Source organism: Hydra vulgaris, chromosome 01, assembly GCF_038396675.1.
Source record: "Hydra vulgaris chromosome 01, alternate assembly HydraT2T_AEP".
Classification (NCBI taxonomy): Eukaryota; Metazoa; Cnidaria; class Hydrozoa; order Anthoathecata; family Hydridae; genus Hydra; species Hydra vulgaris.
The window spans coordinates 39021198-39093286 of record NC_088920.1 but is presented as its reverse complement, the minus strand read 5'-3'; the positions used below and the strand labels follow the sequence as shown (position 1 = coordinate 39093286).

Sequence of the window (72089 nt, the reverse complement as noted above, 5' to 3'; positions counted from 1 at the left end):
CCAATTTGTGGACAAATTTTGCAAAAAAACTATTCTTATGGATAGTAATTAGTAGTCGCAAAAAGAAGAGCTTTTGCAGTGTCATTAACTTCGACTAGTTTCATGTTTTAAGCTAGTTGAATCAAAGCTTCAAAAATGCGGTGTAGTGATTGCCTCAAAAGGCGAGTTCCAAAAATGCAAACTAAATGTTGTAATATTTGGTCTTGCTAATATTAATTATTATATTTATAAACCTTTCTTTTTCACAAGTATAAACTTTAAATGAAAATATATTACTGTTGTATCAAATCAAAATGTAATTATTAAAAATATATTAATATATAATATGTCAAATATAAACTTCACACTGCACTAGAATGCCACTAATAAACCTAATTATCATAAAAATACATAAATAGCCTATAGTTATTATTTATATTTATTTATAGTTATTATTTTTTTAAGAAAAACTTTAGTAAAAACACTATTGATGCTAAAGTGCAAATACACGTAGTATTGGAAAAAAAAAACCATTTATTTAATAAATTTTATTAAAATATACTTTACACTGCTGCATATTTAGAAGCATGAATGTATTTATAAAATATTTTTAATATTAAATAAAATTTCTTTAAACAAAAATTTTAATATAGATTTTGAAATTTTTTTATAATTAATAATTAATGGGTAGCCAACCATTAATTATTAATTATAGTAACCAAAAGAAATCAATTTTTCTTTCAAGAAAAAATTTATTTATTATTTATTTTCAATTCCACAACTAATTCCCAACCATATATGCACCATAAATGACTTCCTTCCAATGCTTTAGCAAAGAACGAATGTCATTTGCATTAAACTATTTAGGCTTTGAATCAAAAACATGCCTACTTGTTGCTTAACCTTTCATTGCGTAAACTGTTTCTTAGCTTAGAAAAAATAATAATCTGTTTGCACTAAGACAAGTATAGCAAATAAGCCATTTGTTGAATAGTTCAACTGAAACTCAAAATACAGGCAGTGTCATGCAAGATCTTTAACATCATTTATTTTTCATGGTATAGAGAAGCTGCAATGCTTCTCTTTACCATGAGAAATAAGAAAAAATCTCTTTTTACAAATTAGTTAATTAACTAATTTGTAAAAAGGATAATAAAAGCAACATATTAGAATTTTTTTTTCATGTTTGATTTTATGTTTTACTTTTATATGCTTGATTAAAATCTTTATATGTTTGATTAAAAAACATTTCAAAATATTATACTAATTGCAGTAATTTACAAAAACGTAAAAAACCAAAATAAGATTTTATTTATATAGTAACCTCAAACAAACAATAATTCAAATTACCTAAAATTAACAAAAAACTATCAAACTTTTAATAAAAAATCCACGTCAAAATATACTGAGACTGAAAATTTGTAAGCAAAATATTCTGGGATAATGCACGTGTTTAAATAATAAAGGGGGGGGGGAATACATGTATGTCTAAATTTACTAAGAAAAGACTTGGTATACTGAAAAAATACATAGTATATTAGTACGTATAAATATACTAGCAGACCTAGAATAGTTTTTTAAAAACTACTAAAACTTTTTTTAGCTCTTTACTATTGTCTTTTTTACTGTTTTTTAAGATGTTTTTTAATGTAATTCTTACATTTGAACTTATCAAGTTTATTTAAAAATAATTATGTCAAAACATTTTTAAAAAATCTTTTTTTAATGACCAACTTTTTTACCCTTAAGTCACTCACAAAACCGTTATAATGAATAAACATTTTTTTGCTTTTTTTTATTATTTCCTAATTATGTTTTACTTATAGTTATACATAATTAGGCAATTATAAAAAAAAGCAAAAAAATGTTTATTCATTATAACTTGTAAAAAAATGTTTATTCTTTAAGTGATATTCTATTTCAGATGTGCGAGATGTTTTTTTAGTATTTTTGCTTATGTAAGTAAAATGCGACTCAACCTAAAAAACATTAAAGTTGTATATTTGCACGAGCTATATTTTGCCAGAGTAAACTGACTTGCGCAGGTGTGGAGGTGGGGACAGACCTTGCTTGGGGATTTCCTGTTATTCCTGCTGAGGCATGTACTGAGTATACAAGTGTGTTTAAATAAACTTAGGGAAAAAACTTAGGAAAACTTAGGGAAACTTAGGGAAAAAACTTAGGGAAATAACTTGAATAAACTTAGGGAAAAAACTTAAAAAAACTTAGGTAAAAAATATCTTTTTTTTTAAGAAAAAAAAAAAAAATTAAAATATTCTTTTAAAAACAAACCTTTCTCTTAATTTTTCAACACATTCTTGAAAAATCTTTCGACATTCATAAATACTCCATATTCTTTTATCCAACAACACATTATATGATTGAGTTTTTTCTTCTTCCATCTCAATACTACTCCATGATAAAGGTGTGGGAGGTTGTCTTTTTTGCCACAGTTTTTCCATAGAAAGTAAATATTTGATATCATTGAAGAAAAATTTTGTAAATAATTTTTCAGGATTAAAATCAATTCCTTTTGCCCACTCACGTGTTGAAACTCGTGCTGCAGTCACGTCATCACAAACCAGCGCTTGTTCCCCTGCTTCACCAGAAAGCTCTGGATCAGCAGTATCCGGTGAAACTTCAGCTTCTTCATCATATTCTCCAAAAAGCTGGTTAAATAAATGTTTTGCCCAAACTATACAATGAACAGGTTCAGATGGAGTATTCCTTATAGTGCATCCAGGGTAAGTTTTGTTTGATGGTTTAGGTTGGCATTCATAACACTCAGTAAAACCTTTCTTGATCAAAGTTACTTGCCCTAAATACCCTGCTGACCCACTTTCAATCAAAGGAACGTCAGCAGCAAGACACATTCTGTTTACATGGTTCCTAGCAATTTTATTATCTAGAGCATTTAAAACAAAATCAAACTTTTGAAAAAAGTCAACATTGTATTCAGAACTTATTATGGTGTCATGTAATGCTGTTATGTTTAAATTTGGTTTTAACGACAAGACACTTTCTTTAGCTATACAAGCTTTTGATTTGCCCACATGCTTACGCTGAAATAGAAACTGCCTATTTAAGTTACTGACATCTATTGTATCCAAATCTATAATATGAATATTTGTGAAACCACTTAGCACCAAATTTTTCAATAGTTCACAACCTATAAAATAAATTTTATGTTTTAGAACTATGAGTTTTAAAATAATTATACAAGTTCAATAATATCTGATATTCAATAAACTATATTTATTATTCAATAAGCAATCTAAAAAATCAATTAACAATATCTGGCAATTATAAACTGTATCTAATATTCAACAAAATATATCTGACATTCAATAAACAAAATAAAATAAAAAATAATATTCAATGAACTGTTTATGATATTTAATCAAATATATCTGATATTCAATAAAATTTCACCCCTAGTTTACCTTATTTTCATCCTTGGTTGTGTGTGTGCATATTATTTTTAGCTTAGTGAAACAAAATATATCAACCCACATTATGACTAAAACAAATTTTTAAGTGCATTATATTACTATATTTTTTATGTTGGATCTATCATGTTTGAACATTTTCAGAACAACCTATGAAACTTTCATAAAAAGTGGGTTGGATTAGAAATCTAACAGTTTATAAATAGGTAAAAACTTCTCAGAACATAAGTTATAATATATCTAACACTATATCTATAAGATCTCACTTTGCTTACATGAAGTACAAGAAATAGTTTCATATAAAACTGAAAAAAAAAACTAAATAAAAATAGAACTAATATCAAAATGTTGATAACCTCAAATTTTTTTATTGACAAAAATAGCAACTTTCCCAAACAATATTCATTTATGAGTTTTATGTCCACCATAGTAAACAACTGGGGTTGAAATTTGACAGGGGTCAGGTTTGATAAAAAAAACAGCCAAGACTGAGTTTGTGCCTGGGACTGCATAAATATTGATACATCCTAATTTTTTTTTTAATTTTGACATCAATCAACAGGTAACTTGTTTTTACCTGTCACCTGCTGATTATTATTTAAATTATTTTAACAGATGTTGTAGTCAGATGTTAAATGAATATCATTACAAACACTATTTTTATCCACATAATAGAAAGTATAAACAACAACACAATAAGGAGGGAATTTAAACTAATTTCTAGTTTTTTTGTTGCTGAAAAACTTTAGTCAAAAGAAAAGTAAAACCATATCATACCACTTTACATGTGTTAATGATATTGTTTATTAATACTAAGCATTTAAAAAATTTTTGTATCACTTTTTTTAAAAGTATATTTCAGTTTTGGGGTAACATTGGCAAGAATGCATTAGTCACCCAATGGGCCAAGAATCAAGCCAAAGTTGGTGGAATGTCTTACATCTGATAAATCTTTCACAATTACATGATATAGAATCAAACAAAGCAAACACGAAATTAAAAGAGTAATACTAAAAAAAAAAAATGTACCAATACATCAAATGTTAACAGATCCAAAAAAACCGACACTTGCAAAAAATTAAATCCACACCTAAGAATTTTGTATAATATTGGTAAAAACAAAACATCAAAACCTGAAGATGTTTTGTTTTTAAACTCTTTATCGGTTTATGGCAGCAAATGCAATATATATGGTAAACATATATATTGCATTCCAAATTTAGTTTGTCACTGCTAAAAAAATTATTTTCTAAAGATGTATCAATGTTACTTTATATATAAATACCATTATGATCAACATGACCATCATCATCATCATCATCATCATCATCATCATCATCATCATCATCATCATCATCATCATCATCATCATCATCATCATCATCATCATCATCATCATCATCATCATCATCATCATCATCATCATCATCATCATCATCATCATCATCATCATCATCATCATCATCATCATCATCATCATCATCATCATCATCATCATCATCATCATCATCATCATCATCATCATCATCATCATCATCATCATCATCATCATCATCATCATCATCATCATCATCATCATCATCATCATCATCATCATCATCATCATCATCATCATCATCATCATCATCATCATCATCATCATCATCATCATCATCATCATCATCATCATCATCTTTAACCTTCCCTTTTAACATTGATTCTCTAATATAAACAAATCTTGAGCATCTTCTTTCCTTAACTAAAGCTTATTCATACCATATGTAATGCATTCTTTGTAAGTTCTCTTACTTTTCCCTCTACTAAGCTCGAACGAATTTTGAATTCAATTCAAAAAATTCGACTAAATTTGGAATTTGGGGTCAAAGTTTAATTCAAATTTTTTCAAATTTGAGATCTGAATTTGAAATCGATTTTTAATTTTAAACTCTGATTAATTGAATAAAAATTTGAAAACATTTGAAATTCAAATTTGAGTTTCGAATTTGATCAAATTTGGAATTGAATTTATAATTAAGTCAAAAGACACAGTTTTTTAAGCAGTTATAAAATAGTTCCAAGCACTGCAACAAAATTAAGCTTTATAATAAAATTCTAAAACATTACGATTCTATTTTTGCGCGCTAAACTATGCTTTTATTTGTTGGTACTATTTTCAAACAAAACAAACAACAGAATGTAGCAATTAAAAACTCCAAATTTAATGAAAAAATTGCATGAATTCAAAGCACATTCAAAACAATTTCCTTTGCGCGTCAATAATGTCCAAGGGAATTGTAATGTTGCAACCATTATTACATCTCCAAAGAGCAAACCGTATATAAATGTCCATAGGGAATTGAATATATATCATTCATTACAATATAATTAAAAATACTTATAATTTTACTACTTCTTGAAAAAACTAGTTCATTTTTTAACAAAAATTAAGTTAAAATCAAGTCAACATTTTTAAAAACACTTACCAATTATGGTCTTATTTTGAAAAAATCCAACCTCTTAACGAAAAGGACAAAAGTAATCCCAAGCTAACTTCTCAGATTAAAGTACCTGCAGGAACAGGACCAATTTGTGGAAGGTTCTGTCTACACCTAACTCAAATACTAGCTCCCTGAGAACTCATATTGGATCCTTACATCCGGAACAGGCCAGAGCAGTTATTACATTGGAGGTAGCATGGAATCAAACTGGATGATACTAAGAAGCTTGATAAGTTATACAACCAAGTTGAGAAAAAAACTTCTAACAAGACAGACCGATCTGGCCTTTCAGATTCAACTCTCTCTGATTCCGCAACTGATGTTAATGCTTCACAAAGTAAGACAAAATTTTATTTCGACTAAATTCGATTTTAAAATAAAATACCAATTTTTACCAAATTTTATAATTTAAAATGAAATGATTTTGATTTTTCATTGTTAATATAAATCGTAATCAAATTTAATTATTTAATATACTCATTTTGATCATTAAATCATTTAATTTAGGTCTCGTTCACCACAACAATAAGCAAACTAAAAAGAAACTTTTTTTGAAATCTCCATTTCGTGGTAGGGCATCATTTGTCACAACCACACCACGATACTTTCAGAGGGTTGTCAAACACAATGTGAGGTCAACTGTTCAGTTGAAATTTGATTTGGCTGTGATGAAGTATTTAACAGGCAGCAATCTTGCCTTCAACCATGTCAATGAGGCAGCATTTCAAAACTTTGTCAAATACTTGGATCCAAAGTTCCATGTGAAGTCCGCCAGAACTATGGTTATACCAAAACTTCCTCTTCTTTGTCACTGCCTCCTTGACCGATTGGTCAAGGAGGCAGTGACAAACAAGATAGTAACAAATCAAAAAGACAATGCCCTTGGAGTGGCTTTCACAACTGATTTGTAGTCATCAAAGTAAGTTGATTGAAAAAATTAATCCATTAAAAACAGGATTTTGTTAATTTTTTTACCGGGGAGGGGATAACATCGGATGGCCAGAGTTGAATTTACACTAAGACGCCCTAGGTTAAATCAATTTTTGGCGCCCTAAAAAAGATTTTGCAAAATGTTTTCGTCAAAATCAAAAAGAAAATTAAATTTTTAACTTTCAGGAATTTTTTGGGCTCCATAGAATCTAAATTTTTGCAATATTCTTCTTCATTCATGAATTTTAACATTTTTTTAACTTAATTATTTACTATTTAATTTATTTAGAAATGTTTCTAATTTACTAAATATATAATAGCAATGAAAATGATTTTAAATAAATATATAATAGCAATGATTTTGTATATAAAACAAGAAATGACAACTTTTTGAATGTTGAAGAGCCCTAGGCTGCGGCCTAGTCATACTATAGGTAAATACCGGCCCACAGTGGGACAAAATCAAGTTTTTTGTGCCAAAATTATTTTTGTAGTTCTTTTTAATTAGAATAGCTATATTTATATATAAAATGCATAAATAAAGTAATAAACATGTAACTATACAATATTAAAAAAATATTAAAAAAATTAATTATTTTGGTGAAAAATACGAAATATTTTTAATGGACAAGACAACTTTTATCAGTGTAAACATTAAAAATATTACTTTTCGATGTATGTATTTGTCATAAAATAATTTTTTAAGATTTATATTTACAAAACTTATATATTATAAAGTAATGAAAGATTTTGTAGGTATTCTTTGTGTACAAAACATCTTTTTTACATGTTCAGTATTTCTCATCAACTGACCATTAACCGAAGACCAATCTTTTGTTATAACTTTTTTTATTGCAAAAAGTTGCAAAATATTTATGATGCACGGCTATTTACATACATTTAGCATGAGATTTACGTAGTCAAATGTTTGAAGGATATTGGAGGAGAGTTTATCTGATACCTAATAGTAAAGGTTAGTAGCAAAAAAATTATCAAAAACTGTCTGTTTTTGATGCATAAAAACTAATGATTACATTTACATTAAATTATTTTTAAAAGCCTGAGCGAAAAAAACATTCTTAATTAAAATAATATAGTTTAAAATGAAAGTCAATAAAGTTAATTTAAAACAATAGTAGCGTAAGAAAGTTGATAAATAAAAAATGCAAAATAGCGAAATTACGCTTAAATTAATATTAAATTTTTTTTTTACTAGATATTTCTTCTAATGAACATGTCTTCACCATTATGACAAATTTTCACCGTGCAATGCTGATATTGATTTTTTGGTATTTTGGCACACTCTGTCCCACTGTGTGGCCTTTTGATTAACATAGAAGGACCTGTTAATAATAAAATTTGATATAAAAGAAAATTTATTTTCTTGTTTAGAAACTTTGATCTATTCCATTGTTTAGAAACTTTGATCCATTGATTGATGCTTCACTATATCTCAAAGAACTGGACCCTAGAGAAGCTTCTGGTGTATTGTGGAAGTGCAGAGGGTAGACATACATCTCAAAACATTGCTGAACTTCTTGACAAGACAAGTAGTGAGATTGTAGGCCTTCCATCAAATGCCCACAAGACCTGCACAAGTGATAATGCAGCTAATATGCTAGCAGCCATCCTAAAACTAACAAAGGAAATTCAGGAAGGCCTTGGGTATGTTGACCATATACTTAAGCTTGTGGTGACTGAGTGTCTCAGCATCCCCAAAGTGAAAAATGCTGTTAATGCATTCAGGAAATTGTCATCTAGAACTCACAAAAGCAGCATTGATCAACAGAGGATCAAGAAAGAGTGTGTCAGGATAAACAATCAATGTAAGGATGATTCAAACATTGAAACTGGTAATCAATTTCTTTAAATTTTTCAATTTTAAGTTTGGATTTTACATTCATTATATGTATATATTTTATATTATCTATATATTATATGTTTATGTTTATATTTAGTTATTATATACAAATTTGATTATTACATGCCAAAATAAGACTTTTGTTGTTGGCCTGGAGCTATTTTTAAAAAAGTTTATAAAAAAAAACCCCGCTAAAAAGGTTTTAGTCCATAAATGTGCGGGGCTCTGAGCTTTATACCCTAGCCTACCCTTAATCTATCGCTGATATTATTGTATATTGTATAGTATATAACAATTAATTTCACGGTTTGAATGAAGTTCCGTTTGGTATAACCTACTTTGACTAGTTTTAAACCAAATTTTTAACAATATTTCTTTTAGTTAAATTTGTCAAGATTATTGCACCTGTTGAAACTTGCTGGAATTCCAGCTTGATGGTAAGGCTATCCATCCATTCTAAATATATCCATTCTAAAGTCAAGGCCAGCTTTTGAAAAGATCAGAGAGGATTTTAGCAAAACAACTGATCCCAAGTTGAGAGAAAAAATCCCTACGTCAGAGGAATTTAAACAGGTGAATGAGATTTTTTTCAGAATTATTAAAATTTGTTATTCCCGATAATTCCGAATATTTCTTAAATTAATTTGCTTTCTTCAGTTTTTTTAATTATTAAGCTATTGAATATCAGGTCCTATTTTACGGGGTACGGAAGACTTTCTGGCCCAGGTCTGCATTAAAAGGGGACAAAATTTTTCTCCTTTTTTAATTCAGTCCCAAAATTTAGAACCCACTTGTCACCAAGGGCCCCCAAATTTCAAAATTGCCTAAGCCATTTTTAAAAAGAGTAGAGGCCTGGTTCATATAAATTAGTTTAATAATAATTAGCAATAATTGTAATAATTTTTTGATCAGATTGTTGCCATCATTGGTCCACTCACCAAGATTGAAGAGATGTCTTTATTATTTTCTTCTGACAAAAAAACCAACCATCTGCTATGTGGTATCAAAACTTTTTAATATCGATGGTTATCTAAATTCTCAACTCAATAAACCAACAATCAACTAGGAGACCAAAGTATTCTGCAAAACCTTACAGTCAAAGTTGGAAAAGAGATTTGTAGTTTGTGGGACCAAAAAAAAGCTCTATGATAATGGAGCAATTCTCCACCCATTTTACAAAGGACTAACACTTGCCGAAAATGTAAGTCCAAATTACAGGGAAATGATTGAGCTGATAATAAAGGAGAATGAAGTTGAGCTTGTACATGACTTGAATCACAGATTTTTTGAGGAAGTTGATGAAGAAGACTACAGCATTGAAACTAAGAATAGGTATAATTCTAATTTTAAATTCGAATATTTTTAGGTTTAAAAAAAAAAATTATATATATTTTTTTTACTATAGTTATTATTGTTATTAGGGCTAAAATGAGATCTTCTCAGTCTAGCCAGCCCACTTGGTCACTTTTTGAGGCAGCCATTAGCCCCATGCAGTTGGAAATGAACAGGCACCTCAACTTAACAGATCCTCCTCCAGCCAATGTCAATGTACTACAATGGTGGAGAAGGTACCATTCTAAGTATCCTCTTAATGCCAAGTGTGCCAGAAAATACCTTTGTATTCATGTAAAAAAAACTATTTTGAAGATATTTTTTTTATAAATAAAACTTTGTTCCGAAATTGCTTTTTAGAAGGAGTATTCAGTGTAGTTAAGGCAATTTTAAAATATTATAGAGTCTGTATGATATTTTGTTGACTACGACATATTTCTGTTAAATCATCAGGTCTGTGAATTATGAAAAGACGGAAAAAATTAAAATAATAAATTTTGCGGTATCATAAAATAAAAATATTTATAGCGAAAAAACCAAGACTGAGATTCTTTTTTTATAAAAAAAAATCATCTTAAAATCACAACCGCTTGTCCGAATTTTAATAAGATTTTAAATAAATACCTTTTTTAGGTGAAATGAACATTATAGTTTAACAATATGATCTGTTCTGACCGTTTGTTGGCAATTTTTCTTACTAGGATTGATAGTAAATTAAGGAACTTTTTCAAAAGATTTTAACTAAATTCATGTTAACGCCGATGAGCGGAATTGATCTGAAGACTCCAAATTGGTGTTCTTTAGATTCACTATTACGGGTAGTAAAAAGGTTTTGAAAATTATATAAAAAAATGAAAAGTTTCTTTAAATGTTAAAAAAACCTGAAGCAAAAAAAAACTATACCATTTAAAGCTCTTGTTTGGACATAATACGCTGATAAAACCATGCTACTTCCAAATAAAACAATTCAAATAATTTGTCAATTTTAAAATTTGTAAAACCAAATTTTTAAACTTTCGTCACTCAAATTTAAATTTGAATTTTAGCAGTTTTAAAGTTTTTCCTAGTCTATTTTAATTTAATTTGTTTGAAAATTTGACACTATTAAATTCATTTTACTTTTCCGACATCGTCTGCTAGCTCTGAGCGAGTGTTCTCATCAAGATATTCAGTTGTGACCTACAAAAGGAAAAAGCTTGATGTCAAAGATGTCCACATGCTAGTTTACTGTAAGGACAACTTGCCAAAGGTGAGAAAATGTTCCTTTTTGTCCCTTTTGTCAAATGTATATGTAAAAATATTGTTAAAAATTAGGAATAACGCCCAGTGATCCAATATAAATATTATTTTCTCACTCGTTATTTTATAAATGCTTGAACTCAAAAATTTATTGTTTAAAGAGACAGAGGCGTGGTGGCCCCAGAGGCTAAGCGGGATTCCCGCATGGGCTTTTCACTTTTTCATCTAAATATGGGCCTTTTGGAAAATTTTAATTGTTTCTACATTTTAAAGAAATTCCACAATCATTTAAAATATTCATGTAAGCACAAATTAAATTTTATTAATCACTTGATTTAAAGTCTTCGACTTTGAGCGCAATTATATTAGTATTTTGCATAATAATAACATTGCTCTATAATAAATTAAAACGGAATACAATTACTATATAAATATTTAAAGTCTTCGACTTTGAGCGCAATTATATTAGTATTTTGCATAATAATAACATTGCTCTATAATAAATTAAAACGCAATACAATTACTATATAGTAATTGTATTGCGTTTTAATTTATTTAAGAAAAATGTTTTGGTGTTAAGTTTTAAACGTTTTATATAAATAAAATTCGAACTCATATTTTGCATTTTTGTAACGTTTCGAAACAGATATAAACTTTTTCAATAATAAAAAAAGTTTTTTATCTTTATACAGTTTATATTATTGTATGTAAATAAAGAAATCACTCCGTAATATCCTGTCCTCAGACAGATTAAAAAAAGGATAATGAACTGCTAAATGAAACTACATTATAAAAACTTTTATGTTTAAACTGTCAACAACGGCACCATTTTAAGAGCCGCATTTTTACTATTGTGAGTTGATGCAAAAATGTTAAAAAAAATTAAAACACAGAATTAAACAAAAGCATAAACTAAAATGAATTTTCTCATAAAATAAAAAGAATTTCTTATTTTTCAAGATTTTCAATATTTATTTTAGAAAAAAAATTATACATAATTTAAAAAAATTTATATTATTGTACAATAAAATATATATCATTACATAGTAATAGAAAAATTAAAATCTTTGATTTTTGATTTTGTGTTAGGCTATGTTCTTCAAACAATAAAAAACTAATTGTATTTGGTTGCGGTAAAGTTGTGTTTTAAGAAAATCATAACAAAAACGTGGTCTCTGCATTGTGTTGTTACCATTTTTATTTTGAAGTATTACAAACAATAATAATAATTTTATATATATATATATGTATATATTTTTTTTCTTTTCGTATGGGCCTTTACATCAAGCATATATGGTAAAATCCCGCATATATATAGGCCTTTTAATAAAAATCCCGCACGGGCTTTTTAGAGCCACCACGCCCCTGTAAAGAGATAGTTGCGATAGAATGACGACTGATAATAAATAGTGGAATATTGCCCTTAAATTATATTTGCGCTTGTAAATATATTAAACATATAAAAGAAATTTTTTCCAGTCTATGAAACCTATTCTACATCCACCCCCGTTCAGTATTTCGATTTAAAAGGAAGTTTAACACTTATTTCAGTCTTTTCAAATTCTTTCGGCGCACTTATGCCATTTCACACCTATACCAATTTGCCTGTTTTCGCAATTGATTCCCACTTAAGCCAGCGTTTCCAAATTCCTTCGGAACACTTATGCCAGTTTACACTTATGCTAGTGTTTGCAAGTGCTTTGCCCTTATTTAGATTCGCAGGTATAAAACTTGCACTTATTCAGTCGCCTCTCAGTTAGATCTCCCCTACTCCCACCCTTGATGAGTCATAAAGCCTTGGTAGTTTACCTGAAAAAAAAAAAAAAAAAGGATTTTCAATATTAAATTTGAAAAAATTTGAAAAATTAAAATTTGAATTTGAAAAAATTTAAGTAATTTGAATTTCAAATTTGACTAAAAATTGAATTTGACAAATTTTGACCGATTTGAATTCGACAGAGCTTTTTTTGCATTTTCTTCTGAAGCTTACTTCTGAAGCTTTCTTCTCTCTTCACTGATACCCAAATCTTTCTTTCTTCGCTGATACTCAAATCACTTTAATCTTCTCAAAAAAACATTGTTCAACACAATGCTTTTTCTAATGTCTATCTAAGATTATGGCTCCTTTTCTTGTTTTGTTATAAAGGTTTTGAGATTATTAAATCATTTCTTTCTAGCCACAGTATTTAAGTCATTCTCAAAGGCCTCCACTTGTCTTCATTTGCAGTTACTTTAAGGAGTACTGGAAATAAGAATGCTTACAACGGCATGCTATTGATTTGTTTTATATATACAATAACAATCTTTCTGAAAATCTTACACCTTAAAGTGGCTCTTCACTGACAACTCGATTTTATACTCTTGTCTTGACAAAAAGTCTTTTTTGATTGCTTAGAACAAGCAGCTGATCTTTACTCTGATCATTTTTCTGTAACAGCTCGGGACATGCAATGGCTTGTGGTTTTAACTCTGAAAAACAGTTATATACTGCAAACAACAAATCACAATATTGTTGACATTCCTGTATTGACAAATAAAAACTCTCAAACTCACAGACAAGTTTTGAAAGCACATTGAAAACGTAGTTGGGCCTGCTTTTCTGCCAAACTTGAGCCACTCTACCATCGTCGTAAGGTTGCATCTCTTTCTTTTTTCTACAAATACTATCATGGTTGTTGTATAAATGAGTTATCATTGAAAGTTCAATCAACCAAAACATATTGTTGTTTGGTTTGTCATTCAGCAAAGTTGCATCTTTTTACTGTACCTGCCTTAATGCTATAAAAATTTTTCCTTGCACATCAATAAAACCTCAAAACTCTTTTCAATGTAGATGTTTTCCTTACTCTTATAATTTTTAAGTCTTCAGTTAACTGTTTTCATGTTTTTTAACCCTATCTTTTGTTTTCTAGTAACTTTTAACTAAATATTTGTTGCATCTATGTATATATGCCAGTATTTAATAAATAGTAAATGTATGAATAAATTTATAATATAATAAAATAAATTTTTTCCTAGACCCAGCTATCAACCCCTGCTAAATCTTATAATTTTGTCCAGCCCAGGTTTGTAAAAAGTCTTAATTTTAGCCGGGGTTGGGACTTCCGGTTATAAATGAGACTTTTTACAACTAAATATAAAATTCTATGGTGGACTAGTAAGTGACTGGGGGTACTTACTAGTCCACCATAGAACTTTATACACAATAGAATTTTAAAAAAATACACAATAGAACTTTATAGAAAATTTGTATATTTATTTTATTCACTTAGTATTTAAATAGAATAATATCATTACAGTATTCATAGAAATATTTTAGGACAAATTACAAATTTCATTTCGAATGAGAAATGAATCTCCTGAAAGTAATTTGGAAGATAACATTTTGGAAAAAAGGGTAAAAATTATTGATCCAGCCAACATACTCTGTTTAGAGAGGAGTATGTTGAATGCAAGAAAAGGGCTCGGAAAATAATAAGAACACAAGGGCAGACATGGGAAAGAAAACATTGTGAGAGAGTAAGTGAAACCAAAATGACAAGAAAGAAACTTGTACAAAAAACACTAATGCATGAAAGTAGCAGCTTTTAGTAACATTTTGTCAAACTAGTCTAAAAAATAATGCTATGGTTTATTGTCTCTGCTAAACCAATAGTTTTCATATCTAAAAAAACCTGATCATTTGTCTAATCTCTACAGCTTGGCAGAAATGTCAAAAAAGTCAAATTATAAAAATCAAATTTTTATAACTGTTTATTAAAAAAAAATTAAGTTCTTTAAGATGCATGTATCTATACTTATATGTCTAATATTTTTGTGATTAAGTCATATTTTATATGCTAAGTTAAAAATGCATTTATAAAAATATCATGTTTTAAAAAAATTCTTTAGTTTTTAGAATAAACAGTTTCAATTAAAAAAATGTTTTTTAATTAAAAATGTGAAACTAAAAATTTAAATAGCTTTTTAAAAACTATTAAAGCTTGATAGTTCTTTGTTGTGTGTATTTTTAATATGGTTTTTAATGAAATTCTTATACTTTGATCATTTGAACTTATCAAGTTTACTTAAAAATAATTATTAAAGGGTTATTTTATTTTAAATGCGTTAAATATTTTTCATTATTTTTGTTTGTGTAAGTAAAATACAACTCAACCTAAGGAGCGTTAATAAATTTTGCTTTTTAAAAAAATAATATTTGTGTTTTACATGGGCTTTATTTCATTTGTGTAATCCAAACAAAATCCTCAGTCAATGTAGTGGCACCCCTTGCATGTTTGTCTATTTGTCGGTTGATGTATGTATAATTTGCTGCATGTTTTTTCTATTTGTCAGTCGTTAGGAGTACCCTTTCTGCATTTCTATTTATTTGTCAGCCAATGTATTTAAACTCCTCAGTCTATGTATATGCACTCCCTACACTCCTGCATGTTCTATCTATTTAAGTTAGTCAATGTATGTACACTCCCTGCATATTCTACCTATTTAAATAATTGGATGTACACACACTCGCTATATACTCTACCTATTTAAGTCAGTTGATGTATGTACACTTCATTGCACCAATCTTTAAATAAATCAGTTGATAAAAAAAACATGAAAAAACAATTAAATAAAATTAACTGATAAAAATAGTAAAGAAAATACTCAGAAACAATAACATTTTTGTGGTTTTTAATGTGTGCGCGTGTGTGTGTGTGTGTGTGTGTGTGTGTGTGTGTGTGTGTGTGTGTGTGTGTGTGTGTGTGTGTGTGTGTGTGTGTGTGTGTGTGTGTGTGTGTGTGTGTGTATACACGCATACATATATAGTATAAAATAATTAAATGAATTAAAATAAACTAATCATAACATATAATTTTATAAAAGTAAAAAAATTAAAAAAATTATAATCACACATTAGGATTTTTCTAGTAAACTTTATTAGTGAAAACATTATACTGATATTGAACTTTTAAGTCATAACTCTGATATTCAACTCTAAAGTTTTTAAATCTAGTTTTAAAACTTCTGATTATTGTTATGTTTCGGATGATTCTTTGAAGAAATTTTATTTTGTTATGATTTAGTAACAACACTTATAATCGTTTGTGTCTGCGTGTGTGTCTGCGTGCACATGTGTGTGCTTTTGTATAACTAAAGAATCCCTACCGATTCCTCCAGCTCCTACCATTAGTAAATTAGCAGTGCTGGCAGTCTTTTGTAAATCGCTATTGCCAGCCATCTTGAAGTATCAATCGCTATTTTTTAAATAGCCTTCCTATAAGGAACTTCATTGATATTTTTTCCTCTACTAATCTTTGTGCTTAGTAAGAATGTAACTTTTGGTCTAACTTTAAGCCTCTCATGGCTCCCGAAATACATAAAAATTTGCGTGGACCAAAATTTGTGGTTTTATAAAAGTGTTTTTAGTAATACTAATAAAATACGTTTTTTTTTATGTACCGTATATATAGGTACGTAATAATTTTTCGTATATATAGGTACGTAATAAAAGGTTATTGCAACAAAATTTCGGGGTCACGACCCCTGCAGAGCCGGTGGGCCATGCCTCAAAATTAAAAACGTTGAATTGAATCTCTTTTTTAATTACCCAATGCTAGTTAGTTATTGTTCATTTTTTATATAACGAGATTTAAACTTCTTTGGATTATAAGCATTTCACTATTGCGTTTAATCGGTTAGACTTTTAAATCGACCCTGATAACACAAATAAAAAGTGGGAGTTGAGAAGAATTCGATCAATAAAAACAATACCAAAATTTCTTAACAATAGCAATATAGCCAATTGTAAAATAGGATTTATTCTGTGTAAATTTCGATATTACCTATGCCGGGCCAACAGCATCAAAGAATTGATATATACAATTAATTATATAACCCGGTAAGTCAAATACATTTATCATCTTGAACTGTTTCATTTGGTCCCTTGAAATCGTCTCATCAATTACTATTAAAATTCTATGTTAAAGTCGAACCTCGGTCAAACCCGATAATTCGAACTTTTTTCCTTCCCGTTTCAGCACATTTCTTAGGATAACTTGAATTTTTTGCATGGAAATTAAAATATTGACATCTTTTTTAAAAAGAAGGTACTCCATATAATACTTGTGTCTCCTTGTTTCTCCGCACAGCAGCCTTGTTCTTCAAGGTTCGTGTTTTGGAGTTAAAGAGTTGTAAGAGGGTTGTAACAATAATAAAGTAGTCTCCTCGACTGTAGTGGCATTTTCAGCCTCGGGGAGATAAATAACATTTCATAAAAAATAATGATAATAATAAACATAATTAAATATATCCTAATAATTTCTTTATTTTTTCATTGTATTTAGATCTGAATAGATTAGATCATTTTCAGACAAAAAATAATGCTATAATAAAACTGTTAAAAGATAAATTATAATAAAATCGTAAAAAAAAATTATTTGATAGTTTGATGGATTTCTAAACACAAGAACGCTACCTTTTAAACGCAATTTTACTACCAAATAATAACGAAGTCATTGTATCGCCTAACTTTTTCGAGTTAGGCGATACAATGAGTTAACGTACTGCGTGAATACAATCCGTAACTTCTCTCATTGAAACATTAATATAATGGTGTAAATTAGATGTATATACATCACCAATGAATAAGGAGAAATTGCCTTAACTCGAGCTAATATCAGCCAAAGTTCGACTTAGCGGGAATATGCTTTAGTCGAACCATTTTCCGTGGAGGTTTGAGTTATCGGGAATTAACTGCATATGTCAAATAGATTTATTAAACTTCCTTAGCATATATATATATATATATATATATATATATATATATATATATATATATATATATATATATATATATATATATATATATATATATATATATATTAGGGCTTTTTGATTTTTTTTCTCAAGCATTATTTCCTGTAGCACGAATGAATGAACTTTTGCCTATTAATGACTAAAATGACGTTTATTCCATTAAAATATTGAAAAAGGTCACGCACAAACCACTTTGAAATGTTATTTATGTAGACATTTTAGCATTTTATGTAATTGTATTAACAATAAATATATATATATATATATATATATATATATATATATATATATATATATATATATATATATATATATATATATATATATATATATATATGTATATATTGTTAATACAATTATATATTGCATGCCTCTGAAAAACCACGTCATTGGACGCTTCAAATTTCTTGAATCCACTTTAATTGTTGTAGAGCTTTAATTGCTGCAGAGCTTAAAGATCTATAGAGCAAAATATTGAACTTGCCGCATGTCAATGCGGCAAGTTCAAATGGCATGATCAAGCCATTTGTGCAAAACTAGCAAATCTTCTGAAAGACTAGGAGCGCTGCAGAAAAAAACAAAACTTTGATTCATGGAATGAACTGTTTAACATAACTAAGATGAAAGGCGAATGGTTGTGCAAAGAGGATGAGAACCTCAACAAACTGCAAATTGAGAGAAAAGGTCACATAAGTTATTCGACTGGCAATTCTGCTAGGGCCAATACCATCCACCCGTCTAAGCAAAAGAGGGTAATGGAAGCGACTGTGTCCACACTTACCAGCTTAGCGCTACCTGATTGTTCCAAAAGTAGCACGGACTCATCCGAGAACAGTACAGACAGTCCTTGGGAAAATAACAATGCAGCATCAATGAGTAAAAGGAAGCATAACCCAACAGACATTGCAAGAGGTCTTGTTACATGCTCAAAGCTGTTGTCCCTCGGAGCAGCAGTGGTGTGACGCCAGCTTTCTGGTGAAGGCATTGAAATCCCAATCAATCGCTCGTGTAGATAATCTTGTGGATTGCTGTCAATCAGCAATCCACAAGGCTATCTACACGATATATAAATATATATATATATATATATATATATATATATATATATATATATATATATATATATATATATATATATATATATATACATATATATTTGAGGACATAATCTTCCTAAATATTTAATTCATTTTGTGACAAACCTGTAATAACAGAGTTAACCATTCTGGAATTATAGATGGCATCTTTATAATAATGTAACTGTGTATGAAAAGGCAGTTTTAAATTTTAACGAGCTTAGAAAAATTACCAAAAAAAAACAAAATTAGAAATAAACAAAAAAAATATCGACAATTAGTAGGTACCAGCAATTTTTGGTATTACGTTGCTTCAAGCTGGAGTAGATAGTTTGTATGAAAATAAGATTTAACTCAAATATAAAAATTATAAAGTTAACTAGTTGCTATCTTTTTTAAGTTTAAAAAACTAACATAAATGACGCCTATTTTGAAGAAATGCGTCATTAAAAATAAATAAACATAAATAAAATTAAAATTTTTCTGCGGTTTCTCTATTTTTTCTGCATTAAATTAAAGACAAACGCAGTACTTGAATTATGAATTAATTGAATTAAGCTGAGTATAAAATAAAGATGACAAACATTCAGTTATTACTTGACTTATATAAAGGATACAAAATATTGACAAACGAGACAATTAATTTTTAATTCGGAAGCGTGCAAGGCAAGTAAAATCCAGTTATCAAAGTGCAATGCCGTAAATTCCACGCGCTTTGATAGATTACCCATAACAACCGTGGCCTTAGGTCTGCTATGAACAGTATAAGTTATTTAGTTTCCTTAAATATGCATCTTCCAATATCTGAAAAAAAATCCATGTGCTCGGGTGATAAAAAGCCTACAAAAATTTTAATATAATACTTTTTTTATAGAGGAACTGTACAAGAGCACTTGAAAAAAATACATATAGCACCCAAATAAACACAAATAAAAATTACACATAAATAAATACAATTTTCTATCTAATATAATATAATATATTTTATCAGGTAGAACAATATATATATATATATATATATATATATATATTATATATATATATATATATATATATATATATATATATATATATATATTTAAACAACTTTAAAATGTATTCTACAAAATAGAGTGCTCAATATTCTTAAAATAATAGAGCAATTATAAATTAGTAGAAAATAACTTAACAAAATCTTTTTTTTATTTAACACGTTTCATCAATAAAGTCTCATCAGAAATGCTCATCATTTCTGATGAGTCTTTATTGATGAAACGCAGTGTTAAATGAAAAAAAAATTTTGTTAAGTGATTTTCTACTAACTTACCATGCTTTACTTAAGTTACATAACATAAATTTCTTTTTGCAGTTTTCAGTAGAAGAACTGAAATTTTTTAATAAAAACTGCATTTGTTTAATTTTAGTCAATAAATACTTATCAATAAACAAAATATGTCAGAGAGCGAAAATAAAGTCAGTCCTTATGAGAAATGCATATATTAATAAAGAGAAGAGTTCTTGTGGTCCTTTTAAGCGTTACACAGTGCCTCACAGCTACGGAAAAACGGCAAAAACCCTCAAATCAGTGTTTCTGAATGGATTTCAACCTTTTTTGGCTCTAAATATATCAAAATTTAATCAGTAACCCAACCCGAAAGTCAGAAAATAATTTTGCACACTTTTTTCAAAATATTTTTGCAAATTTGCAATTCTGAATTTTTTTCCCACTTTCTCAACATGCTATTCTGTCGTTTTTTATTGTACTTATAAAGACAAATTCATAAATATATATATAGTTTATTTACATAAAAAGTGACAAATTTTCATTGTTTTTAAACACTCTACATATAATCCTTTAATAACAGCTGATTTTGTCAGTAAACAGTGAAAACAATAAAGATTACATTATTCAGAAACAAATATCTACAATTTCTGTATGTTGTAACATATAACATATATAACATGTAACAATATAATTTAGATTTAAACAAAAAAACTAAACTTAGTGTTTCAGCAAGTTAAGAACTTGTTCAGACAAGGGGTTTCCATTGGAAGATTTGTGTTTTATGAAGTTGATCGACAAAATTTCTGGATCAGTTCTGATCAGCAAATATTGAAATTGATTTTTCATTACATTGAGTCTGGAAATTTTGCATGAATGGTTTAACCTAGCATGTCTTATCACTTTATTTTGGGCCTCCTGAGCCTCCTCAGAATAATAACCAATGGGTAGTTCTAGATTTTCAGCAATTGCAGGTCCATGAACTAGAAGTTTGTGAAGAGTTGGAGGCATTCTGTACCAATCATAGTTATTAACTATAAAGGCTAGAGTCTCATTGCAGTATTGGCTAAATCTATCAATATCTAGGTCATACCCTGAACAAACAGCTTGAAGAACTGTCCTCACCCGGAGAATCAACTCAACCTGAACTCCTGTTATGTCAGCAAAAGCCTCACCATGCATGAATGCTCTTCGGGCAGTATTACCATCATTTGTATTCCCAAATCCAGTTTTTGGAACATCTACCAGTAAACTAAGTTCTGCTCTAAACCTATCTTGAATAGTTTTTTTTCTAGCTTGAACAAGTACCTTATCTTCGGCTAACCTGACATCTGTCCTTGGAATAGTCATCTCCAGTCTGTAGCCTAAATGAAGTATGTATTCAAAACATTTAATCCAACAATGCAATGATGATAAACCAAGGGACATAGCATCATTATTCACAGGTTTAATTTTAACTAGATCTAGCTTGTTCATTTCTGATGGTTTCGCACCACAAATATTGCAGCTTGCAGATGATTTTGTGTTGGTTATGGCATTAACCACTTTGCCATCAAACATGGTTAGTTAAACATGAGATTTTATATTGATACTGACTTTTCTTCCATCCGCAAGTGTAATAATCTCAACATAATCTTCCAAATCAGCCATCTGATCACGAATGTGTTTTTCTTCTGACTTGCTAAGTTCTGTGGTTTCTTTTTTGTATTGAAGACGAAGAAGTCTGCAAAAATGAGAACTATTTGGTTTCTTATTCTCCCAAATTATTTTACTTTCTACACTTAACTTAAGAGGTACAATTGCAGTTTGGAAAAGGGATTCTTTATTTTTTTTAGCCTCCTCAATGTCTGTGTTATCATACCTTTGTTTATACAAACTTTGGCTTGATGCACCATCAAACCCTGCTTTTAGAATAAAACTACCATTGAGCACATTTTGATCTGTATCCAGAGTTTTTAAATCGTCTTCACTTAATACAATAACTTTTTTAAGAGTATGATTCACCATGGACTGTAATTTACTTTCAGCAAAAGTTTCAGTTACAACAAGGTCCTCTGGATAACAATTACTTTTTTCCTTGAATAGAGCATGTAATGTTGGATAAATATTGGCATTGTGTTTGATTGAGGAGTTTCTTATCATTTGATACTGATCATCACTGAGATCACAATTAACTTTTAATGAAAGTGCTTCTTTCTCACTCATCATTATCGGTTCCTTGCTGTCCATACTTTTTCTGATTTCAGATGCTTTCTGAATAGACTCTTTAACCACATAAGCAAAGTCTTGTAAGTCACTTGATGATTTTGCACTTTTAACAGCAGCCAGAGCTAAAACCTCTGGATCATGCGCAGATAATCCAACAACTCTTGTTCGCTTACTTCTCTCTCCTAGATCTTTCCAATCTTTCTTTGGTCGCCCTCCACTGAACTCTTTTCTGCTTACATTGTCAGCTTTCATAACAATTTGAATTTCGGTTTGCAACCATTTCTTTTCTTTCATTAACAGCCTGTCATATGTTTTGTTTACTGCAATCCACTTAGCTTTCAATTTTATCACCAAAATTCGGATTTTTTCTGTTAATTTTTCACTATGCACTTTTTCACCATCCAAACCTTCTGATATCAAAATTTCCTCATAAAAGAGGCTCACAATATCCTTGTTAGTTATACAAATTTCTCTTACTTTGGGAATCAAGTCTATTATTTTCATTTTGAGATGTAATCACAAAGGCACATATTACTAACTATTTTTTTGGATTTTTAAAAAACTTTTTGCGGTTTTCTTATTAATTGCAAAAAACTTTAAAATTCAATTTCTCAAAAACGTGCTACTTTGGGGCGGGTTTTTTTTCCGGGCATTCCTGTTTATATTCAAGATACTTCCCCATCAAAATTCAGGGTGGACAAGTGTGGACATTTTTAGAAAAAGTAAATATTGTGAATATTATTTTCTTAAAATTTTTAATTTTTTCACAAATTGTGAAATTCGAACATTAATTTTTGGTGTCGATGAAAGTCCAATGTCAGTTACTTACCGGATGATATAATATATATATGATGTTCACCGAAAAAATGAAAGAAAAATTTTTAAAAATGACCATTTTGTGACAATTTTAAAATCTACTTGAAAACTCTAAAATTTCTAGTGAATTTTTGCCCACAAACAACCTGCATATAACAAGCTCACAAAAAGAGTAAAAATTTACAAAATCATAAAAAATGGGTTTACCTTGTTCAGTATGCTTATCACAATCAAGATAAAGTTAAAAAACATCAAAATAAATTTAAAAAATTAATAGGGTTTTTGCCGTTTTTTCGTATCTGTGAGGCACTGTGCGTTGGAACAAAGATGGAATCTTTCAAGTTAATGAATTGACTGCTGGCATAAGTAATCATTTACAAGCTTTAAAGGTAAGAATAATATAATAATATTATTTGCTTTTTTATCAAAAAAAAAATAGGATTTCTTACTCCATAGGTGAAAAATCTATCATGACTGTTTTATAGCTACCACCGACAAACAAGCGGAATGAAAAAATCCTGATTGAAAGCCGATTACAAGGTTATCTTTCATGCTATGACTCATAATATGCGTACCATCGTTTTTCTCTGGGTATTGGCTGGAAGCAGCCAAACAGTTGTCAATACCCAAGACATGAATTTCAAATTGGTTAAAAAGCTCCAAAAATTAGATCCATTCCTTTAAACACCCTTGCTGCTTATAATAAAAAGAATTTACCACTTCCTGTTGGAGCTGTATTTTGCTTCAGCCACCTAAAAAGTATTTCTACAGTTAACAATATTGACATGTTAGAACCAGCTCCAACACCAATAAAGTCTTGCTTTCCTGCTGGTGACATATATGTTCCAGATTTAACAATTTATTTCAGATGAAACTATCAAAAAAAGCAGCTAGCTCTTTGTGTGAAGCATTTGGAGCAATTCCACTGTCCTTTCAGATAAAGCAAAAGCGAATAGAAGACTTAACCCCAGGAACCAAACAGATAGTTAAGAAGAAATTTGAAAAATTTAAAATGCAGCTTGAGAAGATATTTGCTGAAGCAATTGCACCTGGTCAATCAGAGGCACTAATTTCTCAAGTGTTACACAATTAGGGTGAAGATGGTTCAACTCAACTGGTTTCAAAAGACCTTGTTGTACCAGTTAAGATGTTTCAAGAAAGTGATTTTTTAGGACAAATTCTTTTGCTTTCAGTTATTAAGCATAACAAGTACACTAAAGAAACATTAATGAAAATCTTTGATTGCAAAAAATATCAAATTGATAAAGCACGCAAGTTGCAAAAAGAAAGCAGAGGATTTTCTATACCAAAAAAGGAAAAGGTAAACATATGCCGAATGCCATAGGAAAAAATAGAACATTTTTTAGAACTTATGCTTTGTCGAGGTTTGCTACATGATGTAGCTTATGGTGTAAATAAAATAAAGTTTGACAATGGAAAGGAACAAAAAGTGGCTAATGCCATTTTAATGATGAAGTTTAGCCATACAATCACATTTTATAAAGAAATTTACCAAGAAACTAATTATCTCCCTATGTCAGATACTTCTTTAAGGAGAACTCTTTGTGGAATAAAACCTTCTCAAAGGAAAGCTTTAGCTGGACATGAATGAAGATATCTCTTCCATAATTTGCTTTTTTTGCCTATATTTCTCAGACAATGGCTCTTAACATGTTTCACAAAACGATTTTAATGTTCTATAAAACCAGGATACAACAAAATCTAAGTAATTAAAATGTGCATTCAAACTATGGTTTTTTATGTATTAAGTTAAGACGGCTAAGAAAATTTATATAAAAGTATAACACGCCCTTGCTTTATAAATAAACAATTTTACCTTTTCAAAATGTGTTTGTTAAAACTGTTTGGATTCTTTTGATTGGAGGGAGTGTTAAAGCAGAAGAATAGATAGAAACGTGCTTTTTCAACATAGCTTGAGAGGCAAAGTAGATATTGCACTTTTTACAGATTCTATTAGCTAGCCTAGACTGAATTGATGGACAAAACCGTCATACGGAAGAATCGGAAAGTCTTTGGCAGTACGGGGTTAGGGTTACCATTTGACTCAAATGGTAATATATTAATAAAACGATAGTAATTTTTATTATATGTTAGTAGTTGTAATTTATTTAATGTCTCTGGGAAACTTATTATATTAATTTATAATATTATATTATAAATAGTTTAATAAAATATAATATCAAATTCCCGGCATTTAATATTAGTTTCCCTACACACGAAACATCATTTCTATACCATATAGTAGATATAAATACCTTTAAAATCTGCTCATTAAAACTAAAAAAAAACAATTTTAAATTGACATCATTTTGGTCTCAACACCCCCTTTATTGTTAAACTTTTCAGCACTCCCCCCCCATTATTTACTGACATCATTTATGTCAGTAAATAATGGGGGGGGGGGGTTAAAAGTTAAAAATTAAAATTATTTAGTTTATTTAGTTATCGACATTATATTTTAACTTTTTATTATGATTGTTTAGTTAGTTTAATATAGTTAATATAAAGTTATTGTTATAATGTGTGTTAATAGTGTAAAATTTTAAGTAATAGTTTAATATTTAGAATTTAAAATCATCTATTATATAATAGATAAAAAGTAAAAAAGTACCGCTATAAATGCACTTTTTTACTCGAACAACACGTATTTATTTTTAATGTTTTCGATGTTGTTTCCTATATAGATTTAATTTAAATTAATGTAAGTTGTTAGTAGTGTCCTATAGAGTACTAATAACACACCAACTATAGGGTACTAATAACACACTAACTAATAATAATTAATAAATATTTCATCGCCAGAGATATTATTTTTTTGGTATAAATTTTTGTTAACTTTAATCAGCTCAGCCAATGGTGGGCCTTTTGGTTGAAGTGTAACAATTAAATCATAGGTTTTCAATTAAGTTTGATATGATGTAATTCAGTTATAATACATGGTGAATTTGTATTTGAAAAGTAAAAAAGGGTTAAGTTAGTTCAAAAAAGGATTACATTATATAAATACTAGCAAATGTAGTTTTAAACAGAAAGAAAATATGTCTAAATCTATACATTTATGCATTTAAAGAAAAAAAATGTTTGGTAAAATTCCGTGTTCGTTACAATACATTTGAAGTAAACATTCAAAAGCTAACGTAACGTTTGCAGTGAACGTTAAGTCAACGTTCGCTGTTTGTTATTTGAACGTTTGCAGTGAACTTTCAAGAACTGTAAATCAAAGTTCACAAAAGCTGGTTGAAATAGCGCTTGCGGCTTATGTTACGCAAACCTTAACGAATATTATGTTAACGTTTATTGAGCGTTAATTGTTAGCTGCGATTAAACAATTATCCATAACTTTTATGTTCAGGCACGTTCTATAAACGTCCCGTTCATAGAACGTGCCTAAACGTTCACAACGTTCGTCAAACGTGCTCGAACGTTTTGTGTTAGCTGGGTTGTTAATTTCGCTTTTTCCTTTTTAAAAAAGTTCCATTTTAATTATTGGATCTAATATACTTATAAAAATAATTGAACTTATAACATAGCGTTATCTTTTAGAACATGTTGCTATCTAGATATCGCAGCTTTGTTGCTATTGATAATACTACGATATAACCTTAGATACATATCGTAGCATTCTAGCTAGCTTCAACATAACAAAAAACATGTAGCAAGTTAATGGCTAAGTATTGTAGCTTTGTACAAATCAACGACTGTTAAGTGGCTATAAAAACCTATCACTATAGCAATATGTATACGCGTATGTAACTATATATCGCAGGATTTTAGTTAGCGATTTTGAAACAGTATATTGATAGCTATATATTGCAGTTTTCTAGCTCACTAAAACATAACTGTAAATCTATAGGTAGTCGGTATCACTAATTAAAAAGATGTGGTGTGTACACACATTACAGCCCAGTGGGCCAGATAGTGGTCAATGGCCCAGATAGTGGTCAAAACTGTTTTTTTTAAGTGTGATAACATAAGAAATATTTTTTCTACATATTGTTGCTGAGTAGTATATTAACTGAATCATTTTCACATCAGTTTAGATTTAGAAGCGTATTGCTGTTGTTTTTATTGCTATTGTTTTTATTGCTGTTGTTTTTATGCTGAAAATTGCACTTTTTATAACTTTTTAAAGTTATTTTACAACATTTAATCAACTTACGTTTATACTTCTAGTAAATCTTAATTAATAATCAATAACTTAAAGTTCAAATAATACATTTATTAAAGTTGAAATATGATAATCTATATGGTATGCTCATTAAACTAAACTATTCATGCAAAATTAAAGTAACTCTAGAAAATAAGTCTAAATATCTATTAGTGTTATTATTGACTTCTACTAAATTGACTAAAAGTCGGCTAGTCGAGAGTCGGAACTAGTCGATTTAATCGACTTTGGATTTCCTACTAATCGGCTAAAAGTCAATTTACTCGAGTAATCTCAAAATCATTATATTTTTTTATTGTTGGTTATTTTAATGTTTCTTCATTTAAATAACAATACTTTTATTACTACTGCATACTGTTTTTTGTATACTTTCTTTATGTTTTGTAAAACTCATAGCAATATTTATATCTAGTTAAACTTTTGGTTATGCATTTCATTAGTTTTTATTTTTTTAATGCTTACGCTCTGCTTGTGATTTTCATAAATACTTTTGTACAGGATCGTTCCAAGCTAGCTCAGACCCCTGGGGCAAAACTAAATTGTGAATCATCTAAACAATAGCAGTGTAAATATAATTGTATGGACTTTTCATATTTAACAAGTATTTAAGGCGCTCTCTGAATTATTGGTGTATGGTAATAAACTGTCTCGTTGTCAGCTTTGCTCTCATTTTGTTTCATTTTTTTTTAAATGATGTTAAACAATTACTTTATTACTTTTATTTCAATTTATTTAAAAAAAAAAAATTTACTCCTATATTTCGATTAAATCGACTTTAGTCGATTTATTCGATTTCAAAAATGTATTAGTCGATTTTTGTCGACTATAGAAAATATTTTAGTCGATTTAGTCGACAGTTAAATTATTTATGTGTCGTAACAACAGTAATATCTATGAAGAATAAATGCATAAAATTTCTTTACATATATATATATATATATATATATATATATATATATATATATATATATATATATATATATATATATATATATATATATATATATACATATATATATATATATATATATATATATATATATATATATATATATATATATATATATATGTATATATATAAATTAGTAAAAACACTTATCTAATTTTTGATTACTTCAACACTGTGTTTCACCATCAGTAGGTTCTTCCTGATGAACCTACTGATGTATATATATATATATATATATATATATATATATATATATATATAATATATATATATATATATATTTGCCTATGCAATTGCAGTATCTATTTTAATGGTGTTATGCATAATCTGTAATCAAGGATCGAGGCTCCGGTTTTTATCTCAGGATGGGAGGGTCCAAATTTTTTTTTTATTTTATATCATACTTACAAAAATTTATTTTATACTTTATATCAAAGTTTAAAAACTTTTAAAAAATTGGGGGCCAATGCACATGAGACCAGAATAGCCAATTTTGAAGAAAAATTAATATATTTAAACTTTAGTATTAGTGATAATATATATTTTAATTTTAATATTAGTGGTATATTAACTAAATATGGTATGAGTGCTAATATAATGTCTACGTTTCCTATAAAGGAAGTAGTTTTTTATTTGATTGCTAAGGATACCTAATTTTGCATAGCATCAAGCTATTTTACCTAACTATAGACTTTTATTGTGCTATATACACTGTAATTGATCCGTGTATTTATATGAGGGCAATACTATTAATGGAGGTGTTTTTATATTTGGTTGCTATGGGTACCTTACTTTGAATAGCAACAGTTTTTTGTAGTCATAGTCAGTTTTTATACAAAATTTATAAAATACTCCCTGTAAGTGCGAATCTTAAATATAGTTGTAAAATTTAAGTGTGAATTTGAAATATTACACCATCAATAAATTAAATTATGATAAACATTTGTCATATTGCAATTTGCATTTGTCATATAAATGGCAATCATAGCCTTTTCTCAATTTAAAACAAGTATTTATTTATGTTTTCTTGAAGAAATAGTACTTAGGAACTTTGTTTAAAAATTTTGAATACAATGTTTTTATTTCTTTGCATATAGTTTGTTTTAAATTTCGCGCTTGATTTTTGATGTATTTTATTTTATTTTGGTGCCATTTTACGCCAAATTTTCTATACAAGGCGTTTTTTTTCTAAAAATCATCAGTTTTTCCAGCACAAAAAAATGTATAAATAACTTTGGATCCAATTAACTTCTAAAGTTGAAAGACCCCTCAATTTTTAAGTCTTTTTAAGCTCTATAAAACTATGTTAATCATATATAAATATATTGACAAAAAAAAAATCTGTGGAATGGCTACCATAGCAACTAATTCAAAAAAATACCACCTTTGCAAAGAGCCCAGACCTTATATTAGTATTCCTGCCAAACTTGTTTATTAATTTTGTCTCAAATTTTGCTATTCTGGCCCATTGTACACGCTTTTTAGCCAGTTTTAAAGTATATATCTGATGCAAAACCACAATCGACACGAATTGTTTTTACATTGAATCATGGAAACGTGCATTTTTTAAATTGAAGTCCATTTTACCGCTACTTAATATGTGTGCATCGTTTACGTAGTGTAGCCGGTAGGAAATGAGCTAGCGACTAGCTAGCTTTATAGCGATTTTCAAGCGATTTTTTTTTTTTCAATTTTATTTTTTCCTAATGTCTCTAATATCTTTAAAGATTCGTTTTTTAGTATTGAGTCTATTATTATTATGAGAATAATTAAACTTTAAACATTGCGATTTTGTCGCAATGCGTCGCTAGCTACATTTCATAGCTTTGTAGCTAGTTACAAAATATCTACAAATCTATAGCTAGTTGATAGCTACATATCAAAACTTTTTAGACAGCAATTTTATTACAATATGATGCTAGTTACAATAGCCAGTGGGTCTTTAGCTTATTAAGTTAGCTGTCCTCGTAGCCAAATTGCAGTCTTTGTTTTTTAAATATCGATAGCTTTTCGCTAACTTAAAAAAGCTAGCAATCCTCGTGACCAAATTGCTGTCTTTATTGTTACACTTATAGCTAGCTCTTTGTTAGCCGATGTCCCTCCGGGTCCGCTTTGAAGTCTTTTTTTGATTTCTTTTTTCATTTATTGCTTGAACTATATCCATTATTTTTCAATCAAATCCTTCAATTCAATGTTTCAGCTTCAATCAAATCCTTCAATTCATTGTTTCAGCTCCAATCAAATCCTTCAATTCCCTGTTTTATATTTGTGGATATTTATTTTGTGTTTCTGTTAAATATTTTGTGTAGTTTGTGGTTTTTAGGAAAATGCTTGTCAATTAAGGTTAAAAAGCGTTGACCAATTTTGGTTGTAACATTTTTACTAAATGGAAGATTGTACCAGATTATGTTTTGTCTATGGCTATTTGATAAAGATGTTGAGATTGTTACGTTTGAAAACTTGAACGACATGCTTTTTTATTTGTTCCATTTGATGGCCATTTTTGTTCTAAAAAACAGCTTACCCGTCATCTCGATATAAACCGAAATCATTTTTGTTGTAAAACTACGAAAGTTGATCTAAATGAAAAATCCCAACTATTTCGCAAATTTCCGCGCCATCATAGGCTCCCATGGTAACATCAAACAATCCTGCTTTTTTCCTAATCCATGATATGCCGCCGTTAAAAATGAATGATTTTCTTGCATGACGTATAACGGGTTTGCTTTGCTCGTCCACTATTATATGTTGCTCGGCGAAGGTAATAACGTTATTGAGTATGTTTTCATCAACTGACGGATAAAAATCATTTATGTTATATACTAAAGTTTACAAAGGTGTTTATCATCAATATTTCGGAACCAATTTATCACATTCTGCGTATTTTGCCATTGGTTTAAACAGAGCCTGATTCTTAATTCTGAGTTGACATTGGATAAAATAAATTTGACAGTCTTCCTATTTCCTTCTTTGTAGGATTTAAAAGACGCACAGTAGGGTTGTTTAGGAAGTTGGCTTTATGATATTTTAAAGTTATAAAACAATCGGCAGTTCCGTTCATCTCGTTTCTATTAAAAATATCATGGTTTGTCAAAATTTGCTTACTTTCTTTATTTACTTCGTCCTTTAGATTTGGATTGGCCTTTTTATGAATGGAAGTGATTACCTTTTTTTAGAGGGTGGTTGTAATCATCTTCAGTATTTTGTACAGTTGGAAGTTTTGTCAGCTGGAGTTAAAGTTTTATTAGATTTGCGTAAAGATTTAATGTCATTATTTATTTTTTCTTCAAATGTGTTGCTGAGATTGCGAAATCTGATAGTTTTAACGAGATTTATTGAATCTTTTTCAAATAGTGACATTTCTTTAATTTGTGGCGGGCACTTTGAAGATTTCACTCCATAGTTAGTAAAATCATTAAACTTAGACGTATCACCGAGCTGAATAACTTTCTTTATGTAATGTAATTATTTCAAAACGTTTTGCAACCGTTAAAGAAGGCTTTTTACTCATATTTTTAATTAAATAGTCGAATTATAAAATTTTAAAATTTTTTTCAAGATTTTTTAATGCAACCGTCATTAATACCAAATGAAAACTAAACAAAACTGAATATTCTTAATCATTTTTGTCAGCTATCATTAAATATTTACTTCAAAAAAAAAAAACTTATTTATGTAAGTTTAAGGTCAGTAATACCCAATTACTGACCTCAAACTTACATAAACACCTAAAATTAGTAAGTTTAAGTATTATAAATAATATTATTGATTAATTTAATGATACAGGATAGATTTTAGCTTTTTATATAAACATATCAAGCGTCCGGAAACTTTTGGCCTGCAGTGTATATATAATTGATTAATTGACGAGATTAAATAAAAATAACTAGATAATTTTTACTACTGAAAGTTTCATGCGTTTTGCAATCATCAGGTAAAAAATTTTTATTTAATAATTCTTGCGTACCTTTGTATGATATTATGGAAAGTTTTTCACGAGGGCAAAGCATTTTTTTGTTACATTGCTGTAGGCGGTCACTTGTTTAATTATTGACCAGATTACTTTGGGTGTTATTTTTAAGTTTTCTTTTATCTGCCATATATACTTTGAAAGGGTGGTTGAATTTTTCATCTTTTTGTTAGTGAATAAGTGTTTGTGGTTAGCCCTTCCATTCACCTTCTGCTAGGCCAATATATACTTTTTCTTGAGTGTGTGTGTGTGTGGGGGGGGGGGGGGAGGGGGGAGGGGGTACAATACATTAATAAATAACATTAGAGGCTCTACATTTTTCTATTATAGGGCAGTTTTCTTTTGGTCTTTCTGAACTAGTTTTCTTATTGTGGCTTTTTATTATTCTTTCGATATTTTTGGTGCAGCTGTAACTCACTTTGATGGTTCTTTGATTGAATAATTTACTTAGGGGGTGGGATGTTATTTAAATTATTTATTAAAATATTTGTCGATTAAAATATTTGTCGAATAAGTTTAGGAAGATATGTCCAACACTCGTAGAAACGCTTTTACTACACTTATGGTTGAACCATATTATACTTCCTTTTTTTTCTATTTTTCTCTTTTTTGGGGGTTATACTTTAAATTAAAACCACTGAAGCCATTTCTTTTTAAATAATTTTCGTATTCTGGTATAGATAAATTAAATGTTCTTTCATTTGAGAAATTTTGTGATAATCTGTCGTTGATAGTGATGGGGATTTGCTTTATGACTTGCGGAGGATGGCTAGAATCAGTGTGGATGTAACGTAGATATTCATTAGGTTTTTTGAAAGGTTGGTAGGAGTTTTTTTCTAAGTTAAAGGATACATCTAAAAAGTTGGCTGCGGGTAGGTTTGTTTGGATCTCTATTTTAAAACCGATCATTTTTATAACTCTAACTTTATTTTTTCGTATGCTATCAATTTGTGATCCAGTTATTTTACGAAGTACCACCAGACCATTGTCACAATATAGTCGAACGTCTTCTTTACTTATTATTTTAGATAGTGATTCTAATATATATGGTCCTACCAGTTCGCAAACTTCTGCACCGTCAAAACAACCGATTGTAACATCAAAGCAGGAATGTGCTAAGCTTTTCTTCCATGTTTCGTTATTAAAAAAATAGCAAGGACTTTCTGCAATGTTTAATTACTCTGATGTTCTCTTCGCTAATACTTGTATGTTTTTTTTGCAAACAGTATTGCATTGTATTAGCATTTTTGATGTAATAGTGGGGTAAAAATCAACAATATCAAGTTGAATAAAAACGCAAAGTTGTTTTTCTGGTATATTTTCAAACCATTTGATTGCATCATTGGTATTTTTCCATTGGTTTAAATTTAATACAGTTCTCATTTTTTTTATTTTTAGTGTCAAGGTATTTTGGTCACATAATTTTGCTTATGTGACCAAGTTCACTTTTGGCGGGGTTCCATAGACGGCAGTGTTTATTGTTTTGGAATGAGCCTTTGTGGTTTTTTAGTGTAATAAAAGCTTCAGATTTTGCGATTACATTTATTCGTTTGCTTAAGTTGAGTGTGTTTGCTATATCCTTGGCTTCGAGGTTAATTGAGTTTTTGACTTTCTGTGGGGGTTTTTTATACGCTTTTATGATATTTTTGTTAAGAAGTTTAGTGTGTTCCTGATTGAAAATTTGATAAATATCATTTGTTTTGTTAGCGAATAATAATTAGGGTTGCTTTTTATATTTAATGTCTCTTTTTAATTTACTCTGAAATTCGCTGAGCATCTTTTTAAGTTTTATAAGATTTATTAAATTGAGTAAATCGTTTTCAAAATTTTCCAACTCTTTGCGCTGGGGTAGCGCGACTGGTTTTTGACTGGTTCTCTTTAATTTTGTTTAAATAAAAAAATGTTTTTTAGTGGATTCGCATGATGAAGTTTTCTGTTTTTTCTATTAGCTGCAGTTTATACCTAGTTTTGTCTGGTATTGATATATTTTTTAAGGAGTAGTTAAAATTAATTTTCTCCATGGTATGGAATCTATGCGGTAGAGCGCTCAACTAATTTGCGAAAGGAGCGGTATAAGTAAATTTAATTTTGCTGTGTGCATATATTCAGCTAGAGTGTTCGATGAATGATATCAGAGCTATATAATTGATTTTTTGACGATATTAAATACAAATAACTACATTATTTTTACTACTAAAAGTTTCATGCGTTTAGCAATCATCAGGTAAAAAATACATTATTTTTTTCGTAAAAAAACTCTTAATAATATCATTTGTAATTGATAAAAAGAACTAAAAAAGTAATCAAAAAACCATAAAAATTTTTACTAATAAGGACGCATACCTAAATTTAAAAAATTTATAAGGCAACTGCAAAGTAAGTTTTTAGTAAGTTCTTCTTAAGGAGCATGCATAAAGTACGTAGGCAGTAAAACCGCTGATTTAAAACACCCTTTTCCCTTGTACGCATCTGTATGCTTTTCGCGATCTTTGTCTTCTCGTTCTTTATATACGTAGGCACTGTTTTTTACGAAATTATTACCCCTCTCCTTTTCTCCAAGACCTAATTTTATAAAACATAACCTTTAGTATGCACGACATTTCTTTGAAGCATAATTTAATACGAATTTTTAATGTGAAATGCAATGCTTTTGTTAAATTAAAAATCCAGTTTAGCGGAAATTGAGAACGAAAAATAGTCAAAACACGCACGTACTCGCTATCTTTAACATCAAATTCCTCCCCTCCACCTACTTGTACGAGCAATGCCACGATGATTTAATTAGGAATTGAGTGATGATTTCACTGCTTTAACTGCGTTAAGATTAATCTTTTAGCATTAGTTTCAGAAGACTTTTCATGTTTGTATTATTGGTTCTTAACCAAATATTTTACCAGTGGTTATTGTTATTGCTGTAACAACATAATTTAACAAAGTAAATCCACGCAGTTTTTAGCTACAATCAACTCGTGTAATATCAACAATATTTGCAGTGTAACAAACATTTTAAATAAGCATCAAGCGTTGTTTTCTTTGCAAGAATTTTAGCACAATCATGTAGTTATTCTTTTGTAATTATTTTTAGTCATTAAATAAATGTATAATGAATATGATTTAAATTAGGTGTTCTTATGAAATTTGATAAGAGCAGACACACCAGATAGAATAGCTATACCAGAATTAAACCTACAATGTTTATGAACTTGTAATAGCCTTTTATTTCTTTCGTAATTATATTCATTTGTTAATGTCATAATGAGCACAGTAGCAGCTTTAGTGTATGGCAACCCAGCCACTTTCCCTCTCATTCCCCCTCCCTTCACCTGCGCACAAACACGCTTTGTATAAGTTTCTAACTATTTATATATTTAGCACTCTTTATAAGTTTCTAAATAGAGCGTTTTATATTATATAGTGTTACGTTTTATAATTTTTGTTATTTTATATTTACGGTATAGACTAAGGGGCTAGGTGGTAAGACAAATCATGTCTTCTTCTTGCCCCTTTATAAATATATATGGCAAAAAAAAAAAGAGATTTATTGTTTATATTAAATTGGAACAGCCGTTTAATAATTATAGTAAACCTTTTCTTTAATATTATTATGTTAACTGCCATGGATGGTATACCATCCGGACCTAGCATTGAAAACAAAATACTAAAATAAAGTGAAGGTTTGTATAATTATGGATGCAAAAAAGTGCCACAATCTAATGTAATTTTTGATCCATTTTTTGGATGTTCAATCAGTTATTATTTCTGCTAAAAATATGCTATCTGAAGTTTAACACCTTTCTACAAGTGTTTATCAGAAAGTTGTAAAAATAGAAACATATTATACCAATGCTAAAAGTTTTTAACGTTGTTTATCAATAATATTACTAATTTAAAACATTCTGAGTATTTTCCTATTAGTTTGTAGAGGTCTTTTTTTAATTTGGAATTAATATTGGGTGAAATAAATTTAAATGAAAAATAATGCTTTCCATCTCATTCCTTTTACAAGGGTTTCAGCTTTCTTCACTAATTATAAACTCTTTAATACTAAACACTATAAACTCTTTTCCCGATGGTATCGGGATATTTTTGATGGAGCAACTAAAATTTATTTTCTAAATCTTGAACGTTTTTGATTAGAATATTAACTAAACAGGGCGTATATATTCTTGAGTTACATTATGTTATAGGGGTGATATTGTTTTGTTATGTTCATGTTGATTCCAACCATCAACCTAACATAAAAATAATCTTCCACAAAATATCGATATATTGACTATATTATCAGATAAAACTATTTAAATAAATTTTCAGGTTCTCGATGACAGCAATCATAATTTCACGGCAATACTTATCTTAATGTTCATGTTGAGAGTATATAGGAGCAAGTGCAGACGGACCATCTACATTGTAAATCTACAACGGAATGGTTTTGAACACCTCAGCTTTGAAATTGTGTTAATAAAGGATAAAGGAACTTCATTTTCTGATAAAATACTAGTAAATTGAGAATAATATTAAAAAATTTTTTTTCTGATGCCGGCTTATCAAAATTATCGCACACAATAATATATGAATCAGAACTAAATGTCGTCATTGACTACGTTGTCATATTGATGTTGCGTTACTTTGCTAATATTGTCTTAACTTATTTATAAAATTTTGGGTACAAAGTTTAATTCTCTAGATAATTCTCAATAAATACAATAGTTATTTTATCTCACGCTTAAATTACTGCGTGTGTAATGCACGTATAATGTTAACACACCGAATTCACAGTAGTACAGTAGATTTATACAGTAAGTTCAGAAGTTTGTGAAAATATTTTTATTCTTAGTAAATTTTTTTAAAAAACAGAAAAATTTTACAAAAATCATGAAATCTTACATAAAATTAAAAATCATAAACCCCCCAAAAAAAGGTCGAAAAATTTCACAAAAACGAAATAAATCATACAAAGTAGAAATACTGAAGCTAGCATACAAACAAATCATAAAACATGCTCCGTAGAATAATCACGTACGAAATATAATCTGGTACAATCCTCCATATAGTAAAAATATTGCAACCAAAATTAGACAACTTTTTTTAATTTTTTTTTGCATTTTCCTAAAAATCACAATCATTGCTCTGAACCACGTGCTTTTGTTTTCCTCATAAAATAAATTTTAATATGAATTGTATGGAATTAAATTTTGGAATGGAATTAAATCAGATTAACATGAAGAGATATAAATTCATACACATTCATATTCATTACACTAACTAAAAAGTACTTTCATATATCTTTTTTAATCAATATGTTAAAATGCAGTGTAAAGTGATATTTGTCAAAAGTATGAACCGACTTTGGTAAAATTTATTGAAACATTTAATTTTTTATAACAGCCTCACTAGAATCACACAGCTGACACTTAAGTTTATTTAACTTTACTCCCAAAAAAATAAACATAAAGTGGTAAAGGTAAACAGTTAAATTAAATAGATAGTTTAAAAATATAAAGTATTGTTCGGTTAATTTGCACCATGACCAATGTTTGTGAAAGCCATTATTTTCTTTTTTATATATGTAGCAGAAATATTTTTGTAGCTTATTTGATAAAATAAATAAACTTAGTTAATTAGCTGGAAAAATAATCAAACAGTTTCGTAATTTTATTTTATCCATCGGCGGCTTTGATTAAATCGTATACTGTCAGATCTATATAAGATATTGCATAGCCTGTCAAGTTAATTAAAGAAGTTTTTGCATCATAGGAAAAAAGATTGGAAATGCAGCAACAAAAAAATTTTTCTTTTAAATAATTAGTCTTTTGATAAACTAAATTCAATTTAGGCTTGAAATTAAATTTCTCTATAATTCATATGTAAAAAAAACTCTGTCCGTGTGAATGGTTTATACAGCAACTTTTTTTTATTAGTAGTATAATAACATAGTTTGCAATTGATTACTTAGACAAAATATATTGTTAATGTTGTGTCCAATACAAGTAATGCAACTGTATTTAACTAAGTAATAAAAGACTTAAATGTCGCGTCCAACACTAGAGCAGAGATAATATTCATAACTTTGTTTTGAAATGCCAATGTTGGTTTAAAAACTTGTTGATTGTAAGTTTACTTTAATTAGTTAGAAAAAGAAAATTAAAAAAGGGAGACATTAAAGAGTGGGTATTTTTGAATGAAATGAGAGTCAGTGCTTTGTTAAATGTATTTTTTTAACTTGCGTCACAATTTTATTATTTTTCCATTGCGTATATAATAATGGCAAATTTTAATTTTTTTAACTATATTTAGCAGCCATCAAAGTTAATTAGAATACAAAAAAGTGCAGTCAAAAGGAGGCAATAAGTGTTTTTTCAATAATGCTAACAATGGAATTAATGTTTATTATCAAATATGCATGTAAATACGGTGAGAATTCGAATAGTGTCTTTCACCTTTTACTCCATTTGAGATTTTAAAGGATTTTTTAAAGAATCTTTCAAAATGATTTTTAAAGTTGTAAGGGTTGAAAGCAAAAAAATTATTTTAAATTTTAGAACAAAAATTAATTTGCAACTTTATAAACTTGTTATTGACTACAACGTAACCTTAAACGACGTACATTTTTATCTACTCATATTTTTTATATTTTAGTAATATTCTTTTCATGTTGTCGCATCTATTTGTTTATATTTAACTTTAAATATAACATTAGTCTTTAAGATGCTAACTACTTATGTGACATCTATTTAAAAAAACGGAAAACTTTTTGAAAACGTCGAATCACGTAGCAATTTTACATTTCTTAACCAAATACTTAAATGACGCATTAGTTTTTCAGAGAAAAAAAATATCTAAAGACATTCTTTTTTGCAAAGTCAGATGTAGCTACATCTTTTTAAATATCTTAAAATAACTACATCTGTTCAACTGCATATGTGGATTCTACAGATGTAGTTACATTTTTTAAATTATATTAAGACAAAACTACACAATATTTTTCTGGTTTTTACTGATGTAATTACTAATGTAATTACATTAGTAAAAATTTGTTAAATGATATTGTATTATTTTAACCAGATGTAGTTACATATAAGGTTTATTTCAGAAGTAATTACATCTGGCGGAAATTCTTCCAGATGTTATTGAAAAATTACTAGATGTAGTTACATTTTCCTATAGATGTTGTTTAGGGTCGTTGAATATCCAGATGATATTAGACAGATGTTGTTGGAGTAAAAAAAAAAATACAGATGATTTTGATTTTGAACAAAAGTGTATAGATGATCTTGGACTACTCTACAGATGTTATTAGACAGATGTAGTAATCTTTTACCAGTAAAATGATAATAATTATCTAATAATATTTTTATTATAATCATTTTAAAAAATATTTTAAATATATCTTTCTTGGTTTAAATTTTTGTACCGTTTTAATGCAGTTTCGTTTTATTTGTTCCTTTTTTTTACAGTTTTAGTGCAGTTTTTTTTTTGTTGTTGTTGTTATAAACATCGCGTAATAAATCGACTCTAAGACTCTAAAATTTATTTGAACAAAGCTGTAAAATATATAAGTTTTTAAAAATATTTTTAAAATTTATCTTTAAAATATGTAAATTTTAAACTGAATTAATAAAACTTTTTTTTAGAATGCAATTTAAAATAGATAATTAAAACATGTATTCTAAATTACAAAAAGCAGTATTCAATACTGTTCGATGAATGAAATTCTTACTTACACTTTAATAAATTACTATAAATTGTTAAACAATTAAAACTGGATTAGTATAGATAGTATTATTAAAGTAGATAATCACAAAAAAAAGGGTTGTTTTTTTTTGAAAAAAAAAACTTTTTTTTCGTTATTTAAAAAATATAATGCTATTTTAACTATGTTAATAGTTTTCAAAAATTCAGTTTAAAATTTAAATAATTTGGATGGTTTCTAGATTAATATAAAAAGACGTGATTAGCATATATTTATTTCCATCTTAAGTATTATTTACTGAATAAATAAGAATTTAAAGTTTATTTAATGTTTTAATTCAATTTTGTTTTCCTTCTTAATGTATTCAATAATTCATTATTTATACAATTCATTATGCTATAAAGTTTATGGTACTTAGAAATTAACCAATAAAAACATAAATCAAAGTTTAATGGAATGGTTCTCAAAAGGCACACTCTTGAAAGTATAGACACAAATCTTAAAACAAAAAAATATTCAAATTATTCCACAGTTCACTGAACTAAACTCAGTTCATTGAATTCACTAAACCTTCAAGCATAACAAAATCAAATTATTTCAGAGTACATTGAAGTAAGTTGCACTTTTTAAAAAAAGAATTTTCTATGTTGTGCCCAACACAATAAATATAATTGCGTTTAATTTAGTAATAAAACACTTAAGTGTTGTATTTAACACAAGAACTTAAATGCTGTGTCAACACAAGAAATACAATTGAAACTAAAATGTTTACTAAAAAGTTTTTTAGAGAGAACTCAAAATGCAGAAAATTATTCCCAAACGTTCAGTCACAGATCCAGGAATTTTTGGTGGGGAGGGGGAGGGGAGGATGTTAAAATATTTTTGTATTTTGCATATTTTGAGACATTTGCGTCTCCTAAAAAAGGTCCTCCATTTCTAAGACTTTTTAGAACTTTTAGATTCTGGTGGGGGTGCTTACCTCTATCTCCCCCAGATCCGTCACTGCAGACGTTCCTCTGCAATGCAAAACTAGATGGTATGCAAAATACCAAAGTATTTCGATAATTTTTTTGCAAACTTTAAACTGATCTTTGACCAATATAGAATTTTAGCTCAAAAAGCCACGGCAAAAACTTTTAAAACGTGCATTTAGCAGTACAAAATTTTTGTTTTTTATCCGTAGCTAGCTTATCAATATTAGGATTAGTCGTGCAAGCTCTTTAATCAACTTAACTGAATATTCTAGTAGTTTTAATTGTTTAAAAGTCCTGTTAAAAATATTCCATAGGCATAGCAATAAATCTCAAAAGCACTTTAAAAACATTCATTCGTAAAAAAACACAAAACCTACCAAGAAACAGTAACACCATTCAAATAATAGAGAGTTTTGCACCAGCGTTTGGCCTAACAAATATTTTTCAGGTTTTGATTTTTTGATATTCATTATTAATAACTCTGTTATTCCTTCATTTCACACAAAAATCTTTCGTCTTTAAGACCAAAAGATTTTATTTTGTTTTATTTTGCCTAAACTTTTTTAATAAAAAAAATTTTTTTTTTAGAAATTCGAAACCCTTATTTATATATATATATATATATATATATATATATATATATATATATATATATATATATATATATATATATATATATATATACATATATATATATATATATATATATATATATATATATATATATATATATATATATATATATATATGAGGTATATATAAGGAGTTAAAATTAATATATATATATATATATATATATATATATATATATATATATATATATATATATATATATACATATATATATATATATATATATATATATATATATATATATATATATATATATATATATGAGGTATATATAAGGAGTTAAAATTAATATATATATATATATATATATATATATATATATAAGGAATTAAAATTAATATATATATATATACATATATATATATATATATATATATATGAGGTATATATAAGGAGTTAAAATTAATATATATATATATATATATATATATATATATATAAGGAATTAAAATTAATATATATATATATATATATATATACGTATATATAAATATATATATATATATATATATATATATATATATATATATATATATATATATATATATATATATATATATTTATATAAGGAAATAAGTTTAAATCATTTTAAATTCGCACAAAAAATATTTAATCAATAAATATTTTTTGTGTCTATACACACAAAAAATAATTAATCATTTATATTTTTTGGTGTAAATAGTTTAATTCCTTATAAAATATAATTTTTGTAGTTGTTCATTAAACACTTAAACTTTTAAACGAGCTTTTAATAGCACAAAACTTTGCCTAAAATTAAAAAAAAAAAATTAGTAAAAAGTTGAAAGTTTGAATTTTGTTACAATATTTTTACAAATTTCTAGATTTTCAAAATTAACAATTTTTGAGATTTCAAAATTGCATACACAGTCCAATAAGCTTCTTGTTAGGGTTCAATCCAAGGAGCTTTAATAAAAAAGAAGCTTTATTAAAGCTTCTTGGTTCAATCGAACTTCTTTATCTAAAAAGTTATGCGTGCTTAAAACAGAACGGAAGAGTACATGAATAATATCGAGTTTTAACAATAATAATAAATAATGTATATTACTTTAAATGTAAAACTAATTTGATCTCAATGGAGGAGTATAAACAAGGTTAGGCTGGGTAAATATAAAAAAACATAAAAAACATTTTATATTAAATATTAGTGCATGGTTTAAAAAAACCAAAGATACTGTACGTACTTTAATAATACTAAATAAATGTACGATATCGATGTATATATTATCATGAATTAGATTATTATGAATTAGATTATTATATTAGATAAATAAAATACCGTGAATTGCATGAGCAAAAGATATCAAAAATGTATATTTTATATAATATTTTGAATACTTTTATATAACTCGTTTTGAAACTATTTTTTAAAGCTTTTAATACATTAGATGCTAATAAAATATTTTGGCTAGTTATTTTTAAAGCCTAAAGTTAAAAAAATTGTAGAGAAATGTTTTGGTAATACTAAGATAAGCGGTTTATTTTAAAATTAGCGGTTCATCTTAATATAAAATAGTTATCTGATAATTGAAAGATCACTGCGTGGAAGATAAATCCTACACTCAATTTAACAATATGAAACAAAAAGATTTATACATTTTATCAATGGATCAGAAGTCACTATAATTGTAAAGAGGTTGCGAGGTGCAACAACGGTGTTTTTAGTTACACAGTGTTGTTAAAACAGCGGTGTTTTTAGTTACATAGTGGTGTTATAAGGTAAAAGTACATTAATTACTAAATGTATTATGATAATTAATTAGAACAAATATTAATCATAATACATTATTTTTTATTTGTTAAAAAAGATATATATGTGTATTTGTGTATGTTTATGTGTGTGCGTGTGTGTGTGTGTGTGTGTGTGTTTGTGTGTGTGTGTGTGTGTGTGTGTGTGTGTGTGTGTGTGTGTGTGTGTGTGTGTGTGTGTATGTGTGTGTGTGTGTGTGTGTGTGTGTGGTGTTTGTGTGTATGTATTATTCCTAACCTGAAATAACCTGAAAAAGATACCTAATGGTGTCAAGCATTAAGGCAAAGCAAAAAATGAAAGGGTAACTAGCCTTTAGTACTACCCTTTCATGTTTAGCTCACTATTTCAAAAAGTTGTAAATAAAATCTACTTTAAACCAAGTAGAACAGTGGATCACAGCATCAAATTCGTATGCCCAGAATAGTAATATTTATTTTAAATAAAGAGGGAATTATGTGGTAAATAGTGCTAAGCCACATAGGCATGGGATTACCTAGTGGGGCAAAAAAATGTTTCTTAAAAAACGTTTAAGACACAAAAGCTTTAGTCCTTTTAATACTTTCAACAATACCATCAAAAACTGAAACATTCCGCTGCTTTATTTTTACCAGGGATCGGAACCAGTACCTAATCCCGTCAATAAGTGGTTTAGGAGAACGGGTTCTGGAACCTCTATTGCGAAACGGGTTCTCGAAACTGACGGGTTCTTGAACTGCTTAAACCAGAGTTCTGAACGAAAAGGGTTCTAGAACCCTTATGCATTTATGATGTTAAAATGTGATTTTTTTTTTGATAATTTTTTTTTATTATCTACCATTTTGAAATGATCTAAAACGGTAAGAAATACTGCAACAGAGAAAAAACAATTCCAAAACACACTTGATTAGTACACGACATCATCAGCATAGTTAAATTTTATATTCAAATAATGGCAATTACAATAAAACATATTTGCAATACATACATAAAAATAGTATTACATTTTTAATTCCTTGTGTTTTTTATATTAATGTTTATGTTATCAATTATTAATATAATAAAGAAAGCATGCTTATTAACATATTAAGAAAATTCCACAAGTATATTAACATTGTTAAGAAAACATACAATAACTTATAAATAAATAAAGCCTATTATTAAATTCTTAAAAGTCTACTTGCTATGAATCTTAAAGAACTGAACAAACAAACAACTGATACTTAAGCTAATGTACACTTAAAGTAATTTGTGCCATTTCATAACAAAATAGATAAATCAATTCCCACCATTACGCTATTTACTTCTGTGTATTGATCTGCGACAATATTTCTTCTGTTTTGATTTCTAAAATTTGCAGATTCTTATTTATGCCTTTTTTATATTTAAAAAAAAATATTTCAAATATTTTATTTTGTATTTATTGTTGGAAGCGTCTGCGGAACATGATACGTTACGTAAAAAAAGATTTTTATTTTTCATAAAGACGAGAAAATAATTCTATAACTGATTTGAGCTGCAAGTTTTAAAACAAAAACATTTGAAAGTTGTAACAAATCCAAATCTACTTTTTTTTTTTAGTACAAAACCCAGAAAAAATAATGTTCTAAAAAGTGTACAGAAACACTCGAGAAAAAAAGTGTAACAAATGGGGTTACTGAAAAAAGGGTTCCAGAGTCCTTACGTTCAAAAAGGTTTCTGGACCCCTCAGGGTTATCAACTCTTTCAAATTCGGAATTCTAAAGTGTCCGGGTTAGAAACTGTTTTAAAATTTCTGTTATAAACATAAAATGCTATAAAAATATAAAAGTTTAGAAAAATAGAATAAAATTTCCCTGCTAAACCCCCGCTATCAACCTCTGCTAAACCTTTTTAAATAAAATTTAAAAAGGTTTAGCAGAGGTTGATAGCGGGGGATAAAAAAAAAATTTATATTGTTTCATATATTATAAATTTATGTATACGTTTACTATTTCTTAATTACTGGTATATACGTGGCATATATACAAATACTATCATGGTTGCTGCTCAAACAAGCTATCATCTTTAGCTTGATTAACCAAAACTCGCTTGGTTTGTCATTCAGCAAAGCCACATCCATTTACAGCATCTTTTTCTTCATGTTATAAAACTTAAAAAGTTGTATATTGTATGAGTCAGGATAACATTAACTTGGGTGAGAGTTTGAGGTTTTGCTGATGTGCGAGGAAAAAAACTACATAAATAAAAAACTTTTATAGTATGAAGGAACAGATGCAGTAAAGAGATGTAGCTTTGCTGAATAACATTTTCAATTAACTTTGAGTAGTAATATTTTTTAAAGTTTTTACGAATTTTCTTAAATAGAAACTATTTATCTTTGTATATTTTTTCAGTCAATAGTATATTTAGATGGTTTATATATAACTTTTGTTTGACCTGAGATGATTTTTTAAAACTCTTAGTTTGTCGCAATCCAGGTGTAAAACAAAAACACGTTGATTTCAGAGGTTGTTTAATTTTTAATACGTGTTCTATGAGGTTTCAAAGTAAAATTTATGTGTTTATTACTGGTTTTTATATTCGTTACAGATACTGAGTATATTATTATACTACTTTTCCGTAATGGTGAAACCATTATGATTCTAATTGGTGTTTTGGTAAATATTAATAATTTATTTCAAATAGTAATAGTTAATTGAAACCCAGTTATTGACATGTGTTACTCTTTTTGTTTTAGGGTTTTTTAAACACGCAACAGAAACCATGCGTAACTTTTTACGGCTGAGGTATTTCATCAAAACAATACAATTTGATAATTTTTTGGTATTGTAAATATAAAAGAATACAGCAGTTATTACAATTATATTTTAGTAAAAACAAATGCGATAATTTTGGGATTTTATTGTATAGTAAGTACAAAGCAATAAAACAGTTATTGAAATTGTTTTCAATCAAAACAACTTTGATTTTTATTTTTACAGTTGCAACAATGGTCAAAACCCTTTTTAACTAATAAAATATTTGTTTACTGATGTCAGCTAAATTTGTGTTCATTGATAAGTTTTACATTTCGTAGAATAACCTCCTAACGTTTAAAAATGATGACCATTTGAAGTTTTTAACCCCCTGATTGAGGGGGTTTCCTTGATTTAACGTAACAAATTCAAACTTCAAAATTCACATTTTATATTTCCGTAATTTTTGAAAACTATATAATCATTCTATGAAATTTAAAATTTATCCGTGAATATTAATTTAGTTGAGAAAAGTAAAAAAAAAAAAATTTTATCAACCTGTTGCTCTGAAGATTAAGGCGGGGGAGCAAAAATTTTGGAATTTTTTGTTCGCAGATTCCAATCATTGCAATTTTTTGGAAATCATCTTTATTTGACATAACTCTAAACATATGTTTGGAGTGTGCTTCAACACCAAAAGATGCAGAATCCGCACTTAGTCCAGTATTAATTGATTAGAAAAATTAGAAAAAAAGAATTTAATTAAATTTAAAAAACCTAATTAAAAAAAAAACAAACTTAAAGTTAGTTTTAATGATATTAGGTCTGCAATACAAAATCAGTTTTTTTTATTAAATATTTTTTTTATAGAATAAATTATAGACTATTAACGTTCTAACGTAACATTTTTACACAATAAGAAAATTTGTAAATAAGAAACAAACGAAAGTTACCTCAACTTCCGTTTGCGTATCTTTTCCCGATAAAAAAGATATTTGCGGATGTTTTAAAATATAAAAAAATTTAATTTTACTGTGATTTAAATTGGTTTTAATTTTTAGTTATTTGTTTTTATTTGTATTTCATAGTTCATTTGGTATTTCATTGAGTAATTTATTTTATTTTGTTTATTTTATTTGATATTTGATAATTAAAAGCAAGTTCTGAAGTTCGATCCAAACACAAATTAGAATTGTTTTATAACAAACATTTTTTCAAGAAATGAAGTTTTTAATTTAAAAATCGAATATTTATATCTTTCTTCATATATAATGATTTGAAAGTTCAGATTTGTTTTAATTTTTTTTATTTTATAAAGAAGGATGATCTGCATATGTTTCTTTCAAGAACTTTATTTTATTTAAGAACTATATTTAATAAATATTTTAAAATTGTTTTTGTTTGTTTTGAAATAAGCTTACATTTAGAGAATATTTTTTAGTCTTTAAAAAAAAAATGCTAACTCCTAAATATAAGTCTTAATGGCTTAAATAATGATCTCGATGACATAGATAATGTTCTTGTCATCAAGACTTATATAATGCTGAGTATGAAGAAATACATTTGAAATAGAATTTAGTTAAAGATTCAAAAATATATAACAATTTAGAAAACAAAAACAAACAAGTTGTTTGTAGTTTTCACAAAAATTAATTATACTTTGGTAAAGTTTAATACCATTATTCAGTTTAAAAATTTCATGCCACATCAGTGCTTGATTAACCAATACGCTAGACTATGTAATGCCTGGGACACCAGGCATTGTCAGGAGCTCCCCAAAATTAGATGTTTTGCAATTTTAAAATCTAAAATTTAAATTCAGTTAAGAATTAGACTATTTTAATGGTCTATTAATCAATTATGCATGTGGCATCATTCTGCTTCATTATTGTATTTAACTTGAATTATTTCTGTACAATTTTTAATCTATGAATTTTTTCTTACTTTAAAACAAAATAAAATATGTTACACATTTCCATATATATAATATATAATTTCCAATTTCAGTATTGTATATAAAATGATTATCACACATTTATTGATATGACTCAAGTATCATTTTTGATACATATATACACAGGTGGCCAGGCATCGGCACCCCAAGTTGTTTTTAAGATCTCAGGGAGACAGCAAACCATTGTTCATTTTTTCTGGCAAAATTAACAATGGTTTGCTTTTACTTTAAATTAATGTATGTATATATATATATATATATATATATATATATATATATATATATATATATATATATATATATATATATATATATATATATATATATATTTTTATATATATAGATATATATATATATGTGTGTGTGTTTTTTTGTTATTCACCTCCTCAAGGCTGAGAAAGCCACTACAGATGAGGAGGCTACTTAATAGTGGTTATAACCCTCTCTCAACTCTATAACTCCAAAACATGAACCTTGACAGACAAGACTGCTACGCGGAGAAACAAGTTGAGCCCTGAACTACCAGAGACGTGGTGGGAATTGAACTTGGAACCTCTCGCTTCATGAAGCGAGCGCTTTAGCACTACCACTTCTATAACATATATATATATATATATATATATATATATATATATATATATATATATATATATATATATATATATATATATATATATATATATATATATATATATATATATATATATATATATATATATATATATATATATAGGACTGTATAAAATAGTGTCTTAAGTAAAAAACTTATTTTCCAAATGTTAAAAATAATAGTAGACTTTTTTAATGATTTATTTATATACCATTAATTAAAATATGTGAAAAAAATTTTTTTAACTTATTTAAATATATATTTAGAATTTAAACTATATATAATATAATACATGGATCATCCACTTCAACCAGCTGGTCAATATCAACAGGTGCCAGCTAATTATCCACCTCCTCAGCCATATTTTCAGCAGCCTGGTTATGGGCCTCCACCAGCTGCTCAGTATGCTGCTCCTGGTTACCAGCAATATGGTGCGCCAGGTGGATATCAACAACCTATCATGCAACAACCAGGTAACTACACTAAAAAAATATCAATGCAGATATAAAATGTAAATTAAAAGTAACCTATAAGAGTTGCAAAATGGGGTATTTCATTATCATCCTCCATTTGTTTATGATTATTACAATAATAAAAAATGATTAATTGAAAAATTGTAAAACAAAAGTTTATACTTGTACTAAACTTTTCTTTGCGATGCAAACTGGGTATTTTTAATTTTGTTTTATTTTGTAATTCAGTTTAAACATAAACTATTTTTTATTTTTAGTTTTGTATTTAGAATAATAATAGAAAATTTCTAATTTTATTGTTGCACTATAAAAGACTTTATGCTTTAAGAAAGGAGAAAAATATTAGATTTACCTACATTATAAGAAAAGGAGAAGAGAGTGAAGAGAAGGAGAAGAGAAAAGAGAAGGAGTGATTTAATAGAAATTTTTAAGTTATTGAGTTCAAAAAATTTTATTAAATTTGAAAAGAAGTTTGTTCTGAGATTTTAATAACAACTTCAACAATTTGCTAAAAAAGATATATTCATTACCAATTAACAAATAGATTGTTTACAATAGAAATTTATTTTCAGATGTGATCAATTATATGAGAAACATATGTGAGAACATATACTTTGATTCCCATCCAGCTTATCATGCCATGAGCTGAACATATATGACATTAAATTGGATTGCAGGCTTAGTCATATTCTTAAAAACAATTTTTTTTCTTTAAACAATCTCTGCATAGTTTAGAGTCAATTTTAGGATCATTAAAGGTATTAAATTTATTGTCCTACTGGACAATAAATTCAATACCTTTAAATTACTACCCAGACAGACACTGCTTTTTTATTTTAATAAGTTATTTAAAATTATTAAGTTCCCCTTTTAAATTAGTATACCCTAGAAAAATTAAAATTTTTGTTCAAATTATTTAGGGTAATCGTAATTATATTTAATTATGTTTTCAAACTATTTAAATATTTTAGTCATAATTTAGTTAACTTTAAATATTACATTAAGCGTTTTTAATTTTTTTTTAAATTTAAATTAAAAATAAACCTTAAAGGTCCAGGTGATATTAAAAGTTGATGTTTTTTAAAAAACATTTTTTTTTATGATTAAAACTAAAAAAATTGTTGATAAGAAATATTAAGTTTAAAAACTCCATTAAAAAAACAGCTAATAAATGCTTAAAATGATTTTAAGCAGTTAAAAAAAAAAAGCTCCCTCCTTGACTGTAGTGCCCTTCTTGGCCTTGGATAGTGAAATAAAATTAAAAAAAAAATTAAAAACAGACATAATTGCAATGAAACAACTTTTAAAATTTACGTTTCTTGTTTAATGCTGTTAGCATTTGTTTTTAGCAGGGGAACAATGGATGGCTTTCCCTCATGCGCCTCCACCTGGTTGTCCGCCTGGCCTTGAATACCTGATGCAAATTGATCAACTGCTAGTAAAACAACAGGTTGAGCTACTTGAAGGTAAATATATCTATTTTATATTGCATGATAATATATACTTCTAATTATGTAATACATTCTTTCGGTTTTTCTATCAAGTTATTACCTGTTACATTAGAGTCAACAGAATTTGGTATTTATATAAGTTTTCGAAAGAAAAAAAATTACAGCTATATACAGTATGCTAAATAAATAATCGTACAACTAAAAAAAATCATAATTTTGAAGATTGCATTAAAAAAATGAGTTTTCCATTAAAATTTAAAATTTTTTTTAGATATCTTATCAAGTATTGTTTTAAGAATTTATTTGTGTATTGGTGAATTAATTCAAACCTAATGAATTTTACACAATTTGACCGCAAAAAAAATAATTGTACAGTTCAAAATATATGTTAAATTTCATGGAAATTAGTATCGAGTGGGGCCTTTTTTAGCTTTGATGGCCTCAGCTAGACGATTTGGCATTGAGTTGACCAAATTTTGGGTCTCATCTATTGTTATATTATCCCATGCACTCATTATAGCTTTTTTGAAGTTGTCTTTGCATCTAAATGCTCAGTCACCAATTTTTATGTTCAAAATGTACCACAAATTTTCTATTGGATTCAAGTCCGGACTTTGAGATGCCATTCAAAAAGATAGAGGTTATTTGTGTCAAAGTATACCTTCGCTTTCTCAGTTGTTAAGAAGCATGGTCTGATTGGATCCTTTGCTAGTGTGGCTGGTAGAGGACAAAAACACAAGACCACCAGTGCAATTAAACGAAGCATCGTCATTAATATGAAGAAAAATAGATTTGTTTTGGTAGCTAAATTAGTTTTAAAATTTCAAGATCACAACATAGTGACTCCTCAAACAATCAGAAATCCTATTAGAGAACAAGGATATAGAGGTAGAGTAGTTTAAAAAAGTTTTTTTTAAGTTTTAAACAAATGAAACATCAATTGGAAATTGCAAATAAGTACGAAAAAATGCTAATATCATAGTTGAAAAAAAATTTGTGGTCAGATGAGTCAAAATACAACCTGGTCTCATTGGATGGAGTCCAGAAAGTGTGGCAAAAAAAAGGAGAAGCTTATAAATTAAGTTAATTGAGTGTAAAGCATGGAGGAGGAAATGTGATGGTTTGGGATAGTATGAGTTGGAAAGGAGTGGGGAAATTTACATTTATTGATGACAAAATAAATGCTTCAATGTATTGTGAAATTCTCAAACCCAACTTGCAACCGTCTACTTAAAAATTGTGAATGGAAATGATTCCATTCTCCAGCAGGATAATGATCCAAAACATACTGATAAAAAAACAAAGGTATACTTTGACACAAATAACCTCTATCTTTTTGAATGGAGCTTACTTAAACTATTTTACAATTCCAACTTATGAGTTTATAGTTACATATATTTGGTCTTCATAATTATATTTTAGCTTCTTTATTACAACTTTTATATTCCTTATGTTTTTCAAAACTTTTATTTTCACATTTAAAAAAGTAAAAAAAAAGGTTTTTGTTTATTCATAAAATATATTATATTTAGTTTAAAGGAATTTTATTGGTTTTTATTTACTTGTTAAATTATACTTTATATTTAGTTTAAAATAATTTTGTTGTTTAGTTATGACAGGTTTTGAAACAGCCAATAAATACAAAGTAAAGAACTCTCTAGGTCAAAATGTTTATTTCGCTGCAGAAGGTGATTTTTTATATTATTTATTTACTATTAACAGATACTATATTAACTACATGCATGTAAAATTAAAAACAGTTTTTATAAAATAAAAGTTATAAATTTGTGGTGTGATCAAAAAAGTGATAAAATTGCAGTTGCATTGTGATGAAACTACTTTGCAACTACATAGCAGTTGCAGTGATAAAACTGCTAGAGCAGCATTCAAATGATGAATTTCTTTAAATATATTTTTTTACTAAGATACGGATTGTTGCACACGACAGTGTTGTGGACCTTCACGTCCTTTTGACATCAAGATTTTAGATAATAACAATCAAGAAGTAATACATTTAAATAGACCTTTAAGATGTGCTGCTTGTTGTTTTCCATGTTGCTTGCAAGAGCTTGAAGTCACTTCTCCCCCTGGCACCGTTATTGGTTATGTAATTCAGAAGTAATAAAATAAAATTGTTCCTATAAAATTTAAATATACAAGTAAATAATAAGTTTATTAAACATTTTAGATGGGCTTTCTGCGGATCATTATTTGAGATTTGTGATGCTTTAAAACAACCTGTACTGCGTATTGAAGGACCTATTTGTGCAATGAGTATGTGTGGTGATGTTGAATTTAAGGTACAAATCATTATTCTCATAACATTCAACATTCATATATTATTTACATATTTATATCTTATTCAGATATCTATTTAACAATATTACTTATTAAAGCATGTTTTTTACTTCTATTTAACACAATTATTATATTGTACTTGCCTAAAGACAAATGCAATTAAATACAGATACAATGAAATGCTTACTTGAGTTGATTCAATTTTTTAGCTTTTTAAAACAGGGCAACAAAAAAAATGTGTTGAGAGCAGTTGGATTGAAAATAGTTTATGAGAATGAGATATTCTTATAAACTATTCTCACTATTATTATAAACTAAGAATTTATTATCAACTAATTTATTTCAACTTTTTATTTTATTTATTTTAACTGAATAAGAGTTAAAATGAAAATAAATTTCACATTTTTTTCATTAAAAAAAAACTTTTTTCTCATTAAATTTTTTTTTTAAACTACCATTTTTTAACAAGTTAAAAAAGTCAGTTCATTAGACTTTCATCAAAAAATACTTTGAGCATTGAAGTTGTGCTTCTTTTAAGACAAATAAATAAAAAAGGCTTCATTTATATAAATAAATCTGTAAAAGCATCAACATTCCTGCATATTTTTTAGACATTTAGCAACTTTACCAAGTATATCAAAATGTTAATATAGCATTTGAAAAATTAGTTTTAAAGTTTCTTTATAAATACATAAAGAGCTTAGAATACAGTAAAATAGTTTCTATTAAAATAAAAAATCAAGACATTAAAAAATTTAGAATGGGTCACTTTAATTTTACCTCCCTGTGCATGATACAATAATTGTAACTTTGAGAGCATGATACTTTTCATTAGGAAAAAAGAGAAGAGCCACTGTGAAAAGGTGTAAAAGGGTGTAAACAACTTTAAAATATGTGTAGTTCAAAATTTGCTTAAACCATTTGAAAAAAATCAGTGTTATATAACTTAAAATAGAAATGTTCAGTTGGAGAAATGCGCCAGAGTTGGAGAAACAAGGAGACATAAGTAAGGCAGAGAAGTGTTTTTTATAACTTTTTTTAAAGATTTTTAGAACAAGTTTTTGAACATTTTGTTTAACAAGGTAAATAATATCACATTATTTATACCACTTTTTATTGTTGGTAATAATTTTGGTTAAGTTAAAAATTTCACCCTGTCAAAAGTCTTGCAAAAAACAGGCTGTGAAATAAAAAAAAAACAAGCTGTGAAGTAATAAAAACAGGTTGAAAAATGAAAAAATAAGCTGTGGGAGAAGCTAAAAAACAGGGGGAGTGAAAAGAGCAGAAGATCTAAAATTTGGTCAGCTCCAAATAAAATAAAAACAATAATAATAACAATAATAAAAAATAATAATACAAAAATTTAACACACAATATTTAATTGAATAACAAAAATAATAACTATGTACTAATCAATATAATTAACCATTATATTATTATTACATTAAATTTTACCTCGTAAAAGTCTTTATAAGATCCATAAAAATATTTGGTTATAAACCTTTATTTAAATCTGGCTCAAATTTACGGCGTCCTATGATTCAACCGAATCGTAAATTTCAATTTAGAACCAAATATGAGAAATTTATTACACAACCGAAAATATTCACGAAAAAAATTAGAACCGAAATAATTTCAATCGAATTTTCGATCGAAAGTCATAATTGTATTTAGAACCGAAAAAACTTTGATCGAATTATTAATCGAAATGTCATAAATAATTTTTTTGGTTGTAAAATTCGGTTCTAAAACTTTCGACGCAAGAAAGGATTTTGTAATTCGATCCTGCAATGAAAGTATACTTTTCGGTTCTTAATTTTTCGGTTGTGAAATATTTTGGTGATATTTTCGAGGATAAATATTTTCGGCTCTATCATGTGACACAAAATTTACAAACAATATTAACAAAAAAGAATAAATTTCCACATTACAGTCAGGTATATTCTATATTAAACCAGACATATATAATTTCAGATTTGAAAATTTTAACAAATTGATGTGCAACATCATTGAGCATAAAAAAATCAAAAAATGATGCTAAAGTTAACATTAATTTCAAATAAATTTAAAAAGGAAATTAAGAGAGGTGTAGGAGGTTCTGTACCAACAAGCAGAACAGACGATTCCCAATACATAATAGATTTTTTTTAAACTGATACTCAGTTGTTGTTTTTTATATATGAACAATTTTTTTGTAAAAAATATTTTATTTTATTTTATGATTATTTTAAAATATTTTATGACTAATAAATGTTATGCTTTATTTATGACTTGTCATATATATATATATATATATATATATATATATATATATATATATATATATATATATATATATATATATATATATATATATATATATATATATATATATATATATATATATATATATATATATATATATATATATATATAGAACCCTTAGATGTTGTCCGAAAGTTTTTTCCATATTTTGTTGACAAAAAGTAAAAATTAAAATGCAAGACCGGAATTTTTTTTTTTTAATAATGATAGACTGCCTGCCCCAACCAAACCCTCAGTCGATGTAGCAGCACTCCCTTGCGGGTCAGGCTATTTGTCAGTCGATGTAGCAGCACTCCCTTGCGAGTCAGGCTATTTGTCAGTCGATGTAGCAGCACTCCCTTGCGAGTCAGGCTATAAGATAGTCGATGTAGCAACACTCCGCGCATGATTTACAGTAAAAAAAATAAAAATAAAAACATTTTATTAAAAAAAATAAAAATAAAAACATTTTATTAAAAAAAATAAAAATAAAAACATTTTATTAAAAAAAATAAAAACAAAAACATTGTTTATATTGTTAAAAACATTCAGAATGTTTTAAAAACATTCAGAATGTTTTTAAAAACATTCTGGTCAATTAAATTTGCGTTTTTGTGGTTTTTTTATATAACAATTAATTTGTAATTAAATTAATGGTTTTGACTTTCTTCCAACACGAAAATGTTGGACGAAAGTCAAAAGTAATTAAAAGTGACGTATGTGTTGGCGTAAGAATCACTTTTTTCCTTCCGCTCTTCCCAAAGCCAACAAACTATAGATCTATATATATATATATATATATATATATATATATATATACATATATATATATATATATATATATATATATATATATATATATATATATATATATATATATATATATATGTATATATATATGTATATATATATATATATATATATATATATATATATATGTATATTGGCAGTTAGATTGGCATTGCTGAATGCCGAGCCTAATTCCAAGGGTTGTATATATATATATATATATATATATATATATATATATATATATATATATATATATATATATATATATATATATATTAGGGTGCATCCAACGCCCCATACATTCAAAAATTGATCTGTCTCTATTCTTAAAACTTTCTATTGGTTCTCACAAGACACCCTGTTAAATTTTTTCAAAATTGAATGAGATTTAGGCGGGCCACCTCAAGTCTGAAACTTGCAACAAGACCCTTAACAGAAGGAAAAAAAGTTTTTCAAAAGTATGTCATGTTGGGTCTCAAAAGAAGCGAAACTTTATAAAAATTTCAAAAATAGTTATCATTTTTTTGTTAAAAATACCTTGAAAATTTTTTTTGACAAAAACATGAAAAGAAAGGTTTTTTTTAATTTTTTGTTAAAGAATAATAATTTTTATGCAATAAAACTTAGAATAATAATTCTTGTGTAAAATTTTGTTATTTTTGAAATTTTTATAAATTTTTGCTTCTTTTGAGACCCAACATGACATACTTTTGAAAAACTTTTTTTCCTTCTGTTTAGGGTCTTGTTGCAAGTTTCAGACTTGAGATGGCCCCCCTAAATCTCATTCAATTTTGAAAAAATTTAACAGGGTGTCTTGTGAGAACCAATAGAAAGTTTTAAGAATAGGGACAGATCAATTTTTGAATGTATGGGGCATTGGATGCACCCTAATATATACATATATATATATATATATATATATATATATATATATATATATATATATATATATATATATATATATATATATATATATATATATATATATATATATATATATATATATATATATATATATATATATATATATATATATATATATATATATATATATATATATATACAATTGTCATATCTATATTATTATCGGATTGATTATTTGATGATTTTGTGACTATCCATCCAGAAATGTTACAATAAATATTTGGGAAAAAATGTTGTTTTTTTTTTGTGTGTGCAGTTTGAACAAAAAATAGTGGTGAGTGATGTGTACAATTACAAACTGAAATTATTTCTGCATTTGTTTAAATAAAGATAAAAATCTTTTGCATCTATATATATTTATGCTCACAAATAGTTACAAATGACTCATTCAATGGTTTTTGAAACAAAGTTTTCTTATCAAATTTGAATATATGATTTGAACAAAATTTTCTGCAAATTTAAATATATATTTTGTGGAGGTTAAAACGTATAGTTAGTCAGCAATTCATTTAAAAAAAATTTATTTGTCTTAAATTCACAGGAGTCCATCAATTTTTATGCAGAAGTTAAAAAAATGATAATAATTAATAAAAAAAAATTAAAAATCACTTTTTCCATATACTCATATTACTTATCTTTGTATACAAAGAATAACTTTTATATTTAGTATTTGATATTTATCTTTTATCTCTCTTTTATCTTCTTTTATCTCTCTACATAATTATAATACATTTTATTACTTCTGTCAATAGGTAATGTCATTAGATGGTAGCAGTCAAGTTGGACGAATATCTAAACAATGGAGTGGCTTATTAAAAGAAGCATTTACTGATGCAGATACTTTTGGAATAACATGTCAGTTTTTATTTTACCTTTTTATTTATAACTAGAATTTTTTATTTTTAAAGTAGAATTAATTTGATAATGGTACTTTAGGGCTGTCCAGAAATTATTACACAACCCAGAACATAGCCTAGTGAAGTTTTTCCCATTATACTATCAATTCTTTATTGAAAAACATTTTTTAGAGATTTATTTTAAGTATTCTAGGGGTTGCTCAAAGCTCTTGAACATTTTAACTAAAATATAACAGAAAATGTATTAAAACGCTATCTTACTTTTGTTCTTACTTGGTCTTACTCAGTTAAATTTATTAAAGTAATTATGGAAATTGTTAATTTTTATATAGTAGTAATATGATGCACAACTTGTGCATGTTTGTTTACGTTCTACATATATTTCTGGAAAATAATTCAATATTTTCATAGTTTTTAAGGTCCAAAATGAGGAAAAATGTTGAAATTGTCACTTCAAGTTAGTAAGTTTAAGTTATTAGTTTCAAATGTTTAGTGTTTTTTTGTCAAAACTTGGAAACCGCTTCCGATGTTGTTCCACACCTTGCAATAGCCATGCTCTCTGTTGTTCATCTGTTGTTATTATTGTTACAAAATCTGAGATTAGTTTGACGCCTCGTTCGGCAGCATCGTTGACAACTTTTACTGTTCGAACAAACTTTTCAGCAACTTGGAAGTCTTCATCTGCTGCCCATTGATTCACTGGTTTAGCAAGCCAATCTCTTCTGATGTTGAGATTCTGGAACAACAGATGTGATTCCGGTCCTAACAGACTCTTCAATGTTGTGTTGCGTTTGATTTGTCTGAAGATTGGTTTACCCATTCGGAAGTTTTCAGGCACTGCTATTGTCCACAATTTGTTTGCTATTTCTAGCTTAACATGGTCACTCATTTTAGGATGATGACTAAATAAAGCAAAAGAAACAACTTCTTCAGTGAGGTACCAGCGATGGTTGTTTAGTTTGGCTACCACAACATCTGCAATTTCTCTGTTCTCATTGCGGAAATCCATCATGTCATGAATGAGTTCTAGATCGTTTACGGGAGCATTGGCTCCAATACTGGCATGCATTCATGCTGAGGTGTAAAAAAGAGCCAAGAATCTGTTTATACGTTCCAGTTTAATCACAGTTTCCTTGTCGTATTTCATTGCTTTTGAAAACATGAACATCTTCCCAGCATTTATGTTGCAAGCCATCCAACGAGCCTGATGTATGGCTCCAGGTTTGAGGAAATGGGTACCACGAGGTGGTGTTTCACCCAGAACAATAAGATTATTTTCTGCGCACTCTCGGTAGTCATCCCGAGGAAACACTGATGATTCCTTGCTATTGAGCAGCATTTTTAAATTTTCAATGACTCGTTCTTTAACTTCCAACAACCATGGATTTTCAATTTTCAGCAACTGGATAGGTGATTGCTTATCAAGACCTGACCATGCCTCTTTGAAGGTAGCAAACATTTTGTTTTCTGGTCCTCTGATTTCACCAAACAGTGATTTCCAAACAGCGCTAGCTACAAGTTTAAGGATATGGTGACGGCAAGCAAGATAAAATAGCTTTTTATCAACAAGTTCTTCGATAAGTTTAGCTGCACCCTTATGGACCCCACTGTTGCTTGCTGTAGTATCAAATACCAAAGCGACAACTGATTCTTTTAATCCCCATGCTTCTAAGAGATCATATGAGGCATCAGCTTGAGTTTGTCCTTTAGAATCTCCTAGTTGTGGCACACCCAGCAATTTTCCCGATGAAAATTCTGGTGAACCTGACAGAAGAATTGCTAGATGTTCAAACTTATCACCAAGAGAGTCCTGCAGTAACTTTCCATCCCAGTGCATGGCACCAAATTGAGGTGGTTTTTCCTTTATTTTCTCCATTATGTTTTCTGCAATGTGCTGTCTGTTTGACATTCGCTTTCGTCTCGTAGTTGAACGGGATACATCGAAGTCGTCTAGATTGCCACCCGCTGCTTTTATTATAGCTGAATCTATCATTGTAGTTTGATTGTCGGACAACTTTAACCGATCGACTGCTGTCGTTAACTCGTCACATTCCATAATTTTTCTGGGAACTTGAAGTGTAACAAATTCTTGAAACTCTATTTTTTCAATAATGTGATCTGGCTCTAAATCCGGATAAATTTCTGTACAACCAACTTGTGCATCATCCTCGGACTCTTCAAAAAATTCATTTCCTTCTAGCTCTGCAGCTGCTCTTTTCTCTAGTCTTTCTGTTTCTTTTTCTTAACGTTGTTGCTGCTGTTCAATTCTGGTCAGAAACTGTAAAGCCTTTGCTTCAAAAATTTTATCCTGGCCATTCATACTAGACTTTCTTTCATGTTTCTGATCAAGATAAAACGCAATGTCATCATCTTTGTGTTTCTGAGATAGAAGTCTAGATTTTCTTATGTCATCAATTGCATCTGGAGCACCAATGTCGAAAAGCATATCAAGCTCTGAGATGAAGTTTTCTCGTTTGTTACCAGGGTCGGTGGCACGACTTCTATATTTTTTTAAACTGGTCCATTCATTCCATAATCCAAGAACATCAAACATACAGTTTTGTCTTACTTTGGTTTTGATGCGAGCCATGTGCCAAAAATCTGCAACACTGTCTGCAACGATGTAAGAAATTTCTTCATTCTTAACACTGTTACCAACGCTATCAGGATCATGTCTCAGATATAAAACATACTTCATCACCTGTCTGCGTGTAGGTAACTTTGCTCCTGTAATTGATGAACATGGCTGACCAATCAACCAAAAATTTGTACTAGTTCTAGTGGTAGGTTTTGAAGATGACGGAGTTGCGGGAACACTCGAAGGTAATGGCGAAGACAGTATAATTGGGTTTGTCACTTTTAATTCTTTTCCACTCCTAGTCAACATTTTCTATTTTTTCTAAACAAAAATGCAAAATTGTATGTACCCAATCATAGCATGCAGGTAAAATAAATAACTATTATAACAAAAACATTATTTCCTATGTGTTTTAGAAAATGACATACAATTTGTTTGATTTGGGTCAAATTTGGGTCAAAATTGTGTAAAATTTAAAAAAAAATACTCACAATAACTTAAATAATCATCAACTTATCAATTGGCATCCATAACTTAATTAATCAATAACTTAAATTGATCAATTTCAACATTTTTCGACAGTTATACTAAAAATAACATAGCGTTTTTGTACATTTTCTGTTAAAATTTACTTAAAATGTTAAAGAGCTTTGAGCAACCCCTAGAAGACTTTAAATAAATCTGTAAAAAATGTTTTTCAATAAAGCATTGATAGTATAATGGGAAAAACTTTACTAGGCTATGTTCTGGGTTGTGTAATAATTTCTGGACAGCCCTAATGGTACTTTCACTGTTAGAATGCGTTTAATATATACACTTTATGAACATACATGCATTCACTTGAGAATTTTTTTTAATTTGAGCATACTTAAAATCCTAGTTTTAAAAGTTTAATGTAATAAAGTTAAAGACCAGATGTCTACACTTGTTTTTTTGATTTCATAGTTATTTTTAGTGCTCTCTTATGATTATTAAACCTTTGGTATTTTGTTGTTTGGTGTTTTTTGTCTTGATAATATAGGATGTTTTTTTTCAGTGTCAATATTTTTTAAGATTCTTATATCTTTTATTTTTTGGAAAACTTTCTGCTGTTGTAATTGTCTTATTTTCATTTGCCCTCTTAAAAATGTTATTATTTTTTTTATCAGATGCTCATCTATTTGAGTTGATGCAGTGGCTTTAACATTAAAGAACATTTTTCTTGTAACAGAAAAAAAAAAAAAATCACATAATTTTAAACAGAATTACTTAAAGCTAAAACTATTTAATCAAGTAAAAAAGAAATTTTTGAAAGAGTACAAAAAAAAAGAAAAAGTAAGGAAAAAAATAATAATCTTTTAGTAAATAAAAAAAACAAAAATAATAACAAACTTAAAAACAAGTAGATGAAAGGAAATTCAAATTTAGAATCAATTTTTTAATTTAACCATAAGAAAAAAGAAAAGAAAAGAACATAAGAAGTTCAAGTTGTTGATAGAGAATTTTTAAAAATTAAAACAAATAGTATTATTTGCTTAACAAACAGAATAGTTCTGTTTGTTAAGCAAATAATACTATTTGTTTAACGAATAGTGCTTTTTGTTAAGTAAATTCAAACAGTCTATTAGATAATTGAATGTTTTTAGACTTTAGACCACAAAATAAATTTATTTACATTATTAGCAGCCAATATTGATTATTATTAGTTTTATAAATTATTATTAATTTTTTTTTCTTCTGGAAAATATATCTTACACATTAAAAAAAATAAATAAATAAGCAATAAGAAAAAAATCATAAATTTTAAAGTTCGTTTGTTTGTTTCATCTTCTCCACTAAACCATCTAAAAATCAGGATAGATATTTCCTCATCAAAATTAACAATGAAGTTTTTAGTTTTGAATTTTTAAGCAGTTTTTAAACAAGAAATGTACATGGATGATTGGGCTGCTAGTAATGTAATAGTTGATAATGTATATGTTATATAATGGTTGTTGATATATGTTAATAATGGTTGATAAACCAAGTTTAATAATTGAGTCTATTTCTACATCAATCAGATTTGCGAAAGAACTTCAGCTGCTGTTTGAATTCCTTTGAGTGTAGAAGCATCAGTAATATTTGCCTTGATTGCGCAAAATATTGAAAGATTATAAGTAATATTTGCCTTGATTGTGCAAAATATACAAGATTACTTATTAATTGGAGCATTTGCTCAACTTCTCCAATTAATAAATAATCTTTTTTTTTTTTTAAACTCAAACCAGCAAATCTCTATTTGCTGGTTTAAGTTTAACCATAGCAACATCTTTATCTGAATGTCAAATGGGTTCAAATATAAAAAGTTAAAATGGAAATTATTGAAGTAACTGCAATGTTTCCACAGAAAATTAGGATCCCAAAAGACTTCAAAAGATTACATGGACTTCACATCATCATATTAACATCAAACTTAGAACAAAATATTGAATTCAAAACCAAATGAAGAAGTTGACAAAAAGTTACTTTAAACAAAAGTAATATAGTTTCAACTTTTAGTACATGGTCCAAAAATGAAATGGTCATGTTGCAATTCTAAATTTGATTCAAAGGTTTTTCTAAAAAGTCAAGGAGGAGGATTTTTTTAAATTAATTTTATTTGCAACTCTCAACCCACAACAACCTATAACAAGGCCACAGCAACAACCTATAACAATGCCACAACAATAACCTTTAACAACGCCACAGCAACTACCTATAACAACACCACAGCAACAACCTATAACAATGCCACAGCAAAAAGAAACGAGCACTTAAAAATTGAATTAATGAATGTCTAGATAAGAATTGTTAGTATTTTTGCCCCATTTACAAACAGGTATTTTATATTCTTATATTTAAAATATAATTGAAACAGAATACCTTGAAGCAGAACTTCTGGGTTGAGAGCCAAGCGTTTTAGCACTAGTCTACTACTGCATATAATTGAATAACTTATTTGAAAAACCAACAAATGTGAAAATTTGTTCACATTTGTCTGTATTGAGTTATGAATGGAGTATTTTTCAGTGTAGATACTTACAACTTAAGCACAAAAAGACGACTAGTATTTGCTGTTCTTTTGATTTTTAGATCAAAGTTATTATATATAGTTTATTTCAAAACAAAGTTGTGTGGACAAGAGGGGTATTTCAAATAAGTGATTCAATTATACAATAAAGAGTAGATCTGGGCAGGTTAGCCATAGGGACAGGTTGGCTGTAGGGGTAAAAATATGCACTTCAGCAAGCTGGGAATCTAGGTGAAGATTGGTAGTAATTCAACCCTCTTTCCAAAAAAATACCATATTTATTGGATACCATATTTATTTAACAGTTTTTGATACAACGAAGTAAATTTTAAACAGTTTGTTTAGTGTTAATATGCTCACTAGGGTGATGACTAATTAATTTTTCTTCTCAAGGATTATTTCCTGTAGCACGAATGAATGAACTTTTGCCTATTAATGACTAAAATGACGTTTATTCCATTAAAATATTGAAAAAGGTCACACACAAACCACCTTGAAATGTTATTTATGTAATTGTATTCAAATATATATTGTTAATACAATTATATATTGCATCCCCCTAAAAAACCACGTCATTGGATGCTTCAAATTTCTTGAATCCACTGCCAAAAAACGGAGAGAGGATTGCTTTAATTAAAAAAGTAGAGCTTAAAGACCTATGGAGCAAAACATTGAAATTCCCACATGTATCTGATCAAGTCATTTGTGCAAAACTAGCAAAACTTCTGAAAGACTAGGAGCGCTGCAGAAAAAAACAAAAACTTTGATTCATTGAATGAACTGTTTGACATAACCAAGATGAAAGGCAAATGGTTGTGCAAAGAGGATAAGAACCTCAACAAACTGCAAATTGAGAGCAAAGGTCACATTTGTTATTCGACTGGCAAACCTGCTAGTGCCAATACCATCAACCCATTCAAGCAAAAGAGGGTAATGGAAGCGACTGTGTCTACACTTACCAGCTTAGCTATACCTGATTGTTCCAAAAAGAGCACGGACTCATCCGAGAACAGTACAGACAGTCCTTAGGAGAATGACAATGCAGCATCAATGAGCAAAAAGAAGCATAACCCAACAGGCATTGCAAGAAGTCTTGTTACATGCTCAAAGCTGTTGTCCCACGGAGCAGAAGTGGTGTGATGCCAGCTTTCTGGTGAAGGCATTGAAATCCCAATCAATTGCTCGTGTAGATAGCCTTGTGGATTGCTGTCAATCAGCAATCCACAATACTATCTACACGAGAGCTGCTCAGGTGAAGAAACACTTGGTGAGCATGCTTCATCTGGAGAAGTAAAGCATATACTTTGACGGCAAAAAAATTGAGGGCTTTGAATATCAGGCTGTGGCCCTCAAGAATGAATGACTCCAGGATGTGTTAGAGGAGTTCAACCAGTGGGGATGTTTGTTGCCAACACTACTAATGTGAATACTGGCAAGAAGACAGGCGTTGTTTGGCTGCAGCAAATGTTCGAAGAGAATGGTCCAAACCCAAGTTCATCAGTTGCCAGCATGCTGGAACTCTCGTGCCATTCTTGCTCTTCTTGCGATTGTTCTGATGCCAGAAACCCGGATCAGGTTGCGTAAAATCTGTTCATTCATTTCTTACTCATGGGCTGACCATTGGTTCAGCAGTCAATTGTTCCGCGTTGAAGATTTTGAAGAACTATCTGAAGCTCTGATTGACTACCCAAAAGCTCTCAATTGCTTGAAAATCCACATAAAAACAGATGACTCTCCAATCAACATTGCCTGAAGCAACCAGTGCTGCGAGCGTGCCATCAAAGTTATGCAAGAATTGCACGACTCCTGCCGCAACAAGGACACCTCCCACTGAGATTCATCCTCTCTAATAACATTATCGTCAATATTTGACTTCCTTGTGCGTTTAATGATCCTATATAATGTTGTATGCACGTGACTCTACAGCTTGTGTTCAATTTTGTATCTTGTTACAGTGACTTCAAAAATTTGGCCACAAAGCTAATAAATAAAATTCTCAAAGTCATTTTGTGCATGAGGTTTTTTTTATCAAATCACCTTGTATGTAATATTTTATTTAATCTTTAATGAAAGCTCATCAAGTTATGATACAGAGAAACGAGGTTGTATAAAAGTCATCACCCTAATGCTCACTTGTATTTAGCAGCGTTGCATTGTCTAAATTTAAAGTTTGTAGTTTAAGGATTATTTTAGTATATAATGTTAAATTTTTAGTATATAATGTTATTGATTAATGGTTTAAGAGTAAAAGCATTTATAGTCTGAACATTACAATGTGGCAGGTTGAACATTACAATGTGGCAGGTTGAACATTACAATGTGGCAGGTTGAACATTACAATGTGGCAGGTTGAACATTACAATGTGGCAGGTTGAACATTACAATGTGGCAGGTTGAACATTACAATGTGGCAGGTTGAACATTACAATGTGGCTGGTTGGCCCAATGCATAAGGGGCATGTTGGCCATATGTTAAACCGATTCTTAGCATTTTTTTAAAATTAGCTTGGTTTCTATTTTTGATAATAGTGTGATATAATTTGTGTTTTAAAATGTTGTGAAAATAAAAATAAACTTGGGTTATTTGTTATTAATTTAATGTTAAAAATTGGGTTATTGGATTATTAAATAAGTAAGGATGTATTAAATAAGTAAGTATGTTGTTTTTTTTATATTGGGCTTATCTTTTTTTTTTATATAGTGAATTTCATACTAAAGTCCTACACACTTCAAATTTCAATTATGGAATTTTTTTTTTAATTTAAAAAATAGCATACAATAATGCAAAAATAATTTTTTTTTAATTAAAAAAATAGCATACAATAATGCAAAAAAAAAGAAAAGGGGAATTGGTGAAAATTAAATTTATCCCCGTTTTGTACCCCTGGACCAACTTAGCCCGATTGCGGGGCACGTTAGCTTATAACACATATCCTAACAAAAGCAATATGAAATGTATTAAAATCCAATTATGAACTTTTAATGTTACTTATGCGTAATCTAGGCCTTCTCGACCTTTTTCAATAAAATGGTTGGCTAAAAAGTTACACATCAAAGTAAAAAAGTGGGCCAACGTGCCCTGATCTATAAATGCAATACAGTACAATAATTCTAATACAAATTACAAATTATAAAACAAGATTTTAATCAATTAATTTTTTTCTTTTAGTTCCAATCGATCTTGATGTTAAAATAAAAGCTGTTATGTTGGGAGCATGCTTTTTAATTGTAAGTGTTATTTCAAAATATGTCATTTGACACGTTTACTACTTTGAAGTAAAACAGAAAACTTTGAATGCAGAAAATGAAAGGATTCAATATTGATAATATTTAACTTAAAGTCTTAAATTACTTTTTTTTTATAGGATTTTATGTTTTTCGAAACGAGTAATCAAAACGACCATCATCACCACTGAAAAACTTATAATTGTGTTGAATTTTTAAATTATTGTTTTAATTTAGTTAATTAATAGGATAGTTTATTTCATTATGAATTTTAAAAATATTTTGCATTAGTTATTGCACATTTTACAGTTGTAAATTATTATTTTATAAAAAATAAATTTTTTCACATATTTATATATTGTATTCGGTATCATATGAAGTGTTGTCACTTCACTCACTCATCTTATCATAGTGGTTTAAAATAACTTAATGGTAGTCATATCAGTTTGAAATCATGTTGTATACATTCGGGAGGTTGAAAAAGGGAAGTGGTTTGTATAAATTGTTTGCTATGTATTATAAATATAAAAATTATTCTTTTTTGTAAAATTATTTTATTCAAGATTTTTTATCTATTGTTTGAAATTTGAAAAACGATTAGCAACAAACAGTAAATTTGCTTAGATGTTCTTTGTTTCTGAAAGTTTCAATGTTCAAAAAAAATGTTAGATGTTTAGATGTTCTTCATTTCTTTTCTTTTTTTTTCTCCATTTTTTTTCTTCTGTTAATTCAAAATTGCAAGATTTTGTTGATGCTTTTTCTATCGTTTATTTTTTCACATCTTTCACTCACTGTTTTCACCTTCTATAATAAATTTTTTTTTCACGCTGTTTCACTCACCTATAATAAATATTTTTATCAATGATTTTGGTTGCTTCGTGGTTAAGAGCGACTTTCTGTAAGAATCAGACAGAGCTCAATAGTGATCCTCTTCAAAATCGCTAATTTTTTAATGTTGTTGCTATTATAGAAGCTTAAATCCAAAATTTAAAAAAAAAAAATTAATTGGTTCTCTAGATATTAGATGTCAAAGTTTGACTAAACTTTTAAAAATATTGACCAAATGATGTCGAAGACATTTTTGAACTCGAAAAAAAAGCAAAGTAAATACTTTACAACGAGTATTCCACTTAATTATTGTTTATTGGCTAAATTGGTGAAGGAAATTTTTTTCTTTGCCTAAATATCATGCTTCAAAAAACGCGAAAAATTATTTTTTTGTCATTTTTGATCTTCGTTTTCATTCGAAGCTGCGATTAACCACATAATTTTTGTTGTTGTTATAAATCTTTATCTAGTAAAGTACCTGCAAGTATAAAAAAACCTATAGGAAAATAAAGCCTTTGCCACAAAATCGAACACAAAAACGAAATTCTAATCTTTTTACGTATTGATTGCGACATAATAATGGTTAAAGCACTAGGTTCACTGTAAAATTCAATTTTAAAAAACTTGTATTAACCTTTAATTGACCTTATTTATAAAAAATACTTGTTGGGTATTACAATAGTTGAGAAAAAATAACGTATAAATAGTATAGATATTTTCTCGGTGCTTCTATATTTATTTATAAGCGCTTGAATTCAGTATGTTTTTTTGTTACTCTTTCATATTTTTTTGGTAAAAAAAAAATATCTATATGCATACTTATGCCCTTCTTCCCAAAGTAGTCTTTCTGACTCTCTTTAAACTTCACGGGTTATATCTTATGTGAATAGTCTTTCAATTAAAATGCTGTTTTGTCATCTAGTTGTTTATATGCATCATTCTTTGCCTTTTTCTGTCGTGCATCTCTTAAGAGGTGTTTCATATACTCTGTAATGCTGCCTATTGATACTTTAATGTCACTTAATACATCATCACCAACAACATTTTCATTTCCTATTTGGTTGAATTCATCTAAAACTTCAAATAGTTTATTGCATTTATAGCATACAACAACAAAAATTATGGGGTAATCGCGGCTTCGAATGAAAACGAAGATCAAAAAAGACAAAAAAATAATTTTTCGCGTATTTTGAAGCATGATATTTAGGCAAAGAAAAAAATTTTCTTTACCAATTTTATTAATTTTTGGTCAGAACAAGCCAATAAACAATAATCAAGTGGAATACTCGTTGTAAAGTATTTACTTTGCTTTTTTTTCGAGTTCAAAAATGCCTCCGACATCATTCTGTCAATATTTTTAAAAGTTTAGTCAAACTTTGACATTTAATATCTAGAGAACCAATTAACAATTTTTTGGAATTGAGCTTTTAGTATGAATAGTAACAACATATTAAAAAATTAGCGATTTTGAAAGGAGTCACTTAAAAAATTTTGTATTTTTGGCTGATTCTTACAGAATGTCACTCTTATCAACTTTGTTGTAATTTCCGACACCATTTCTATAAAAATCTACATTTCTACAAAAATCATTACTTATTTGAAATACCAATAAGTTGTTAGAATTATTTTCAATGAGGCATTTGAAACTAGGTCAACATTATTTCATTCGAAACCATTTCAACGTTTCAGTAAACTTTCTCAATGCTTTCACCAAGTTTTATTTTTAAATTCTTTTCTTGTTACACAGTCAATAGTTAGATAAAGTGTTAAAGCAAAATGTCTCGTTATATTAAGTGTCAAGAGCATTTTCAATAATTTTTTTAGGAAAATAAAGGACTGAGTGTTCATTTTTACTTTTTTGTAGCTCTTTCGCATGTATATTATTATTTGGAATATTTAATGATTTTTCATTTTCTATTAACTTATAACCAACAACATATTGTTTTTCTTCATTTATATAGTTTTAAATCGATTTGACCTAATCCAACCTTGTTTTTACTCCTTTTTTAGAATTTTGAGCTTTTCTTTGACCAATAAGTACACGCGCTTCTTTGTTATTTGTTTGTTACATCTGCTCTAGTCATAATACTTTAAAAATAAATTTACGATTCTATTTATACATGAATTGTAAATGGAGTTAAATTCCATTTAGGATTGTAAAGAAATTAGGGATTGTTACATTTTAATTAAGGAGGCATCTATAAAGTTCAAAAGAAGTAAAACCGTTGATTTAGGTCCCCATTCCCCATGTACGCACCTGTATATTTTTAAAAACCCCGTTCCCCTGCATACGTACACATTTATTACAAAATTATCCACTGCTTTTCCCCCAGCGCATAAATTTTTCAAAACATTAAAAACAAAAAATTTTTTAGTTATTTTACGTAGCGTAACAATAATTTTTTAAACTCGAAAAATTCAATGTTTTTGTTAAAAAAGAAATCAAGTTTTAGGAGAGATAGAGAACAAGAGTCAAGTCTCGTACGTACTCGCTGTCTTTAACACCATCCCCTCTCCCTTTGTACACATTCATATGTTTTTGGGTAATCCCTTTCCCATACCTGCTCACGTACTTTAAGGAAGAGCCCAGATAATTGTTGCATTTTACAATGTAACAATTATAAAATGTAACTAAAGAGCCATTAACATAAATTTCCTTAACTTCAAACAAAATCGCACTTAAAATTGAATAACTCCGCTTTGTTTTGGGATCTCAAATTATTTTTTTAAAATAAATATCAGGCAACAAGTATATTGATAATGAAATTGTTGCTCTTTTTTAATTTGTAAAAGTAGCAATCGCAATAATTTAGATTTCCCTATATTTATGAAGGTAATGTACTCAATGAGTCATCCAATCTTCATCTTCTAGAAATAACTCTTACTTACGATCTTTCTTTGAAACCATATATCAAATCTGTTGCAAAATTTACATCTGCTAATGTTGCATCTCGTTATCGAGCTCGACACTTTCTTACTTCGGATTCTATTCTCTATTTCTATAAATCTCAAATCCGGCCTTGTATGGAATACTGTTGCCATATCTGGGGCGGATCTTCTAGTGGTGCCTTTTCTCTTTTAGACAAGGTGCAAAAATGCATTGTAAACATAGTTGGATCTGCTCTTGCAGCCAACCTCCAACCATTATCACATCGTCGTAATGTTGCTTCTCTTTCGTTTTTCTACAAATACTTTATTGGGCATTGCTCTAAAGAGCTAACGTCTCTTGTGCCATCTACTAAAATTCATTCTCGTGTTACTCGTCATTCAATTAAGTCTCATCCTTTTGTCTGTAACTGTTTCTAAGTGCTCCAAAAACTCTTATTCGTCTAGTTTTTTTCGTCGAGTATCAGTTCTTTGGAATTCGCTTCCTTCATCTTGCTTTCCTGATTCATATAATTTGCGATCCTTTAAGTCGTCTGTCAATCGTTATCTTGCTCTACAATCTTTATCTTTTCTCTTTCAGTAACTTCCAACTTTAATTAGTGGTTGCTTGCAGCCTTCTTGGAAGCGAAGATGTTTAATAATAACAATAATAATAAAAGTAAAGTTTTCGTTCCGAATAAGGAACACGTGTTCTTTTTTTTCCGAACTTACATATGAAATTCCAAAAAATAGCATTCAATTCGAAATAATAATTTAAAATTTATGCTAGTGTAGACCTCTAGATTAGAGTTGAGTAAAAAGATTTTTTTAAATAATAGATGTCTTTTATACTCTAATCTAAGGATATTCGTTGCGTTAATACAGTGTGGGCATTATCTATTCATTAGATTATGTCTTTCATTATTTTTTTGTAACCAGTTAAGAAAAGTTACCTTCACTATCACTGCCTGTTTCTGCCAGTTAACCACAGTTAACGAACAGAGATCTTAGCTATAAGTATCAGGTGGGTTGCGGCCTTAGCAAATGCTCCTCCATTAATTGAATTGGAAGCTTGCAAGGCTTTTTTATATTTAGCGATGTAGATTTTTTATCTCTTATACAGGTGTGCTTTTGATTAGCAGCAATTTAAGGACTAAACATTGTTCAGTAACCGCCAAATTTTTTTCCCTAAAAATTATTATTTTATACCCCTCCATTATTAAATTTACTCCATTATTATCCCTCCATTATTAACCACACTATTCTTCGCCTTTAAAAGTATTGCAGATTTTTATTCATTTGGAGATGGCAACTCTAGCTGTATTGTAAAAACTTGACAATTTTTTAAAAAGCTAAAATGAAAAAGTTGCAGTACACAAAAAAATTGGTTTAAAATATCAAGCTACAAAAATTAAAACTAATAAAAGTTATTTACAGTCCTTGCACACGAATTCAATTGTTTCGTAATAATTGATAGTATATAGAATACACGACCAGTTTGAACTTCTTTCACTTCCAACTCATTTGGGGCTTGAATCTTCGTTCCAAAGGCTTCCGCAAGAATAACAAAGACAATTGATCTTTATATTTCTTGGGCTGGTTCCGGGGTTTGTTAAATTTTAAAAGCCTTT

The 72089-nt window shown here is 28.2% G+C and overlaps 2 protein-coding genes and 1 long non-coding RNA gene across 4 annotated transcripts in view; 2 read left to right on the top strand and 1 right to left on the bottom strand.

The window, feature by feature from the left end:
* LOC100209998 (SUMO-activating enzyme subunit 2) overlaps positions 1 to 16663 on the bottom strand; it is a 21264-nt gene extending 4601 nt beyond the window's left edge. Inside the window, exons 1-2 of the mRNA XM_065788132.1 lie at positions 16416 to 16663; positions 2272 to 3148 (exon numbers count right to left, since the gene is read on the bottom strand). Coding sequence (XP_065644204.1) covers positions 2272 to 3148; positions 16416 to 16488 — 950 coding nt within the window. The 5' untranslated portion in view covers positions 16489 to 16663. The remainder of the gene's footprint in view (positions 1 to 2271; positions 3149 to 16415) is intronic.
* A 22048-nt stretch (positions 16664 to 38711) lies between these two features.
* LOC136075331 (uncharacterized) lies at positions 38712 to 46407 on the top strand. The gene is made up of 2 exons (XR_010635843.1): positions 38712 to 38945; positions 46295 to 46407. It is a non-coding gene; the product is annotated as an uncharacterized LOC136075331 (long non-coding RNA).
* A 2689-nt stretch (positions 46408 to 49096) lies between these two features.
* LOC100211416 (phospholipid scramblase 1) lies at positions 49097 to 67115 on the top strand. 2 transcript variants are annotated; one of them, XM_065788131.1, is made up of 8 exons: positions 49097 to 49329; positions 50682 to 50795; positions 52391 to 52468; positions 52706 to 52898; positions 52969 to 53080; positions 57830 to 57932; positions 66710 to 66768; positions 66906 to 67115. In XM_065788131.1, the coding sequence occupies exons 1-8, from the start codon at positions 49149 to 49151 to the stop codon at positions 66954 to 66956; spliced, it is 891 nt and encodes a 296-aa protein (XP_065644203.1). In that variant the 5' UTR covers positions 49097 to 49148; the 3' UTR covers positions 66957 to 67115. The 2 variants fall into 2 exon arrangements, with proteins under 2 accessions (XP_065644203.1, XP_065644202.1); XM_065788130.1 differs by having other exon boundaries at positions 50679 to 50795.
* The last annotated feature ends 4974 nt before the right edge of the window (positions 67116 to 72089 follow it).

Bases quoted from the DNA above. Each gene is read 5' to 3' on its own strand.
- LOC100211416 (XM_065788130.1), top strand. From the start codon at position 49,149: ATGGATCATCCACTTCAACCAGCTGGTCAATATCAACAGGTGCCAGCT. The intron at 50,796-52,390 runs GTAAATATATCT...TTTGTTGTTTAG, and splicing joins ACAGGTTGAGCTACTTGAAG to TTATGACAGGTTTTGAAACA. The intron at 53,081-57,829 runs GTACAAATCATT...TTCTGTCAATAG, and splicing joins GTGGTGATGTTGAATTTAAG to GTAATGTCATTAGATGGTAG.